Here is a 63134-nt window from a genome sequence, read left to right as displayed (position 1 = left end):
TACTTGTGCTGGTAGCAGTGTTCCCTAGAAGCCCATCCTGCTGGCTCAGCATTTCGGGGACAACATCAGGTTCAACCCACAAACCTTCCTGCTCTCGGCCCCTCCATCTACGCTGGATGCAAACAGGACTGTGTGCCCTAGAGCCAGTGATGCTGGCTTTATGCTGCGTGGGTATTCTCCCACTGTAACAAGCTTCCAGCTGGATCTGCAAGCTACTTCTCTGTCCCTCTTGCATCACAATGATATCAAGATCAGAATTTATGTAGGTCATTGTGATGGAGGACAGAAAACATGAAATTAAAAAGGTAAATAAAAGTTGTTTTGTTTCATTTTCACAGGTGAAAACAGATTTCTTGTTGCCCTCTGCCATCAAGATGGTGTTGCTGTTGGCTAGGTAGTTTATAAAACTTTCATCAAAGACCTTGCATTAATGAGTAATATATAATCAATATTCAATATTCATGCATTTCCTGCATGTAAGCTAAATCGCGTAAGAGGACAGCCAGCAGGCAGCTAGTCCGAAGTATGCCACAGAGCACAGGATACCTCAGAAACAGGCTTGACACCAAATGCTTTTATGTCTCTGGCGTGTCCTATTGTCTGTGAACAGGCAGAACAGACAGCTCTGCTGGGCTGCTCTCTAGCTAGAGTGCCTCAAAGCCCCAAGACACCAGCACGGGTAAATTAAGTGTTAGGTCACTACCCATGATCAGGCTAAATCTTCATAATTAATTGGCTCATTAAGGAACAACAGAGAGGCATCACCTCTTTGCCCTTCACTCCCCAGCTCCTACCAACACCTAGAAGCACCCCCAACAGGGTAGCACCAGGAGCCAAAATGTGTCTCTTATTTCCCACAACTCGCTGCTACCTGCTAAACCTGGGCATTCCACACCGCACTAAAAGCTGCCACATTTAGTTTACCTACAGGTGTTATGGTTGTAATGTGTAGGCCTGAATTAACGACAAAATCATTAAACACAGTGAGTATGAAAACAGCATACATTCTGAAGAGAAATCTCTCTAACTTTAAATGCACACAAACCATAGCTGACAAATTAAAAAAAAAAAAAAAACCAACAAAATTTAGAGCTGCATACATTAACTTTTCAAAATAAATGAGGAGTGTGAGGTTTCTGGTTTCGGGTACACCTCTAAATTCGTTTCACATAGTCCCATTAAAAATTCTATCCCAAAGATTTTGGTGATTACACAAAACATCTGGCTGGATTAAACACTATAAAACAATTCCTCTTTGCTAATATTTCTTCACCTAAAAAGTACCTCTTATACTTTTCCTCTCATATGCTTCTCCCTGCTGTGTCTTTGTACTTTCAAACATGAGCAGAGATCTGGAAAACCAAGGTTACTCAACTCATTTTTTTACTGATTATAACAAGACTGTAGAGAGATTATCATAGATTTTATTGGTTAATTAAATATTATCTGTTGCTCTCCACATCACACTAAATTTCTGAGAGACAGAGTATATGCTAATGGGTTAATAATGATTTAATATTAACGTCTCTTTTACTAAAAAAAATAAATAGTGCAGGTTGTCAAATAATTGTCAGTTTGAGAATAGACCTGTTGATTTTTTTTCTTTTCTTTAAGACAGACTGGCTAAAACACAAATGAAAGTCTTAATCAGAGTCATGCACTTCCTGGGTGAGAATTAACTTCCTGATACCACCTAAGCCAAACCTGGACTCTGGGGCAGGTTCACCTTTTACCTGTGTCAGACCCAAGAGCTGTCTGTCCAGCCTCCCTTTACAATGTCCGTGGGTGTCAATTTTTTTCTCTTCTCGTCTGTCCTCCCTCTGGACAGAATCGACTCCAAACCATCACCACTCTTCCCATTAGAAAGCTCTGTTCAGTGACTAATCTTGGAAGCAGCGATTTAAGCCCATAACTGCTGTTCTGCACTGTATGTATTTACCTGACTGTGTGGAAGCCAACACAGGTGCTCTTGGAGGAGAGGAAGGCACGTCCTGGTCCCCACCCCTCGCCGCCTGCTTCTCTGTCTCGGTATAGTTTGGACACCAACTGGTAGATACAGGTTTTCAACTTGTACGACTTTTCCGAGAAGCTGAAGACCATCCCTCCTGCACAGCCTTCACAAAGCTTGATAGGCATCCAGATTCCTAAATTGAAATGAACAATCTGTAGTTTTCCTAACTGGACAAATGGATTCAGAGAGCATAACTTACCTCTGGGTTTAATTTCCCTCTCTTATTTATAATGTCAAAATTAGCAGAAGAAACACAGAACAGAAGGAGAACAGGAGGTGGAACTTGGTGCCTTTGGGGGAATGTGTTGTTGCACAGAAGTGGAGAGCATCCCCATGTCCTACCCTCTGTGCAAACAGTCTGCATAGCCAGTCAAAACTATAAATACACACAAGAAACAAAAATGTAGTGGAAAGAGGGTGCCAAATGTACTGCATCCTTTGGCCAACAACGGTAGCATCTGTCTCCCCAACGAATTATGAAGATTAGCTCACAGTTACTCCATCACATTAAAGTTTCCAGAATATTTCAACACAGCAAACTATTGAACCCAATCCTGTTTCCACTGAAGTTCGTGGTGAATTCCCAATGCAAACAGGAGAAGTAACCTTGCTTTAGAGAAGGAAAACATTCCTTGGTGGAAAAAAAATACCCATCTCTAAAACTTTCAAGCACGCTGTTGAGCTGAGTTTTTTTACTCAGAACTGATGCAATACGTATTACTTCTCTATATATATATATATATAACACACACACCCCCAACACTTAACACACACACACAAGATGGCTTGTGCTTAAGCAAAGAAAAAAGTTTTGTTGAAATGTGGAGTTTATATACATAAAATATATGCATATAAAGTGTACACAGGTTGAGGAATGAGATTCTTGCCTGCTATTTGTAGGTGAGTTTACTATAAGACTTCCAAAATATGATGTTTAATGTGGTCATCATTAAAATGTCTGTATTTTTCTCCTGGATTTGTGAAGTTCCTTATGATGGTCTTAGAGGCTTTTGTCAAGTTTCAAACCTGGAATAACAAGCACTGCTACTATGAAGTTGAAAGGAACACCACAGAAAGCAATGAAATTAAAACCCTTAGCATTAACAAATAACATCGTCTCTTGACAACAGTGATATCAGCAATGGATCAAAAACTTCAGGGGACACAAAGCAGACCTGAAGAAGGAACACAAACATGCAAGAGCATAACAGTGAAGCGTAGGAAAAAAAACAAAGTCACAGATATGTGATTGAAAAAGTACCCTGGAAACAGTGATGCTGAAAGAGACCGAGGCATCATGCTAAATAATCTACTGAGGAGGAACCCCCAGCATGAAATGGTGACAGAGTGGAGAGCTGGCTATGCCTCCAGGGAAGGAGCAAGCATTGCTGTGCTATTCCCCCTATTCCAAGGTCCACACACTGAAAAGAGATTTAAGAAACTGAAAATATACAGAAAATGACTGAAAGACTCACTGACAGCCTCGAAAACCTGCTTCCATTTATTAGCTTTTAGTCAAAGGTAAGAGATGAGTTGATCATGGCCTGTAAACACCAATAGATAAAATTACTGTAAAAAAAAAAATATCTGTAAATAAAGATATTACCCAGCTGCAACACAGCCGTGGGTTAACCCAGCAGCTGGCAACTAAGCACCAGACAGCCGCTCGCTCACCCCTCCCCTTCCGCCCCAGCAGAATGGGGGGAGAAATGGACAAAAGGGGAAATTCATGGGTTGAGATAAAGACTGTTTAATAAGGCAACTAAGGAAATACTACTACTACTACTACTAATCATAATGAGAAGTAATATGCAAAACAAACTATACACAATACAGTTTTCTCACCACCCAATGACCAATTCACAGTCAGTCCCCGAGCAGCCATAGTGCAACCCCAAACCTGCAGATTTTGGACATTTCACAAAACTCCCGAAAAAGACCAAATTCCCAGAAAAGTTTGAACTCTTGAACACGAGAGGATTCAAACTCATGGAAGAAGCGAAGAGCAGATCCCTGCCCCCTGTCCAACCCCCATTTATAAAGTGAGCGTGATGCCTGTGGCATGTAATATTTCCATTGGGCACCTTGAGCTGGCTGCCCGGCTGTGCTCCCTCCCAGCTCCTGCACACCTGCTCAGTAGCTGAACATGGGAGACTGGAAAAAGTCCTTGATTTCCTAGCAACAGCTGAAACCATCAGTGTTATCAACATTCTTCTGGTACCAAATCCAAAACACAGCAACAACTGAGAGGACAATTAACTCTGTCTCAGCCAAAACCAGGACATTATCCATCCCGTATCCTATACCATCTACGTTATGATCACATCCCACACTATCCAATAAATTACCATCACTTTTCCTGTCTTTAGATACATACACAGAGATATCGTTCTCTCAGTCTGTGGGCCATCCCTCTGAAATATCTGTTGAGTTCATTTAGTCCATGACTTTGGGTTCCATCTGTCATAACAGTCTCTCAGGGCAGGAGAGAAGGTGCGAAGTCCACTCAGTCGGCAGAGCAGGACCAGGCCTTGGTGCGGTGCAGCGGGCAGGTGACGCTGGGCGCAGCAGAAGGATGGTGTGTAGTGTTGTATGGTCGCCTGCTGCGCCTGGTGCTCACAGCTGGTGTACCTGGCGCGGCCCATGCCCACAGTCTGCGCGTTGAAGTTGTCAATCTCGAGGAAGTTGGTGGTCACCAGTTGCTGAAGTCAGGTCTGATTCTATCACCGTTGCACTTTGCTCAGTCTCAAATAGTGATTAGTAAGACTCGTTCACTCTTTAACAGCTCCACACGGCCAGTGCAAAAGTCTAATGGAGAGTGGAGGCTGACAGTAGACTGTCGTGGCCTGAATGAAGTCACACTGCCACTGAGCGCTGCCATGCTGGACATGCTAGAACTTCAACATCAGCTGGAGTCAAAGGCAGCCAAGTGGTATGCCACCACTGACATCACTATGGGTTCTCCTCCATCCCTTTGGCAGCAGAGTGCAGGCCACAGTTTGCTTTCACTTGGAGGGACGTCCAGTACACCTGGAATCGACTGCCCCAGGGGTGGAAACACAGTCCCACCATTTGCCATGGGCTGATCCAGACTGCGCTGGAGCAGGGTGAACTCCGGATCACCTGCAATACATTGACAACATCATTGTGTGGGGTGATACAGCAGCAGAAGATTTTGAGAAGGGGGAGAAAATAATCCAAATCCTTCTGAAAGCCGACTGTGCCATAAAACAAATTAAAGTTGAGGGACCTGCAAAGGAGATCCAGTTTTTAGGAATAAAATGGCAAGATGGGTGTCATCAGATCCCAGTGGATGTGATCAATAAAATAGCAGCTACTGGCAGGACAATTAACTTTATCCTAGGTGACAAGGAGTGATTAGAAAGGCTCGCTTACCCTTTAACAGTCCCATATGACAAACACCAAAAGCCGTTCAAATTCAAAACAAGGACAATTGTATGGAAAAGTTAAATGGCAACTATAAATGCCTGACCAGCTTCTCAAAAGGTGTGGTGGGTACTCAGGTCCTGCAGTTTTCAAAGCAGGACACATGGTCTTCTGTCTACCAGGTATGCGCCAGCTCAAGCCAGAGAAGTGAATTGGGTGCAGAAATTTCTGGGCAACACTCCATGGTCATCAGACATCAGCGTCACAGTAGCTGTTCTGACCTTTACTTGAGCAGGGGATAGCAGGACATCAATTTTAACTCAAAAAAAATCTTCATGAGAAAGCTAAATTCCAGTGCTAATGGTAAGTTATTGTTGTAAGAGATTTTAACTGATGTAATACAATCTGAAGCGTGTTCGGGCTGCCGCACATGAGCTGTTCTTAGTGCATCCGAACTGGGTAAAAATATTGCTGTCCCAACCAAGTCCCGGATACTCACCATTGTTTTCCTAGTTTGGAGTTACCACTTTCCTCCCATCTCTCCCTTCCTTCTCTACACTGCTTCTGCTCCTCGGTTTACTGCCCTAACCGCTCCCCAACCCAGCGCTTTCCAGATGAGCAGACCCAAAGTAGCCTAGCTCATTATAGTTTTGACAAGAAATCACTTCCCCCCCCCCCGCCCTGGTTTGTTATTACAGCCCTGCCACATATTTAGACACGGAAATCTTGTACTCTCTTTGTAATAACGCCATTCGCCTTCTCAGCAACCGGCTGTGTAGAGAGGGATCTGCATGGTTTACGACCATATGAGAATGCCCAATCTGGGAAAAAATGTTCTCCCATGCTCAGTGTGGTCATTGAAGACCACTACTCTAATAGAATTATTTATACTTTTACATCATTATTTTTTTATAATACAACTGTGTTGAGGATACAGTGTCATCAGTACATACTATTTTATGAATGACTGACATTTTTTCAAAGACGCTATGCAAGTGTTGCATAAAAGACAGTAAGTACGATGGAAAGATTTCTAGACCTTTTGAGAAAGTTGAAGTCCAGACCACAGCAGATTGCAGACGCTGCTTCTAAACATCAGGAGAAAAGCAGCTGCCAGATGTTCCCATTGGAGCAGTACCATACAGACGTGCAGCTGTCCAACATTCGTAGGCACAAACATTTTCAAATTAGGGCTCATTTCACCAAAGCTGGAGTCTTCCAAATAAAACGAAACAAATCATTTCTTGGAGCACACAATACCGATCCAAAGTATGGATATATGTTATTTCAATTTTTAGTGAGGACAGGTATGTTAATATACCCACGAGGCTGAAGCCCGAAACCCGTACTCACACAAGCAACCTTTCTACATGTGACCGTACCAGCTGAGCTCAATGTTCACGGACCATTTGCGGGGACTCCTGGGTAGAGCTGTATTTAGCACTTTCTGCTGGTGATACATATTTGGGTCCTTGTTTGCTTTGTAGTCCATCAGATGACTCCAGGCATGCTAAGCTGCACAGGTGTGCAGGGAGGGCAAAGGTCATGTAGAAGCAACTGCTGGCTTTGGTTTAACCAAGGCTTTAATTCCTTTTGTATTAGTCACAAGTCATGATATTACCAAAATACATAGATAATGCAATTTTGATGAAACATCACTGGGCTGCAGGAAAAAGAAACTACCACTTCCCATTAACCAAGCTTGCTTTGACCTTCCAGGAACTGCAGCTCTTTAACATGAAAAGCCAATAAGTAAAAAAAAAGATCTTCAATGTTTATTTTATTTTAGGAAAGCATTTACTTTTAAATATGAAGATCGAGATTTATTCCTAAATTTACTGCAGACCAGGTTGTCTGGTCACCTCATGGTTGGGGTGGAAGAAAGCACGGAAGAGGTTGCACAAGAAGACAAGGACACCCCACCCCACCCTTAGTCTCTTACTGAAGCACCAAAGCAGGGCCTTTCCTTTCCCTGCTCCCAAAGAGAAAAGATATCTATGAGAAAAAGGCATAAAGATAGGAAAACAGCTCTGATCTCCGTTCCTGTAGGCTTGGGGTTTAGAGCTGGGCAGTCCAGAAGCTGCAAATCAACGGGAGTGCTCCTTTCGCAAAGCCAGCAGCAATGTGGGTGTGCTGGGGGCTGGGCAAGTAACATTTCTGCAGCAATTGCACAAGCAAACTAATAACTTTATCAATATGGGAATATGTGTGTACAAAACAGCCTGTTCAAACCTCCCTCCCAATGGTGGGAAGGTCAGAAGCATCCCCAAACTGCATTTTTCCAACGGATTGTTTTTTGTTTTAAATGCCCTACGCTGGTGCAGAGATTTCAAGCAGCTGGCTGGTGTGATGCTGTGTGATGACGTGGCCTGTGGAGCACCTTGCAAACAGAAAATTCTTCCACAGACTGTGATTTCTTTATGATACTTCATTTTGAAGACAAGTGATGCTTTCATACACCACTGTAGCTCAGAGCAGGAAAAGCAGCCTTTTTGTTTTTTTCTCTTTCTTCCTCCAAGAAGAGAAAAATAGCCCTACTGAGACCAACCAGATACAGAAATTGCTCAGCAGGGAAAACTGCAGGGAATTACAATCCCTGCTGCGATGGGCAATTCCATTAGTGAGGATCTGCATTTCTCCTTTGGGAAGGGATATGTGATGAAGTGAGACAGGCCACCGAGACAGCAGCGTTGGGGCATCACTCTGGACACAGAGCTCTCCTTCTTCAGGGACTGGTCCCAGCAGCTCTGCCTGGGGAACTTGCACTTCCACCACTGCTCCGCAGACTGCCCATCTCTGAAGCTAAGCCCTTTAGAGACACCAGTTCCCAACACCGCATCTTCGTTTCCCAGCCAATACGCTACTAGCACTTAGCAGCAGCATTTACTTTCTGATGGCCCCTTGCCCTCATAGTGTTTTACAGATCTCCTTTAAAATGCCAATACCGCTGTTGCTAGCGGACAATGATTTGTTCTGGCAGTACAATGTTCCGGAGCTCATGCATCTGGGCCCGTCATAGTCCTGCTTTTGAAGCAGAGCTGCTTGAAGAAGCAGCCCCAAACCCTCTGTGGAAGCTGGAGAAGGCAGTCACAGTACACGTCCCTCTGTGGTCACAACCTCAGAAGACTCATGTAATACCAATGCTGTTGTTGAACACTGCTTTCCAACCTAGTTGCACAATGTGTCATTTTCAGTAAGTAGTGGCATTTCAAGGACTTCAAATCATAATGTCTTTTTTTGTTTAGCTCCGTTCATCTCTCTCTATTCCTATAAGCCTGATATTGCAACAGCCAAACTCTCAGTTTTCCATGAAATAGATGGTCTACGAATAATGAACTCGATTTGTTGGGATGTACTGTAATTTCACAGTGCTAAGTATAGATCAGAGTCTGACTCCTCAGCACTTTTCAGGAGCTTATGTATTATTTTAACACCATACTCTTGTTATCCCTGGTAGTATGAGAGGTTGCAGTCCAAACCCAGACTTCCCTGTAAATTGCTAGTTTACGTGCTCGCAGCCTCTTGTCAGAGACTTCTCTGTGAAGTATGTCACCGCTAGTTCAAGAGACTTCTACGGTCATCTGTTTATTCTTCTAGCAAATCTTCATCTGGGCTAACAAACTAAATAAAAACACCCTCGAGGGTTTCCAGACAGCATCTGCAGACCTTCGGCTACCGATCTCAGGCTGCGTATCACCATCTCAGGCTGCGTATCACCAACCTGGGCTCTAATAGCGGGGGGAAAAATGTCACCAATAGGGTGACTGGTGTGCAGGTTGTTCAGGTTGCTCTGATCCTCTTTGAGGGACAAGACAGCTCGGATAGGTGTGCCACAGCTTCTCAGGCTTCAGACTCTACTGGTGGGCTGTGGCCTGAGTTTCAAGCAGAGAGTTAAGGTTTGTTGGTTTGGCTTGTTTCCTGTTTTTGTTTTGTGGGTTGGTTTTGTTTTTTGTTTTTTTTTTTTCAAAAAAACGATTTCTCCATCACTACTGCAGAAATAGCACTGTTCTGAGGTGCAGTTGTCACCCACTTATTCTCATCTGAGGTGACACCCAGGGACCAGCCCAGACTAGCCCGAGTCCTGTGCCATCCTCTTCAGTCTACTTAGTCCCCTCGCCCATAACATCTTTAACAAGTAAACACTCAAGGTACTTTGGCACCCGTTAAAAGCAAATCAGTACTATTAGCATCGTAATGACTAGCAGTCATTAAGCACTACTCAGCACAGTGGGAAGTATTTTGAAATGCATATCCATGGAAAATTTTACAACCCTGGATAAGTAGAAAAAAGCAAAACAACAAACAGCTCCTAAAAAGAGCTCGCATTAGAGGCTGGGCTAAACCTTGTTAAATTTGCATTCTCCCTTCTCACTTTGATTTACAAACCTGCTATATTTTTTTCTTCAGCACTCAGATATTTTTCATCAAACAAAAGGTTTCCTGGTAAAGTATTTGATAATGTACTTTTGGCCTGCCTTAAACGCTTCTGGGTTGAATTTGTTAAGGACCTCATCAAAAGCTCCTCTGAGTATCTACATGGCAAAGCCTAACCAGGAAAGGCTGAGGACCAAGCTGAGGAAACTCCTCCCTTTTCCCTTTAGAAGTGACTGCTGTAGGCCAGCCCAGATTTGGGATTCCAAAAATAAGAGGTTTAGTTGCCAGATGAAAGTATTCAAGGTGTCCTCAAAGAGCAGCAGGTCAGATAAGCATGAGATTTTACTCCATGTTCAGTACCTGCAGTGGCATTTTGAACACACCTTTCAAAAAATCAGTCTTGCCCTTGTGTTCCTTTGGGGATCAGAGTTGCTGGACCTGAGCAGAGAATACAGCCTGGGGCAGGGTTCTTGCTAGAAACATCCCAAAAGAATAGGGCAGGAGTGTTACAGATACGATGCTGGTGCAGGGGAATCGTGGTGAAAAGCAGGAGCAAACATGCACTGAGAACAGACTATTTCCTTCACCAGCACCTTCCTGACAGAACAGCAGAGATGAGGAAGCACAAAAGTAATTAAGAATCAGAAGTAATTAAAATACCAACACTCTTGGACTCTTTGTGACCTTAAGGATGTTGTCAAGATGAATATATTTATTGCTTTCTGAAATTTTGCATATGATTTAATATCTGACTTGCTAAGTCTCCAAATTTGGAGACTGGCATATAATTTGTCTTATAATAACTCATGCATAGCCAGACTGAATTATGCCTGTATGTCTCAATTTCTTGATATTACCACCATGCCACCATTTTCATACTAATTTTTTTACAAGCCTTCCTAACACATTCTGCCCCTGCTCCGGTCCTCCTTACTTTTTCACTCCAAACACACCCCTTCCAGAAAATAAGAACATAACTGGGAAGTCAAGAAAAGTTCAGGGATCTGAGCACTTCCCTAGACTCGTAACAAAAATGATTCCACCAGACTACTGAAGCCTTAGGATACAAACAAAACACAGCATGCAGAAAAGCTCCTGTTTTTTCCCTCCCAAAGCTGTAAAACAACAACAGCAAAGATGTTTTTCCTGGCTGTAGAGAAGGCTGGCCTTAGAAGGCTATTCATAGATGAGCAATTTCCAAAATTTGAGTCATCTGTACTGGGTGACAGTCAGCCACCATTTATTGCCCAGAACAACGTTGCACAGTGTTACTCAGTACAACCCTCCGCAGTCACCTCCAGTTTTTCAGGCCTACAGCTGTTACATTTGTTTCTGCCCTGCTCTATAGCACAAGCTATAGAAAAACCCTTTCCTGTCTACCCTACCTCATCCTCACCCCTCAAATATTTTTCTTGCTTTTGTTTAGTCTTGTGGTCTTTATGTAATATTTCTGGGTTTTCAGAGCTCTTCTAGTCTATGTGCATGGTTTACAAAATATCCCTTTAGCCTTTTTACGCAGAGCTGTGTTTGCAAATGGATGAATCACAAACCTCATACTTTTTTTTGAGAAATAATTTCTACTGAAAATCCAGAGGAGTTGCAGTTTAGCTAGAGCGTTTATGGATATCTTATGTCTGGGGGAAAAGAGAAATTCGAGGTCAAACTTCCACTGCCCTGGCAATGTTCAGAAGTAAATCTGGAGGGGGTGTTGGGGGGGTGTCAAAAGAGATGACAGGAGGGTTGATTTCCGAGGAAATGCTTGGCTTACTTGGCACTTGCCTGTTTTCAGGTGCAATTCCATCATAAAACTTGAACTGCAGGGATTAAAAACCAAACAAACAAAACCCAACTCGCTCCAGTGTCTGCCAGAAGCAACAAACTGAAGTTTCCTCTTCACTGGGAAGAGCTACACTGAGATCAAGGCAACGGCTGGTTGAGAAGTTCATGGAAGTTACTGAATTGATGACGCCAAATTGCTCCATCACTGAACGCCTTTGACACCAAGTGAATAAAATGTTTGTTCCCAGCCTAGAACTGCTGACTTGCACAGCAATCATGTAGCCAACCTAAATGACCTTATTTGCCAAGAGAAAGTGGGCACAACGCAGTAGGCAGAACCCTAAAGCAGAGCTGGTTCTGCCTGTACGGGCTGCCGGGCGTACGCTGGAGCAGGGGAAAAGCTGCCAGCAGGAAAGGCAAGACTAGGATAAATTGTGCAAAGAGCTGCTTTTAAAACACCATGCCTCCTGTCTGGGTGAGCTGGTGTGGGGAGCACTGGGAAGATGCTGAAGGAGGCGAGTTTGAGTCCTGGAGAGGGACCTCAGTTTCTGAGGGCACCGCTCCAAGGGTGGCAAAACCTGAGAGGCAGATTGCAGTGCTGGTTGCCTTCTCTGTGCCGGTTTGTGCACCAGATAAAATTCCCCTTGCAAAAAACAGCATTTGCTTCTCCTGTTAATTCTCTGCAAGGGCAAACTGTAAGCCGTGCTTCACAGAGACAGTTTCAACGTGACGGGGATGCTCCGTGGTTAAGCAGCAGCGGACAGGGTCTCAGTCCACGCAGACAGTCATGATCTGCCCCAAACCACAGGTTATGGAAAGCCTATTGAAACGGCCCATATTTCCAGGCAGTTGCTCGTTTAGTTTAGCATAACGATCAACCAAGAAAACATCTTACACGTTTTACAGGATCATACTGATATTTTTCCTGAATAAATCCCAAATAGCATGGCATCCACTACCCTCAGTTTGTACCGCACTGAGAGCAAAACTGTATATTTCAAAATATATTTTATATTCCAAATATTTTAAACAAAACTCATACTCCTTAAAACAGATTAGGAGAAGGTGATTCCTACCCTTCATTGAAACATCCAGATACCAATACTGTGAAAGAAATGTCCACAAAAAGAATAATGAAGAAATTCTTCACTCAGCTCAAGGCACCAGACTTAAAAGCCAATCCAACACTCATCTGCAAAGCAACTATTAAGAGATACCCAGGTGGCTCTCACCAATAATCCAGCTGCATTTTCTCTCTGTAATTTCAGATTCTTCAAGTGTTCAAACACCTGAGCCTATTCCTATTTGCAATCAGAGGAGCTTAAATAACTGCCACGTCCCACCCCAGCACGTGGTGGCTGACCAGGCTGCAGAAGAGCCCTTTCCCCGATGCTGAAAATCAAGTTAGGCATCAGAGAGAGAGGCACGCATGTAGTCCTCCTGCAGCAGCTAGTATTTAATCTTCTAAATGGAAGGCCTGCTTTTGCCTTAAGACTTGAAAATTGATGATACCTGGTGATTTTGCCTGGCCACGCAGGTGCCAGGCTGCCCTCTCCCAGTGACACCAATGTGGGGCTGCAGTGGGAGCAGGACAGTGGCTCCTTGCTGGAGAGACAGCCCCTTTCCCCCTAGAGCTTCAAGGCTTGCAGTTCCCTGCTTGGGAATTTACAAACTAGGCTTTAAACTGACAGAAGCAATGCAGAGCAGGGACAAATGTTCTAGTTTCCTTCTCCATTTAAAGTACTCTTGCTATTTTAAATAATGATTTGCTGAAGACATCAAAACTAAGGCGGACACAGGATAAGAAAGCCTCAACTTTTTTTTTGTCATCTTACAAAGACAGTTTAAATCTACTTCTTAATAAGCATTTCTAATCCTCCAAGCTTCTTCAGCCTAATTCTCCCTGACAACACAGTGGCCAGTCTCCAAGATTATATTTATTCTTTCTCTGGTTGAAGAGGTGCTGTCAGGGAACAGCATATCAGACAATGAGGCTTCTCACTATTTCAGTGACACACTGTGGCAGAGAAGTTCTTGGAGAGCACGAGATACTAAAGTCTATTTCTTCCCTTGTGCTGGGCTCTGGAAAACCCACTTTTGGGTTTTCAGTTCCCTCTGCAGAGAGAACATCCAGGCGTATGTGAGGGTGGGTGGGAGGGAGCGAACACGCCGCAGATGGCAGGGAATATATTTATCTGCCCTCTCCGCAAGCTGCTGGCTGATGTTCTCCTTCAGAGCAGAAAAGATCCTCCCCTTGTCCCTGCTTACCTCCTGTAGATAAAGGCCCATCCAGTGGGCAGGGCTGGGGAGCAGCTGAAGCTGTCGTTGAGGTCCATGCTGTGGGTCCTGAGCGTGGTCGAGTCTTCCCTCCTAAGCTGCAAGCTTGGCAGTTACAGCAATAGCTCCAGCAGCTTCTCCCTTTTTAAGTAAAGGCGGGAAGGTATATTCTCATTTATACTGCCCGGATTATGCAGTTTGCCTGCTCCTTCCCACGCGTTATTACCAGTTCAGACTTCAGTCTGCACTGCCAAAAAACTAACGTTTTCTGCATAAACATTAAATAAAGGAGAAACATAATCATAACTCTGTCCAGGGTGAATCCTGAAGAACTCGGGGCAGGGGGGTGAACAAGTCTGCTAGAAACTTCCAATTTTTTTTTTTCATTTTTACTTTTTCCCACACTGCTTTTTGCAAGACCTTTTAAAATGTGACATTAATAAAAACAAAGCTGCAATCTGATTGTTATGCTAATAAGCCTTTTAATCTAAGTTATTGTTTGTCTTAAATCAGAAAAATCTATTTTATCAGCAGTAGCAAAGCAGTGACATGTTTGTGGACAGAGACACAATTAATAAAGAGCAGACACTTCTAGTGAAGAAGAATTCTTTAGAATATTCTTGCAAATATCAACATGTAATGCATTTCCTTACCCCGAGTACCTTTCTGATATTTGGAATAGGAGCAAAACGAATCACTGCAGCTGAACTAGGCACAGTTCAAGCCTAGAATTGCAAAGAGCCAACGGGAAAAGTAGAGAATCAATCGTACAGATGGCAAACAACAACATAATTTGGTGCTCCCATGATGTTCCACTTGAGGGAATGCAGCATGCCTTTCTAAAATGGACATTTTGTTACTTTTTCTTGTTATTTCTGGGTTTGCAGAGTTCCTTACTGTTGTGCAAACACTTGGCTTCCTTTCTCATGGAATATGTTCAGCACACACAAAGAACAAAGTAAATCCCTTGTTACCTCCATGTGTAAGCTACAGAAACTCCTGCGGCTTCAGGGGCATCATCAGAGACACCTACGAGGACAAAGATGTGTGAAAGATGACTGCTTTCAGATAGTTATTCTTGCAACTTTACGTTTCAGTAGCACCTAGAATGGCTCTGCAGGTGGGCGCCTCATCAGACTGTAATTACTCCTTACTCCACCACAGCTTTGGGGGAGAGATATAGACTTAATTGCAAACTGAAAAGCGAAGCTGCACGCTATGCACTTAAGCACCACTTTGCACCATAGGTATCACAAGAAACAGAAAGTCATCAAACGCTGATATCCAGGGGCAAGCTCTCTGCTCCTTCCTCTCTCACTAACCTTCTGCTCCTGAAGGCATCAAGTGGATTTAACCAGAACTAAACAAAAGCAAAGCAAGTCATCTCTTCCCAATGTGATACCCAGCAATTGTCCTTGAAACATCCCAAACCAGTAATCAGCTACAAGGGTGTCTGATCTTTCAAACTTTACTAACAGATCATGTCACTACCTCCCTCCGTCCCCACCTTTTGACCCCTTACTTCCCAAGATTAAATTATTTTTCATGGTTTCAGACTACTTTTGATGCCCAAAATCTGGCCCATACCTCTGACCTCAAAAATATTTTCCGACTATACGTACATAGTGTGCGCGTGGGTGACTTCAGCAGGCTCTTGGGTACGAAGTTGGTTTGGGGATATTGTATACCCTGCTGCTTATCAAGAGCAATTTCCAAAGGGGGAGGTGCAGGAAAAAAAAATAAAGAAGCCTTTAAAAAGCTGCTGCCCCAGTGACTTTCAGCTCTGAAAAAGCAAGAAAGAACAGAAAAGCACCCCTGGTGCGTGGCTGAGATAACTACAAAGGAACTATTCTTACCAGGTTCCTTCAGTAAAACGCAGGCTGCTTTGGTTGCATTTTGTTGGCCTTGCTAATCTGACAGATATTGATGGATAATTCGGAACAGCCATAATCTTTGTTCTAAAAATATTAACTCGTACATGTTACATCCAGATGTTTTACTGGGTTCTTAATAGATATCAAAGGTTTCTTTAAATACTAGGAAACTGCATTTTATAGAGTTACATGTGCATACACGCAGGGGAGGGAAAGACAGAAAGAGAGGAGCTCCATTAAGAGCAGCTTAAAAAGGAGTGTTTATACCCCCCAACGCGGACGCTCTAAATACAAAAAAGCCCAACACTTTGTTTCTGCCTAATCAAGTTTGAAAATTAACAGCACTGAGATTCTTAATGAGCAATTAGGGTCTTGAAGGCTGGTGTCTCCCACAGGTAGAGGAGTTGGTGTGCAAATGCTCCCGTGCTGGCTTCCCTGCCACGCTATGCCTCACGCCAGGGCAGCAGGGCAGCGGCAGCCCAGGCTGCTGGAACCAGCCAGCCCACATCTGTCTGCCCACCTGGAGACATCCCCGTTGCTTCCAACAGCTGGCCCTTCGGCGCTGCTGGAGGCAAAGGGCTCCTGTGTCCCCCCTCCGCTGGGATTCAAGGAAGGAAGAAATCTTTCACCTGAGAGCACGTGGGGGAAGGCATCCCCACCCCACAAGCACTTGTTACGAGTAGGAGATCATGAATCCCAATCACAGAATGTTCAGGATTGGAAGGGACTTCTGTGGGTCATCTAGTCCAACCCCCCTGCCGAAGCAGGGTCACCTACAGCAGGCTGCACAGGACCTTGTCCAGGCAGGTCTTGAATATCTCCAGAAAAGGAGCCTCCACAACCTCCCTGGGCAGCCTGTTCCAGTGCTCCGTCACCCTCAGAGTAAAGAAGTTCTTCCTCATGTTCAGACAGAACTTCCTGTGCTTCAGTTTGTGCCCATTGCCCCTTGTCCTGTCGCTGGGCACCACTGAAAAGAGTCTGGCCCCATCCTCCTGACACCCACCCTTAAGATATTTAGAAGGTCCCCTCTCAGCCTTCTCTTTTTCAGGCTAAGCAAGCCCAGCTCCCTCAGCCTCTCCTCATCGGAGAGATGCTCCAGTCCCCTCATCATCCTCATAGCCCTCCACTGGACTGTCTCCAGTAGCTCCTCATCTTTCTTGAAGTGGGGAGCCCAGAACTGGACGCAGTACTCCAGATGGGGCATTACTAGGGCAGAGTAGAGGGGGAAGAGAACCTCCCTCAAGCTGCTGGCCACACTCCTAATGAACCCCAGGATGGCATTGGCCTTCTTGGCAGCCAGGACACACTGCTGGCTCATAGTTAACCTGCTGTCCACCAGGACACCCAGGTCCCTCTCCACAGAGCTGCTCTCCAGCAGATCCGCCCCAAGCCTGTACTGATAAATAAAGCACCGTGGCTCTCAGCAGCGCTCTTTGCCCTGGTAGTGCCCGAGCCCCTACCACCGGAGAGCAGTCGAATAGGTCAGGCGCAGTGACCATCTGTAAAGAGAGAGATGACTGCATGTGGGACACTAAGACATGCGGCCAAACCGGACACAGAACAGCAGCAGGATGCAGTGGGGGGGCTGGGAAATGCAATCTTGTGCAACTTGCAGAATTTTCTAAGTAATTCGAGATTGATGCCCCAGCCTGACTCTCACCAGCTCCCGAGGGATGAACCTTGAGGTACCAGCTACGCTGCTTTGCAGTCACTGCTGGATAAACTTAATAAGGCAGGCACCCACGCCTTTGTAAGGTAAAGAGGCAATCATAAAATATACCATTTCATCTCAAGATGAGCAATATTCTTGATAAGCCTTTGAGTAGAGAACCCTCCCAGCAGAAAAACAAATTGCAATGCATATGAAATGTGACAAGCATCAAGCACAGACAGAATTTCCAATCTGCCAGGAGTCAGAGCTGAAGATCTGCTGCTGCAGTGCTGCTTTTCCACCCCAAGCATGTCAGCGGAATCCGCCAGTCATTGACAGCAGCAGGTAGGACGTACAGCAACAGAGAAAAGGATCTCCTGGGCCAGCAGGATCAGGCCATTCCTCTGTGCCTGTCTGCAATAGTGTAAAAAGTTTGCTAACTACTAAGGTCAAGAAACTTTCAAAGTTGGTTTTCGAGAGCTCACTGGTGAGAAAGGTACTCAGCCAAAATGATGACTGCTCTTCTAGTGCCGACTACCCTAGTCTGAAAACAATAAAAAGGCGTTAGCATTACTAGCGCCAGCCTTACGCTTCGGGCCACTACCAGCCTTGGTGTCTGACGTTCTTTAACAGGTAAGGGTAATGGAGGCCCAGCCTCGCTCACAGCACGAGGGCAGCCACAGAATATGGTGGCTGGGATCTCAACACACAAGACTCCATGCTGCGACTTACACGAAAATTAAATTCCCCTTTGAACCTCAGAGATGTTTTCCACGTTACATAGACCACAATGATGCAGTTTCACAGGACTTATTTTTCCTCCATTGCTTTTGGGAATCCCAGTACAGCGGCACCACCCTCCTTACCGCATCACGGGTTCCCATCCCTCGAAAGCTGCATGCTGTGCTGAAGGAGAGCCAGCAACAGCCTGCCCTCAGCACCCGCTGTCAGCAGCCCCACAGAGCAAAGCAGCCTCTGCTCCTCAGACTGGGCGCACACAGGTGGGAATGCAAAACCCAGGAGCGTTTTCACTAACGGAGGGAAGCGCCGCACAGGAACAGGGGTCCCTCTGGGCTGATTAGCCAGCAGAGCTGACCTTCTCTGCAGCTCTTCAGAAAAGTCTCTGTCATTTACATCAAGGCAAAGACGACAGCTTTACTTGTAAAGACAGATTCTGAAACAAAGGAACTACTAGAAAAACACACTCCTTAAAAGATCTTTATTTTGGTTGTATGGTTACAATTCTGAAGTCCATGTATGCTTGCAGTTAGATTGTTCCCAAATAATATTTCATAGCTGACCATGTAAACAGTGCATTCTCTATCAGTCTAGTGTACAAGAACTTTATAAAATACAGATTAAGTGACTTTTTCATCTGTATACTTTTCAGATTAGTTCACCAATATCAATTAAAAAGGAAAATAGATTAACTGGCAAAAAAGTGTTGTTACATTTTTAATACATTAGTACAAAATGGCACAAAAGGAAAAAGGTCATTTTAAAGGCTATATGCATCAAACATCTTAAACAGTTCGATTCAGTTCAACCAATTTCAACTTAATTTCAAATACCACTGTTGAGCTTGGAATTGAACTAGTAATCTTCTTTTCTTCAGCTGTACGAAAGACCTCACATACAACTTTGGATCTGTTCATGGAAACCGAATCACAGCAGTTTCAGAACAGTAAGATTCAAGTGCAGTTAGGAAGTTGGGAATTTCTATTCTTCCCAGTAAGTCTAAGAATTCACAGACTAGAGCTTATTTTCATCTAGCCAAGGTAATTGATGCACACCTCAGATGCAAAGATACCAGACATGTGCACACAAAACGCATTATGAAATACTGTAAGAACTGAAACAAAAAATCCGTATGATTGTATCTTCCACCCTAGCTAGCTTTTCAGGCGGCTTCCAGGCATAACCATACTCAACGCCAGATACAGAGATACATGAAGCATCTAAAAGGTTTCAGGCAAACTGAAGGCTTAATTCAACGGCTTCAGTTGTAAAAGAGAGATCACACCAACTTCAGCAACCTACATTTCATTTTTGAACCACCCATATCAAATGGGTAGGTGAGTGGGAGAGAAGGGAAAGGCATAGAAAAGACATTTCTAACTTAAAAATAAATTTGGGAGATGTGAAGTTTTTTGCCTCAGGCAACAATTCAGGAGTTTGTTTTGGCAGCAACATTTAGTAATATTCCAAAATATAATTACCCACCCCTTCAAGACAAATTATCAGAATTTTGATTAGCCCCCCTAAACCTTAAGAGGTTTTAATGTTTAAGTTAACAGAAAAGTTCGTGATCTTGACTGTTTTTTTTCTGGTAAGACAGCACTCACATCCAAGAGGGCAGGCAGTTATACTGACAGTAGTACCGAGAACGTTACTTCTCATGTTAAAACAATAAGTCTTATTAAAAAAATCAGTGAGATGAAGTACAGAACCATTATTCTACTCAGCTTCACAACGAGCAAACCACAACTAGGAACTTCCTTTCATAATTTAAATACCAATTACAACGCTTTCTCCAGAGACTTATCTTGTAGATAACCATATGATGAGTCCAACAAGCAATACTCCAACAGCAAGTATAATCATGAGGATGCACATCTTCTTTCGGGACTTTTGCTGCCAACACAGAAAAAAACAAGTTGATTGAAAACTGCACCACCACATCAGAAGACTACTCAAATGCTTTTATGGTCTTGCGCAATCTAACCAAATTGTGTCCTTACTAACAACAAGCCATGTGAAGTTGTTCAAGAAAAAAAAAAAGAGCTAATTTACCCATGACTGACTTTTATGGCTATTTTATTCAATAGAACGATTTCAGTGGTATTTTCTGGCATACATAATAAACTAATGAAAGAGAATGCAGTAACCTAATGAACGGATGTAATTAGAATGCTGGGGGAAATAAAATGTGAGAGAGCAGGTGACCACATACAAAGGAAAATGGAGAAACAATCTGCACAGCAGAGGAGGTAGAAATGGTCTGCTAGAAAGATATTTAAAAAGACTACTAATGTATATACAGCAGGGGACAAAAGACTGCAATTTTAGACTTCCGGAAGATTGACTTTGCATCTATTCACAGAGTTATTTTAAAGTTGTTTTTGTGAAGTTTCTTAGGTACCACTTGCTCTTAAGAAAAAAAAAACAAACACAAAAAAACAGAGACCTGACTAGAGACCCAGTTAAACAGATGTCACCACAACAAAGTGCAAGTTATGAGCATGTCCAGAACTTTCACATCTTCCATACAGGTCTGTAACTTGAGATACCAGAGCACCCAAGTCTAACAGCAGTCTGTCATCCTTTATCTGAAGGATATGGAATCTGAAGGTTTCCTTCACAGCAGGAAAAGAAATTACCAGTGTGTTTCACAGGCTTTTGCTGATACCCAAGGGATAACAACACTCAAATCTTGGGATTCTAGCCCACAGCTCCAAAAGCAAAGCCAGGCTTTGCTCTATTTGGAGGCAGTTATTCTGCCTGGGTGTTTTTGGTGTTGTCTGTCCCCCCCCCAAAGAACTACATCTGTGTCAGTTCTTCACTGCATCTGCCAGTTCTCTGCCCAGTACTACCCAGACTACCAAGTTTCTTAACTATTCTCTTCTAGTTTTACCTATCTTCTTGCCACTTCTCCCATTGTCAGGCTAAGATTTCTTCATTTCATCATTTTACTTGCTAGAACTCCATCCATTTGCTAGAGTACCTTCCTTTTTTTGTTTGTTTTAAAATCTGTGAGCAGTTCTCTCCTTACACTCCCAGTCTCTTCCATTTCCACCTCTTGCCAATGCTGAACTGAAGTCAAACATTGCCCCTATAACACTACTTCAGCAAGGTAGTGGACTAAAGACACGGAGATGTTCTTTCCTCATACACTTGATCATCATTCCTACATGTCCTGAAGCAGCACTGGTGAAGGGGGAAAGACAAGAGAGGTTCCTGGCTTCGCCCAGACAGCTCTGCTGTGCGAACACACCCCATGTGGCAGATGAGTGGTGCCTATCTCACCTAATCACAAACAGGAGTTCTGAGGGTACCAACCACGGGCAGCCTCCTCCCTGCCAGCACGCCTGGGCCTCTAATACTTCCCTGAGGGGGTCAGGGTGTACAATATAATAGCTGCCGAAATGAAAATAAGTCCGCTGAAATGGAAATGATTTTTCAGCAGCTTGGAACAAACACGAGTTTTCAAGAAAAGGAAAGTTCAAATCCAAAGCAAACTACACAACCCTTTCAAACACAGGCCAACTCTGCCGAGTGTTTGGTCTCTGCGGCAAGACCCACTGAACAGAAGCATAACCTTCCTTTGAGATCCCAAGATTTTCATCCTTTCCTCCTCAAGATAAAGCACGAAGTTTTAAATTTTAAATTTCAACTAGAAAACTAAATTTCAACTAAAACATTTCAACTAGAAAACTAACACCTTCCACAGAGAATTTTGGCTGCTACTATTTTTTTTCCTGAACTTAATCAGTATCAAAATAGGAGCCATCAACCACACTTAATGTGCCAATTAGTGCCACCTAGAATACAGTTCAAGGGTGCATCCACCCCTTTCCCTCTCCTGAAATCAGCAGACAATCCTTCAGGCACTTTGTCATTGATTTACTATACTGGCTACTACTAAGACACATAAGAGGATTAAAAAAAAAAAGTATAAGGACTAACTCTGACTTAAGAGGGAAGATTTATTACTAATAAGATTATTTCTACTAAGTTCCAAAAATGTTATAAAGAAATGGCATTTAAAGGTATTTAAACGGCTTTTCGAAAAAGTTTGAAATATGCTTTTAGCATCAGGGTAGCAATTAACAGAAGTTGGATATACACAGCTTTGAGAAGATTCTAGACAGCAAAAATTGGTGCTAACTGGCAGCACCTTCAGTAGACTTGCCTGCATATCTTCCCTACTCCTTCAGTGATCTTTAGAGGCTTGCTCTCCACACATGGGAACCTCTTACTTTTTGACCTGTGAAAGGAAGGGGGGTTTTTTCCCTTTTTTTTTTTTTTTTTTTTTTTAATAAAGGTATAACTCCAGGTGCTCTGAAACAGCCTAGCTACTTTTACAGGAAACCCAAAGCTTTCAGAGGTCACTGACTTTTGTTTTATAGTGACCTAGAAATACCACCATAGTCTAATATAAACCTTTAAGTAAGTCTCCAAGCCTTGAGGAAATTGACAAGCAAAATCTGAACTGCATATGAAAAGTGGAAGTCAGGACTACTGAGAAAGGACACATACACCCAGCTGGCAGCTGGTATTGACATTACCTGGTAGTTTGCTGCTCTTGACAGCTGCTGGTTTGCTTGCTGCACATGTACCTCTGCATTTTCCACATTGGCTTCTATGCTGTCTTTATTTTAAAAGGAAACATTTCAAATTTTGGTTAGTAATAACCCGGCCAAAGACTTGGAATGCTGAAATACACTTTAAAGCATATGCAATAGCTGTCCCCCAACTGCTGGTGTCTTCATCGATACCGAAAGTTTTATATCGTACATTATGGAAGTTTGACCTACCCTATCTTTACTCCTGAGTTCATTTCTGAACCACCCAGGCTGAATTCATGTCAGTGACAGCTCCCTTGCTCTAGGAGCAGGGCTGAACTTCACATACTGACTGGGACAGAAACTTTCAGTACTTCTACTCTTTTACTGTGAGCAGATTATGGGCTAGGGTGATTAAAAAAAGCCCTACAAATGTATGCTGGATGTAGACAACAGCATGGCTTAGCAGCAGACTCAGAAAATGTATTTTCCAACCACATTTCATTAAAAGAATAAACCTGTTTGCATGGAGGGCAAAGCAGGAAACTTTGCTGAATCTGCACGCTTACGTCACTAGTCAATACAGTAAAACTCCCCACGCAAACTCCAATTTAATGTACAGTTAAAAAACCTACTTTTAAAGACATTTTACAAACATTTAAAACTACATAATGTTTCAAACTACACTTTAAACACACTTTCCCAATCTATTCCCAGTCACTTCAACCAGTGTACCCATTACTAGGTTGCACCTGATTTACTTTCGCATTAATACTCTCGTTAGAGGAATTTTCCCAGCAAAACGACATTCTACATTTGCTGATCTCCAGAGAAACACAATAAAAAAATTTTCACAGAATATTTTAATTGGACTTACCTATCACATCACCTTGCTCATGAATCATCATTCCCAGATCTTTAAAAATTTCATTGATGTCCATAATATCTGCCTGCAAGGAAGCAATCGTTGCATTAATTGACATACCGTATTCTAGTATCTCTGCACATTTAGATACAGATACTGCTCCTTCTCCTCCCAAGTATGCATCCACGGCTCTACACTTCGGGATAAAAAAACCTTAATATGTTTATTTGGAAGGCTTTTTTGGTACTACAAGACCAAGTTCATTATAACCAAACTAACTGAAGATGAGTATGTGCACAAAGTACACTTCACATCACAAACAGAATCTCTCATTGCTGAGGGCTTGTCTACACAGTTACTTGTATTAGTTTAACTGAAGGGAAAGGCTCATGTCAACTTTGCTTGAAAGCTACCCACTTAAGCCAAATTAATAAAAGCATGTGCAGAAAGTATTTTGCATTAGTTTTAGTACACCTATCAAATTAAAAACACACAAATTTCGTAAGCAGCACAGCTTACAGAAATTACCTCTACAATATGGCCAGGCTATTGCATCTGTATTACATTATCCTATTATCATCTAGTTATGACGAAGTGAAAGATGCCATGTTACCACTGTGTATATGATCTCTTCTTAACCAATGAATGACACGTGTTCAGTGCAATTCACTGGACGGTAATGTGTTGGTGGCAAGGGAGAGATTACTGAAAAATTTATACATAGAATGGATTTTGCCACACGCATCAGTAAGGGTTCCTGACAAACTCCAGTCCCAGCATCTTTCCTGTTGATGGCAGAGATGTGGATTCCAAGCTGGCCAGAAAAATTCATTTTGGCTTCACAGAAGTCTCTTGGTGTCAGTATTTCATCACATGTGACAATTTTTTTAAATGTTTTTAAATTTTTGACAAGCCCTGAATTACAAACATTTGAATGAAACGGAGCATCTCTTTCCAGAAGTGTTCAAAAAAGCCACTTAGAAAATGAAGATGTTGAACGATACAGTGGGAATATCCAGAAGCAAAGGTTTAATTTTGCTTCATTTATAGTCACTGTTAAAAAAGGTGATATAATATGACTATGTTGGAAAAAATGAGAGGCTTTTTTTCTTGCAATCACATGAGCACTCTCATTCTGGAATTGAACCACTGAAGTTAAACACAGTGTCAAAACACGGCTTTCATACAGTAGATTTCTAATGCACATTTCACATCTAACGGCAATATCTGTAGTTCTGAAAGAAAAAACCACACCCACAAACAAACCCTAACCCCTCAAGATTAATGTCTGTAATTAATGCTCATGCCACTGTAAAATTTTTTTTCTTTGGAAACATTAAAAGCATATTCTGCTGTAAACCCACTTGTACTTACCTCAAGCTGCCTAATAGAAGATTCCCTCTCCTCAATAAGACGGAGGTCATCTTCTGTAATTTCTTCATCTTGCACTTGTGCTTGTGGTTGACTATCCAACAACAAAAAAAACCAAAACCCACCCAGAATTGAGAAGGAACAATAAGAAATAACTCAGAAGACTAAAATGACAGTTAAATACATAGCACATGCTTTATATTATCAGTTAACAAAATGCACATTTTTACCCTTGCCTGCCTAGCTAACAGGGAAGGCCTAGCAGTCACACCTTTGGTATAGGAAGCTGTTGCTGTAGCAATGCTGCATACAACATTGAACTAGCATGGTTGGAAATTCCAAGTATGAATACAAGGGCAAAGTTTCCTCTGAATTACAAACTGCAGAGTTTATATCCATCTGAGGCAAAAGCAAGGAAGCCAACAAAACAGAATCTGAGACTGAGAAGCAGTTCTCTGAGTGTATGAAAGCAATAGGAAATCCCAGTAAACATTGGACCCTTATCACAACTTAACAGTCTTACTCTATTCAGAGGCTGGACTCTGCTTACCTAAGTCTGGGTCTCAAAGTCCAAATACAGACTCAGGGCAGCTTAAGGAGATGACTAAAGCTGAAGCACGGGGAAAAAAGGGGGAGGTGAGGTGAATTGTTCCTTTTTCTTCCCACCTATCCCACCAAAGCCTCTTCTTGATACTTGCCCTATGGAAGAAAGCCTAACTGAACAACTTATTCCAACTCCCTTCAGAAAAAGGCAATTGATCAGAAAAAACAAAAATAATAAAAAAGAAATTGGCAGCTGGCTTCCCTGCAAGCCATTTATCATTCTGAGCTAGGTTAAGACTTATTAACAAATTCAGCCTACCTGTCCCAAGAGACAAGTGTTCCTTCTTTGTAGCTATCTTCAGGAGCACCACCCTAAATGATCAGTGTTTAAAAAAATAAAAAAACATCAGGGCCCTGAAAGGAGCACTGTCAACATTTATATAACAAGTCAATATTACAAAGTTTATAGTAAGCCAACTTCAAACTGAAACATGATTTAACATGTTCTCGTCCTGATTTTGCTTTACACATGCATAAAGCTGAAATACAAGCAAAAATATTCAGCTCAGTAACTGCCTGCTAAAATTTACAAGTACAGCAATGTGTATTTGGCACAGAGTGAAAAGACAAAATTGATATGCTAACAAGGAAAAGCTCAACATCTCTAGCTCCTTGGCACTTCTCCACTTTAACACTGCACAGAAATCTGGCATGTGATTCTCCCCTGTAGGAAAACATATGTTGCTAGCTAAAGGTCCAGCAAAACCATTTCAAAATCTACTAAACATTGCTTTTGCAAAATTATGGCATGAACCCTGGGGCAGTTCTTGCTTTTGTGTGACAAAGGCAAGGAAAATGTAACAGTTCTCAGGGAGGGATGGAGCGGGTGGGTGTGTGTTATTACAACTTAATTCAGCCTTTACTATAAAATGAATTGTGTAATTCAGCTATGCATAAGAAAGCTTATAATCATATACTTTTAATCATATAGCACACATTCTGCAGTATTTGGAGTCATATGAGCTTTTGTAAGTTCATTACAGAGGCAAACTTGACACTGAACACCACCCAACACCCTTGTAAACAGAATATAATGGCACATTTTCAGATACTTACAGATACCCTTGAGCTGGCTCTTACTCTGGCTACAAAGTCTTTTTCTTTCTCAGCAGCTTGCCTTTGGAGTCTTTGGAAATTTGTCAGTGCTGTGGTGAACTCCCCCACAAGACGGTCTTTCTGTATTTTTCTTTGACGCTATAGGAGAAAAAGTTTTACCAAGTCAAACGAACTCAGGCTTTTCAAGGCTCTGCCGTTTCCAGGCTGCTCAGTGCTAAGGCATATACTCTTTTTTCTTAACAGGTGTACAGGAAGGCTGCCTACAAAACCATAACTGCATGGGCAAATTTTTCTTCCCTCTGAGATCACATAACTCTGCCACAATTTAAGGCATTTAAGAGGAAACAAATGTATTTAGTTTCATTTAACATCTGGAAATGAGAAATAGGCAGGGATAAGAAAACTGCTACCTTCCTCATTATCTGTTGCTTACAAAACCTACTGTTCAAGTGTGAAATACTTTGATACTGTAGATGCTAAAGTATGCACAGGTGACTGAAGCGGCAGGGGGAAGGGTGCAGAAAAGAAAGAAATGGGCAGGGACAGGGCACTCCACATGTATTTTACATAAATGCTGAAAATATGTACTGAGCTGCACCCAGAAGTGGTACAAAAATACCAGTTCTAACCATTCAGGCCTTTTTTTTTTTCCCCCCTCCTTCTTTTTCCTTCTTTTTTTTTTTTCTTCTTCCCGAAGATGTGGGGAGGGAAAAGGAATACTGGGCACTCAGGAGAGCCTCCGCCATATTTCCCTAAATGTATACATTACACCAACCCTTCCTTCCAAACTTCTGAGAGGCTATAATTTGCCATTCATGCATTTCATTGAGAGGTAGCTCTTATGAATATGCTCACAACAAAAAAATATCATGAGTAAAATTCATCAGGAGTAAAATTAAAACAGCAAAACATCTCACAGCCAACTTTTCAGCTCCATGATAAACAGAGAAACAGAAAAAAAAACCCCAAACATACTTTATGTAACTAGAGATATACCAAGACCAAGTTTTAACATCTCTGTTAGAAGTTTACACCCTGACAGGATGAGCACATGTGGATCCTGGCTTGCTATTTGAATTCAGTGTTTCAGTACAATTCATTTTCGTAAAGGCTCCTTGGTAACCAGCCAAGGACCAGGCAAGTTGTTTGAGCAACAGTAGCCTGAACTCACATTTTCTGGCATCTTGCTGCTCTTCCCTTATCTAACTGACAGATTTCGCTAGGGTAAGAAACTGTAGGATGGCAGGCAGGAGCGTGCTAATGACAACAGCCACTTCACGTTACCTTCTGCCGAGATTTTACACAAAAAAGCAGTTTTAAGACTGCCCAAGTTGTTTTAGTAACAGCTCCTGTCCACTCGTCTTCAGAACGGAAAAGCCTGTGGACAAGACATAGCATATATGCTGACCTGAGTGATGTAGAACAGATCTATGTGCATAATCAAATTATTCGGACAGTGGGTGAACAGGTCTGGCCACCAGCCCTTGAAGGAGTTTTGACACACAACTCCTTGCCCCTGGAAGCAGTCAGAGTTAGCATCACTGCAACAAATCGCAAAGTGCCCAGCTACCTGAAAGCACAGGCATAGCACACTGCCTTCATTCCTGCCATTTCAGCCGAACTACCTCATTCCTGATACATAAAACCAACTTTGGAACAAGTCTGGGCTGCAACAAGATACTCTTGTGTTGCAGGTGTCCCTGTTGTGCAAAGGTGTTGACTAATGAAACAATGCTTTGGAAGTCTGGTGAGGAGCACAAAAATAGGCATGCAGAACTGAAGTCACTCAAATACTGTACATTAGGCAACACGACAGTCAAACAAGCCATGCTCTTTGGTTTTATACCTGTTCACTTGTTGCAGGCAAAGATCCAAACTCTTTAATGTATTTGTCAGTTTCTTTGGCAAGCTGGTTGGTGTATTGCTGCTTCTGTTGCCTAAAACCAAATACAAAGTTTCATTAGAGACCACTGGGTTACTTCATTTGACTTTCACCCATTCTTAAAAAAGCAGCAGTGCTAAATGCTTCTCTAAAGCGCACGAAGCCATCTTTATTACGTTCTTCACTGTAAAGGCACAACATCAAGGATTCCAGGCAAGACAGATGCCGAAGAATGTGTGTTCCTCAATGTGACAATATAATTACTCACTTTTTTTTTTAAGGTTTCTTCCATTTTCCTAATGTGCAGTAATAGGTTTCTAGTTATTATGAGTATCTAAACACGCTTTTCATAGTCCTTTTGAGGCTATCAATAGTTGGAAACACCTGGTCAATTATGAGTTCAGAATAACCGTAGAAAAGACCAAGTTTTTTTGTGTGACTTAAATATAATACAGCCCATGAAAGGTCAATTTCTGATAGTTACAGGAAAGCTTATCCAAAGAGACCTATTTTCTCCCATATTACAATTGCTGTGAACTTAGTTGAAAACTTCATTACTTATTAATAGCTTTAACAGTGCTTCAAAAGAAACCTTGTCTTCAACAGCATTGCTATTTTTGGGGCTTTTTTTCTCTTTGCTTCTGATATTATCACACGCTCCTTTACCAATTGTATTTTTTTCCTGGAGCAACTCAAATTCTTTACCTGCTTTTGCATCCTCCTCCCCACTGTATACAAAAAAGTTTTACCTGGAAAGCTATTAGCAAAAAATCAACATCAATATTTAAAATAATCAAATAACTGTTCAGATATATACCAACATGAAAAGAATGGCCAAATGTTCAGAGAAGTGAAAAAGAGACCATCAGACAACTCAGGGAAGCTTGCCATATATATTACCTCCATAGAGGGACTGGAACATGTCCGTCACAACAGTTTCTATCCTGTTTAGTTGTGAATTTATGCCTAGATCCTGTCTGGTTATTGCACAAACTGTGCATGTTCACCTTCACCTATTCAGTCTCCAGTAGCCAGTGTTGATTGTAACCTGGCTAATGTTATGGGCCCTGAACTCAGGCTATTATAAAGCAATTTCATTGTTCACACAAAATGAATGTGATGCCTCTGGTCCAATAGACACCTCCTCCTATAATTCAATGGCCTCATAATGACATTAACCACACTGAAGACTGCCAACTTTCTTGCCCACAGAGTGAGCACAAGCCGTTGCTTACGTGCATTTATGATGCCAAGATTAATGTGGTAAAGGAGTTAAATGGAAAAAAAAAAATCATAACGGTTCATTAGACCGTGCAGATAAGTGGAGGGCAGCTGACTCTCTTGGTCAGTGGCATATTCATGAAGCTCTACCTTCAGGTGACTGAACTATAGAAGAAAATCTGCCTTGGAACCTTATTTCACTCCTGCTCCTTTAGGACTTCTGGCACATGTTTATTCTATAATGTCATCCCTTATTGTATCTTTCATCACCAAAAAGACTTTACCCTCTCTTCCACAGTATCACATCTCACAAAAAACCCCAATACATTTATTACCTTGTGAAACTTACACAGACAGATTTGAAGAGCTGATTGGGGTGGAAGGGGGCAACATTTGTTTTTAAAGCAGCAACAGTACTTTCTGCCCCTTTTTTTGTTCTGCCCCCTTCCCTTTGCTGACTCTCCTGGTTTCAGCTGGGATAGAGTTAATTTTCCTCCCAGTAGCTGCTGTGTTTCTGACTTAGTACCACAAGAATGTTGGTAACACTGACGGTTTCACCTGTTGCTATGATATCAAAGACTTTTTCCAGTCTCCCATGTGCAGCTACTGAGCAGGTGTGCAGGAGCTGGGAGGGAGCACAGACAGGCAGCCAGCCCAAGGTGGCCAATGGAACTATTCCATACCCTAGATGTCATGCTCAGTTTATGAATGGGGGTTGGACAGGGGGCAGGAATGTTTGGGGTTTTTTTCCCTCCTTTTTTTTCTTTTTTCTGTGAGTTTGAATCCTCTCTTGACTGTAAGTTTTAAACTTTTCTGGGAGTTAGTTATTTTTTGGGACTTTTGCAAAATTCTCAAAATCCACGAGTTCCAGGTTCCACTGTCACTGCTTGGGGACTGGCTGCAAACCCATTTTCAGGCAGTGAAAAAACTGTATTGTATATAGTTTGTTTTGCTATTCTTTATCATAATTGTTATTAGTAGTATTTCCTTTGTTGACTTATTAAACTGTCTTTATCTCAACCCATAAGTTGCCCCTTTTGTCCATTTCGCCTCCCCATCCCAGTGGGGGGAAGGGGAGGGGTGAGCGAGCAGCTGTGAGGTGCTTGGTTGCCAGCTGCCAGGTTAAACCACAACACAGACATACAGCACAGGTTTTATAGATGTATGGATAGTGCATGCAATGTACATGGGCAAACGAGCTGCCTCTAGTTTACACAGGCTATCCAAGACTAGTTTTAAAAAGGGTATATCAATACTTAAATTTCAAGTATTTCTCTGTACTCACCTTTCTTGGTGAGATCAAGAACTCTGCCTAACAAAAAACCCACCTCAGCACCTACTAGGAGATTGTTTACAATGCAATGAAATTAAATGTTTTCATGTGAAGTACTCACAGCTGTTGCCTCAACTCAGGCGTGTCCTGTGGTGTTCCAAGCTGATGTAATATTCTTTGTATTTCAGCAGCTGTTTGTGAAGAGGAAAAGAAATTTTAATGGGCCATAGACAATTCCCACTTAATTCTATGCATTTTTGCTTGACATTTCTAAAGCAATAGGAGTTGAGAGAAACTGAAACTCAAGACTCTTTCAACCTACTACAAAGACTTCACTTAAGAAATCTCAGAACAACTAGTGAATGGTTTTTGACAAGTTAAAGACAAAGCCCAGGCTTTCTTACAAAGGAGGGGAGTGTACTGAAGTGTCTAGGTAGAAACAGGCAATTTAAAGATCAGTCAATGGTTTCACTATAATATGGATAAACCAGTCCTTTTAACATTAGTTTTTAAAATAAGCAGCACAATTCTTGTTCTGGTTTAATCATATTTTATGCTTGTCACTTTGGAAAGCCATATGAAATGCTGCCATGACATTATCATACACAAATATTTCAGAAGGAGTGCATTAATGAAGGGACAGCAACAAAGCATTCATGGGCTTACAGTGCATTAACAAAGAAAAAAAAGGTCAAGTGTCCAGGTTTAAATTGCAGTTTTCAGATCCTTAGATTTTTAAACATGGGATACAAACCACCAGTGATTTTAAAATGCATTTCATAAAATATATTAGCTTTGTACTGCAAAAAGTGACACATCAACTGAGCCTTATTTTCAGCTTAATATATTTCACTGTCACAAGAGAAAGCAAGGAGAAAAATGGACAGACACTTCAAGCATATGCAGTTTATCACCCTGCAAAACTAATATCTTCGACGTGCTTTATCTCAGCTTAACACCCTCACATCTTCTAAAATGAAAGAATACATATGCAAAGTAACTTATTTGTGCTTGACCTCAGCTAGCAGACTTGTCTTCCTTGTGTTTCTGTGGCCCTCCCCAGGCAGACTGGTGTACCACAGTCAGTAGAAAATACGACAGTGTGATAGTACGTGGGATGCTCGCTTTACTAGCACGCTATATTTTTTTCCCCTAAAGACAATCAAAATTGCAGTAAAAGGTATCTCTAAATAATGAGGAAAACCATAACAAAGACTATTTTTCCATATACTATGGAAGAGATCTGTAGTAACAGACAGAACTTCAGTTACAAGAAGAAAGTTACCTGTGACTCATGTTACACAGTTAGATAAAACTGGAACTCCTTAGAGCATTTTTAGAAAGAATATTAATTCTAATCTTTGTTTCATAACAAGTCTCCAGGGAATTAGATGACACTGGATTTTCTACACTGCTTTACATAACGTCATGATGTCGACAACTGCTACAGCCCGTTCCCTCTGTGCAGACCAAAGTAACAAAGACATTAAAAAGAGGGGAAAGTTAGTACCTAAATTTTGCATGAGGTAAAAATCAAATACTTCAAGACAGAATTCTTCGGGGGAATAGAGACGACATAAGCTACTAAAAGAATTACTGAGGGAGCAGCACTGTAAGATGGGCTTCATGTGGTTTCTATTTTAATTGAGCTGAAAAGCAGCAAAACATAAATGAAAATGTTTGAACTTTGTCACCAGTTGCCACCATCCCGTCCTGGTAGGGATCTCCAACCTGCTGGGGCCGGAGGGCCTGCGAGTTGCTCCATGGCAGCCGGAGGTGGTCACGCGCGCTGGCGAAGACCGAATCCCAGCAATTAAGCCGCCTTCTTATATTCAGTATAACGCATTGTTTTAAAACAACAAACCAACCAACAAACAAAAAGATACCTGGCTGGTGTTATCTTCAACAGTGTGAAGTTTTAATGTCTACAAAACTGAGCAAAAATTGCCCTTTATTTGTTCCAAGGCACTCTCCCTTCCGATTCAAGAGCCAAGCTGCTCAGTTATTCTGTATGTACTTTCACAGGGAGAATAAAAAAACCCAGCCCCCCCAAACAAACTGCAAGCACTCCGTTCTCAGCCGTTTTGCAGACAAAAAAAGTACCGGGGTGTCCTACCGCCACCTAGAGATGCATTATTTAACTGCAAGTAATGAAAAACCAGGTTTGTGTTCTAAATAAAGGCTCTCACTTGAAAAAATCTCTGAAATAAAGCCTATACTTAAAATATTTGCATTCCAAGTTAAACATATATTTATCCTGCTTCTAAAACTGAACACAAGTAGATAATTGAAGGGAAATTAAAAGCCAGCACCGCGTAGTGGCTCAGCTATACAATCCCAGGCAGGGGGAAGTTCATCCCAGTTCAGGTCTTGTGATTCAAGAGTTCACCACAAAATTAAAACACTTTTTACCAAGAAATCTGTAAGTATGCATCAAAATACCAAAGTTGTAACAGGCTTTCAAACCTCAAGGGGAAAAAAATAAAGTAAAGAAAAAAACACCAAGGACTGAACTGACAAATTTTTCTGGGCTTCCTTTAATTTAGCATTTTTCACCTTAACCTGTCACAATAAGGATATTATTCAGAAAAAAATCGCATTTCTCCCTTCAATTTTTTGTTCATATAAAGTATTCTGCATTGAAAAGTGAAACATCACTTATTCAAGTAAGCAAAGAGAAAAAAGGTGGAGCAGTAAGTTACGGCTAACAGTCTTCAGCTGCACTCCTGAAGCTATCCTCATAAAAAAGCCAAAAGCAAGTTGGTAGGACCAGGATAACACAGGAAGCAGAGAGATGACCTCCCTGAAATCTTGATTTACAGTACATATCTGCAGGTTGATGAGTTAAAGAAATCCATCCTTTGTAGTCCTTCATATTAATATAAACATTCTAGAGTGTACACAGGCTGAAAAATATATTTCTTCTATAGCCTTGTAATTCTTTTGGTTTGGCTTAGGGTTTGGTTTTGGGGTTTTTTTGGGTTTGGGGTTTTTTTTTCAGATTTCTTACTGTAGCTACTACTCATTCAAACATTTGATATAATATTATACATATAATCACCAAACCACCTAAGTCACAGACACGTGTCCAGAATTCTGAACTTGTATAGCTTTTCTGACAGAAACAAACTTTAAAATATGCTTCAAGACAGTACCACCTGGATCACAGAGGTAAAGTGTCTTGTTCCCTCACATGTACACACAGAGATCTTACAGAAATTGATTCAAAGCAAGAACTGGCTTTGAAACTTCTTAGGTCAAAGTCGCTACCCCTTTGTTTTCTCAAGGGAAAAGCAGGGTGGCCTTTCCCTCTCCTCCCAAATGTTAGAATGTAGAAACATCTCTGTTGGCTGCTTCCACTGCCGTATTTGGAAAACAAGCAGGGAGAGGGTCTCGGCACTGAAGAGGAAGAGCAAAACTGTTGGAAACCCGGGATTACTTTTCGTAAAACAGAGGCCCCTAAGCAGCTTCACTGCTGATGGTGGTACTTATAATGGTACTCCCTCCCGCGTTTACCCCAGCTAGTCACCCCTGTGAAGAGGGTTGGGGCTGGCACATCCAGGCACCTGGGAGCTGCTTTGGTGCCTCTCAATTCATCAGTAATGCTCAAGTGTCCTGGAGGGCCAAATGCTCAGGCCCAACTCAAAGTCCTACCACTGCACTGCAGACATACTGCTAACAGTCAGAGACCAAAGATCAGAGCACAGGTTTGACAGGTTCCTAGGTTACCTCACCCTTTATTGTTTTCCTTTCCCCGTTTCCCGATTCTTCCAGCTTCCCAAGGAGCTCTGGAAGACAGAAGTAACAGGACCACCAGAGGCCCCTCCTGTCCTTCTGGGCATTACAAATCATGTAGCAGAGCCTGACTGGGTCTTGTGCATGATTTTAATCCATTTCAGTGCAAAGTCTGACACTTCAGCTCAGGTTCCTTGGGTACGTGCAGCTAGCTGCTGGACTTTGCTCATGACCTGCAGACGGGTACACACCGTGTGCACGCAGGCGTTCTTCACCAAAGTCACCAGGATATGGCAGCAGCCTCCATCAGAAGCATGCTTATCCCTTCAGCCACTTCTACACTGAAGATCAGGGCAGATCTTTGCATATAATGAAGATGAACAGCTCTTTCAAAGCCCATGCTGTAACCCTGCTCGAGCAGCACCTTGTCAGCCATGGGCTGGCAGTGAGCCACCATAGAAGGTAAGTCCACCTTGGGACCTGGGCAGCGCAGGAAGTAGGATGCATGATACCATGCAGGCAAAATGGATTTTCCCCAAGTGACAGTTGTCTCGCATGCAAAAGAAAAAGAATCTCACTTTTTGCACATCTGAAAATGAGTCTTGTATTAAAAAGAAGCAATACTGTATTAGTAAGAAGAAATATCGTATTAGTAAGAAGACCTTTCACTTGTCTTTGCGGCATACCCGATCTAGATCTCATAACACATAACTACCAGCTAATGAAAGCCACTCGGCTACTCTCAGACCGGTCACGTGCTCAGGAACAGGTCAGACATGGTTAATGATGAGCCAAAGAAATGATTAAGACCTAACCTGAATTCCTACCGGGAAAATAATTTAAGAGTCAGCTCATGTTTACTCTTACTAAGCCAAACAGTGGTTCCATTTCTAGTCAGTGGAAACCCTCCCTCTAGTTAAAGGGAAAAACAAAAAGGGGCACAGAAAAAAATAGTAATACTGTCTCATATAAAAGTACTCCTTTTTTCTACATGAGTTACAGGAGTAGTGAGATTTACAGCGGAAATACTTACATTTTTTAACAGATAGGAGTATTTGAGAAACATGTTCTGGTCAAATCTGCAACACACTATTTTTTCCATAGATAAAAACATATTTCACATATTGGATCACACATTATCCTTACTTAACAGCTGACTTTTAGCTAGCTGGGAAAGAAGAAAGTTTCATCTCCTTTCTCCTCGTCTTCCCTTGTTCCATTGTACCCAGTTTCACACAGCTACGGTCTAACGCTTCTGCAGGAAATGCGGCACCCCACGGGTGTGCTTGGAAAAAACACCGGCAGCAACAAGAGCGGCAAACACCGAGGCACTGTACTGCAGAGGACAAGAACCAGACAAGCAGGCAGGGCGAGTACGATGACACCTGCCTTACAGAACAGCGAGGCTTGAGACCTGCCATGGGAAGAAGGGGCAGAGCACTGTTCCAGCCAGCAGCTACTGCTACTCTTGAACCTTAACTGTAACGGTGAGGGTCCTCCCATGCCACCATCTTCCACTTAAAAAGGGACAGACAGGGCTTTAGTCACTGCCTAAGGTTCATGGGACTAAAACTAATGATGGAGATTTAAACCTATTCAGTCATTTTCCTAGTTCCTGAGCCCAAGCAGAATAAACAGCATCAGTAAAGCATTCCTCTGTATGCACCAAACACAAAGTCTGTTCCACGTGAGGCTCAGGCTCAGCTGTGGCTTCATATGGCAAATTAGCAGCGTGTTGTACAACACCAGCACAGTCACCATTCAGAAATGCTTCATCAAAGACTTTGCACACACTGCCACTGGTTGGGTAACTATGAAGAAATCTCTTTCTTGTTTCCAGCTGAACAAGTGAGTCAACAAACTGCACTTCCAGTTACAGATTAAGTTGTGTGGAATCTAAGAAACTTCAGAGTCACTTCAGAGCAGGTTAGTGGTGTGGAAGCATTATTTATAAGACACCAATTCAAACTGCTTTTGCCTGGGGACGACAGGCTTCCTCAATTCAATGTATTTTCCTTCTGCACTTTGAACGTACTTGAATAAGGATGGCCAAAAGCTGCACAAAACATTCCTGGATCAATCTCTTATAAAAGCTGTGACATACAGCAGCCTAATATAATGGCAATAAATCCAACAGATTGGAGTTTCCTGTACAAGTGTAAGTACCTCTTTAAAGCTACTAGTGTAGTTCACACTCACTAAAGATTTTAAATAAAATACTACACCGCTGTGCTGTACACCCTGCTATCCCTACTTTAACCAAGAGTGACAGTTCATTAGACAAATCAAGTCCAGGACACTAGTCAAATGACCCAAACTCAGTAAAAAGCAGCCCCACACCCAAGACCTCACCTAACTGGATTTAAGTATCTAAAAACTTCAGCCAGTTGTTTTTAAGTAATTGCTTTTATCCTGTCTTAACTCAGTGTATAACAGTGATTATTCCAAAACAAGATAATACATTGGCACAGAGAAACAGTAACTGAAGTACATATGGGAAGGAGACCGTAAAATGAGGATGGAGATGAAGCTTGTTCTCAGAGCTCTACAGACTAAAGACTCGGTAAGTACATAAGAGTGGGAAAACCCCAAGTCTTATACCCTTTCCTGTTGGCTATCATTAGAGCTTCTAGCATTTCTAAGCAGAATCATGTTTCCAAGTCATCAGGAACATCAGTAACAACATCTGGAGTTCAGAACCTGCCTTCAGTTTTTTCAGTGCAGCTGAAATTATTTCATGCTAGTGTACTATCATCTACAATGGTCTTCGAAGGACACTGGGAAGTGGGATTGAAGTAGTGCCTGTTCTTGTATGTGCGAGTAGACCACACTAAATACACATTAAGTGCACTGTAACTTCTGATGTGGTCAATTATTACAGCTCAGCCAAGGTGAAGTCATTAAATCAAGCTGTAACCACTTTACATTCATATCGTAAGACGTCCCTGGTAACTCCCTGAAACCCCAAAGTTCAAACATTTCTCTAAAGAATACCAGTAGCTTACTAAGTTATGAAAACGATGCACGATTCTGCAGCAAACAGTAGCTGCACAAACACCATAAAACCCAACCCACCTACACGAAGAAAGCTTGTTTTTTTCAGAGGTCAGGCCATTAACACAGGAAGCTAACTCATAAACTAGCATGGAAGTAGAGACATGCAACACATAACAGACTGGTCAACGCACGCAAGTAACTGTTACTCCAAGGGCCACTGGCAATCAACTACTGACCTGGGTTTATTCTGAGCCCTAACTGGGGTGCAGCCTCCTGCACAGCAGTTTTACTGGAGATTTGATGAAGAGCTCTCAGGATGATCACACTGCCATGCAATCTCCTGCGCAGAAGGAGGAAAATCCAACAGAACTGAATTGGAACAGGTATTTTAAGTACCTTACGGAGGCTCTGAAATGCAGCTCTCTAGAAATAGGAAGGAGCATGAAGACGCTGGCCACATCCCTTCCCGTGTCTGCTGCAAAAGCAGGCTGTTTTGCAACTGTTATCTTAGAATCATCGAATCATAGAAAGTTTTGGGTCAGAAGGGACCCCTAGAGGTCATGTAGTCCAACCCCCCTGCAGCAAGCAGGGACACCGCTAACTAGATCAGGTTGCTCAGAGCCCTGTCCAACCTGGTCTTGAATGTTTCCAGGGATGGGGCTATCTTGTCTAGGTGAGTCCATTTCTACTTGCTCCATCAGCAAAAGCAACAGTTGCAGACAAAATAGTGTATGTCTTCACTGGTCACCTTGATATTTGTAAATAGCACACTGGTTTTACAATTGTTATTTAAACCATTTCCAAAAAAAGATGACTTTATCAACAGACCTCTTCTGTCTGCACCTCACCCAGGCTAGCTAATTAAGGTAATGCAAAACAGTGCAATACAAGCAAAAATTCTGCCTTTTCTGCACATACTAACACAAATAGCACGCTGGGGTGTACATGGAAGACCCATGTTTCACTCTGTTCTGCTGCTAGCATAAATAAATCCCTGTCCCTCTCGTGCAATGTCATTCATATAAGACACTGTTTCATATGTCATTTTCCATAGAACCAAAAAATTTTTAGCAGACAAGACAAAACACAGAAAAATATTAAAAAAACTCTCCAAATTCAGAAACAAATCTGTGAGGCAGGCTACCTTAAATATATATGCTACTCTACATAGATCAAAGCCTTTAGAAACATCATGCAAATAATTCATGCTTGACGTTTTCAGAAATAGTTTATTTCTAAAAGAACTGCGGACTTCATGACTTCACCTTGTTGCAGAAAGACAGGCATTTAGAAAGACCCAAAATATCTGAATTCCTCCTCCTGTTATCCTTCATATTCAGGTTATGAATTGGATATAGCAGATTCAAGTTCAATTTCTCAGCCTTGGAAAAGCCCACAAAATGGACTGTGGAGGACCATAATGGGTGCTTAAAAGGCCTGAATAACCAGCTTTTTCCAGGTTTTACTGAAACATCACAAATCTAAGAAACCTTCCTGACAACAGCAACAACAATAATAATTAAAAAAAATCTTTGTTCCAACCAGTATGTTCCCACAAAGTTAAAATCTGCTTAACTGCAGCTAATTGGAAATTTCTGACAAGACCATCATTAAAAGTCTCAACAAGCTCTCCTTGAAGCCTATTTGCTTTAAAACACCACCTGTACAAAACCACACTTTAAATATAGACAAAACAACATTTCATTTCCATAGAGGCTCTGATTTCAACACCTCAGTGATTTCATTTACTTTTCACTTGCCCATCTGTATCCTTCTTTAGCTGAAGAATAAACACGCGAATCTGTGGTGTTACAACCATAGTGACAGACGTAGTTTTTCATGGATGTTTCAGCCTGTTTTAGCTGAACATTTTAGCTACCTACTGAGCTTAAACCACAACAAAAAGGCATATATCAAAACTAATACTCTTCAGGGTTTAATTGGCATTTATGATTCTCTACAGTTACATAAAGTGAAAGGGAAAGTCATATGACTGATGTAATTGAAATCCCATTTTAATAACATTCACCGAAAACACTTACAGAAAACTCGGGATGCAACAGAAATTGGACAAACTGGCAGTCACAGGAGAGGTATCATATGACAGAGGGATCTCTGCTTGCTGAAGCTGACCTTCTGGGAATGTGCTCTATGTGAGCTTGTGTTTGTGCTACCTTAATGAAAAGCAAAGCAAGTCATCAGAAAGCAAGAGTCATGAGAAACAGTCTCTCAAAGCCAGGCAGATTCCCTCTAGCCATATGTGGATTGTGGTTACTGAATTTTATTTTGTTTTTTTTATCTTTCAGTATGCAGAACATATGTTTCTCCAGCTGGTCTGATTTTCAGTGTGTATGAACAAGTCAAATAATCTATCACTGACCTTGCCAATACTGAGCAAGGGTAGATCATGGTGTTCTTCCTGACTTCACAGCTACCACTGCACAAAATCCTGCCACGACCTTTATAAACTGGAGGAGTTGGGAGAGGTAGGGAGGCAATATGAATGCCTCACTTCAGTTAGAGTAGGTTCTGTAACTGATTACAGTTTGCAAGCCAGAAATTCTCTAAAACTCAAAGAATGAGTGTACTTTATCAACGCCAGGCTTTGTTCTGCGCTCCCAAGTGAAAGGCAGCATTCTAAACTGCTTCTAAACCAACAGCTCCCAAACCCCAGCTTAGGATGCCAGTGGAAACATGGCAGTTATCTGTCTAGCCTGTATCGTTCTTGGTTTTCTGCAGGGATTGCACTGAGTGATATATTTGGTAGCTACAAAGAAAATAATAAGAGCAAATCAAAACAAAGGCATACAAGTCTGCTTCCTCAATGATCAACACACAGGAGAGACACTTGAGAAAAAGTACTGGGAGTGAGGAAAAAGCATGGCTGGTTACTACTTCTTGAACAGTTTCTTTCAGAGACAGAAGTCAAATCTTTCCAGCTGAGTAGGAAAGGCAGCTCCTCCTCTAACCACATACTTGCTACTCTTAAGCTGTCCCTGTAGATGAATGCAACTCCCACTTTGCTCCCTCTTGGGAACATCTTTTTAAACAAAATGCTTTCTCTCTTTTTGCTACACACAGAAATAAGTTCTTTAAAATGCAGAAAACTGTCAGATTTCATAGAACTGCTCCCCTCCATCTTAACAGCTGTAAGAAGTCTGAAATTCACATATTTTAAAGCTTTTAAATGAGGCTTTCTGTTTTACTTGCTCTACTTTCATCTTTCCATTTTTTCAAAGGTCAGATATCCTCTTGTACAATTTGTTACATGCCCTTCAAGAAGAGGAGGAGAAAAAAGACCCAGTCACAGTATGGACTGAATGCTTTCATCCTACTACGCATATCCTTAGTACGGTAAATGAACATGCCTGGTAGAAATACAGATTTGTAAGCAGGTAGGACTTGCTTTGTCACAAAGAAATACTTTATGCTAGCTCATCTTGTTTCTGTGCATCACACTCATCCAGCTGCTGTAAACAAGTGACCAACAGGAAATACTTCAAGGAAATATTGAAGGCAGGCATTGAAATTTCTCTCCAGTTAATAGCAGCTGCCACATAAGTGAGAGTGCAACCTATGAAACCCAGTTCTGGAACTACTGCTCCTTCAGTAAACACTGATTAAAACACCTTGATAACAGGTTCTCCACCTGCAAAGCCCAGACAGGCTGGAGATCTACACCCCGTATCATTCCTTATATTCTGTTCTCCATATTCAGAAAGTTAAGGACAAACCTCAGCTACCTTTAAATTAATATTTCAAAAGCCCAATATAATGTGTGTCATCTAGATTTTATAATCAGATACAAGACAGGCCTGGAATGAGAATTACAGTTACTTTGGACCAGATATCAGAGAAACTTTCAAACCTTAATCATAAGTTGTGCTCTAGTAAGACAGAAATTTTGCAGCTGCCTAAGCAGTGGCAAAGCTCATTATACACTTCTCTGGTTTTATTATTTAAATCTGAAGTTTCCCCTATCTGAAGTTTCCCTAGCTAGTCACAGATCTGCTTCTTGTCACAGTTAACGCAGACCCGAAACCAAACCAGTGAGACATGGCTCGCAGGCATCACTGACCCCGCCGAGGTTCAGCACGCAATGCTGCAGCTCATCAAAGCACATGTGATTCAGGCTCCCCAGGTTTTACAGCGCTGCTCAATGGGAGTCACATGGATTCTCCAAACATGCTAGGAGTGGGTCTGAGAGCCTAACTCTCCCTCTCCTGCCTGAGGCCTGCCACTCCACATCAGATGCCAAGAAGAGTCTTAAGTTTTTCAATTCCAGCTGCCCATTGGAACAGTTTTAACAAAAGGCATGGAGAAACACTCTGCAGACTAGTTCCCTAAATCTCAGCTCAGAGATGTCACTGATAAAACATGAGTTTCAGGCTGAGCAAAGTAGACTCTGTTCCCTAGATGTTGCTAAGTGACATCATAATCACTTATTTCTGCAGAAATGCTGAAATGCAAGACAGACCACTGATCCTTGTTGAAAGAACAGCTGAAAGCACCTTCTTTTCACAGAACACTCTGGGGTTTGGGATCCCAAACACATATACGTATGCTACTTGCTTAAGTTTCCAAGAGAGCTCAGAGTGCAGACATCAGTGTATGCTGCTTCCCATTAGCTAGCTCAATTATATCTTCAAGGTCCTAAAAATGACCCACCAACACCCTCTCCTCCAAAGAAACTCGAAGTCCACTACAGATAGCATTTACTACCTACTACTACTATTGTAGTGGTTCACCAGCACTTCAGCCAGGGCAGAAGCAATTTACAACTCTTAACACATCTTCAACATAGCAATCAACTGCATGATTGGATCAACACATTAATAAAATCTATTCTTTAAAGTTAAAAGGGTGCTAAGCTAGCCTAGCTGTTGCCTGACACAAATATAGGTCCTCTCCATTACCAGAGAACAACTCAAACCAAAAAGAATACTATCTTGCAATTGATTCAATTATTGGTGTGCTAAACCAGCACAGCTTGTCAATTAGTAACAGTGGGCTACAGGAACTAGGAAAGAAGACAGGTAAGTGGTCACAACTATTAATACAACAGTAGCGTCATGTGGATGCATTATGAAATGTGACGTATTTAATCTATGTAATTTATCTTGTATATGTGCGGCATATTGAAATCAGTTAATCAAGAACCAGATCAGATTTATCACTTTCAGGGTGTGCGTGTAATAATTCAACCCTGAAGAAATGTTACAGTAAAGATTTTTGTAGGAAATCGCATTGCTCGGAACAACACTCTGGTGTATTATGAAATCTCGGCCAGCACAGCGTTGTCTAATTCAGGAAGTTCTTCTGTATTTCTCCCACAAGTTAAAGGGCCAGCTTCTAGCTGGAAGAGCCAGCTTCCTTTCAACTAATTTGTATCTCATCTATATCTCTGTAGTAGCAATCCACAGTTTGCTTGCAGTTAGCACAAGCTGGAATTTGGTTTGAGAGGCCTCCTGAAATGGTTTGGTAATTTGAAACAAAACTCTCTTACTCTATCAATCTCACTCTGAAAATGAGAATATCTACACAACTTCAGGTTAACCAAGAAGATATCAAATGTGTTGATACATCTCACCAATGTTAAGCATTTCTGGACAGAAGTGAAAAATCAAGTCAACTGCTTAGAAGGAAAAACATGGATTCAGGGTCCAGATTCCTGTTTCTCTCCTCCTCCCTCCCTAACCAAGATCATAAATTGCAGTCTAGGAGACACCTGCTCAGCAGCTAACTGTAGCTCCATAGGCCCCTAATCTTGCAGGTTTCTCCTCATTTGACCTGGAAATTCCTGCAGCTCGCAACTGCCAACAGAAAGCTGTACAAGTACTATACATGTCAACAAAATAGCTAGAGAAGTGTACATAAGCCCCTGAGAAAGCTCAGTCCAGAAAGCACGTTCAGCGTTCCTGTAGGATCCAGACCCTCATAAAATCTATCAGAGGAGAATGGACTACAAGAGTAACTGAGTGGTTAGAGTTCAGTCAGATCTACAGGAGAGCAAGGGATGGAATGCAGCTACCTACCTAAGACCTACCAGTCCTAGAAAAGTACTTGGATGGAGGTTTTGAAGGCAAAGCTCCTGTTTCTGAAGCCATGCAGCAGTGGGGCTAAGAGATATTTGGACTTGGATCTTGCAATGGCAGAAGCACCTGTCTATTGCTCAGACTTTAGCCATCTAAATTTCAAGAAAGGAAAGGAGACCAGGACTGCAGGTAAACCCTGTGGCATGTCTCCCCTCTAAACCTGGGCTGCTTGCTTTTAGTACACCTTGCCTGTCACACGGGGAGGGAACACACAGCAGAAGCGAGAGGGGAGATGGAAGAGGCAGGACAAGACTAAGGACTCGCTGAGTCCAGCTCAAGATGGTTAATTATGTTCAGCGACTGTCTGCACAATGCTCCAGTTTCAACTGCTTATTTCACTTTATGTTTTCACCTGACAGCCGAGACTTCTTTTTTACATCTTGGAGCCTCAGTGTCTGTCACAGGTTGGCAGGTGTCTCTGGATGACCAAGTTAGAAACCATGGGACTGAGTGAATTCACTGAGCAGATTGTAGCAAATCCAGCATAAGGGCTTTTACAGAAACAGATTCTTGATTTTTGGTTGAGGAAGTACAACCCTGACATACAGAAACTTTTCAATAAAGCAAAACTGCTATTTTTTCTTCCTGTCTGTTGAGATTTAAAGAAATTATTTCTGGGAGAAAATACAAGATGTAGCTGAAAACACAGGCAATAGCCCAATCTGTGCCATTAATCTGTGCTACAAATACCAACTTCTAAAACGTGTCTTGCAAAACAATACTAATTATTAATAATATTAAATACCACTTAATAAATTATTAATAATAATTTTAAATAAAAACTAACCTACTTAACTGATCAGAATTCATCTGCAGTTTTAATAATAAGATACCCATTTCTGTATGCACACTATACCCTGTGCAACATTAAAAACATGCATGCCAAAACCTAGCCATACGCTGTTCACGGGTAGCTCCCTTCTGATGAACAGTATACTTTGCTTAATTTGTGAGATCAGGTTGTATTTGCTCTATATATACATACACACATATTAAAAATATGACGGAAAATGGAGGAAAAGGGAAAAGTACTGAAAACCTCAGCAGCCTAACTTGCCTGTAACTTGAACATCCCAGTTAGGTGGCTAAAAAAATTTGGTGACACGAATCTAAGCACAGGTATGTTAAAACTTGCAGAATCTTATTTACTTATCTAATGCATACTTCCAAGGGCAAGCTGCAAGGCCACAGCTTCTGCCCCTGCTAAACAATTCAAGCTCTAGCAAACATTTGATGCAATCCTTGCTCAGCAAACATCTCAACCTATCACCTTTAGGTGCCTCATAACTGGCCAGGACAAAACTGGCTTATTACCAGCAGCCATCTTGCTAATTATTTATTAATTTGGTGAATACAGAGTGATACTATACTTCCCCAGGATAGATTACACTAAACCATACATACGAAGGACTGGATCTGCTGTGTGGGGTGCCACAAACCTGTCAAAAGAAGAGTGTGGCTAGCAGGAGGAGGGAGGTTCTCCTTCCCCTCTACACTGCCCTGGTGAGGCCTCATCTGGAGTACTGTGTCCAGTTCTGGGCTCCCCAGTTCAAGAAGGATGAAGAGCTACTGGAGAGAGTCCAGCGGAGGGCTACGAGGATGATGAGGGGACTGGAGCATCTCCACTACGAGGAGAGGTTGAGGGAACTGGGCTTGTTCAGCCTGAAGAAGAGAAGGCTGCGAGGGGACCTTATAAATGCCTACAAATATCTGAAGGGTGGGTGTCAGGAGGATGGGGCCAAGCTCTTTTCAGTGGTGCCCAGTGACAGGACAAGGGGCAATGGGCACAAACTGAGGCACAGGAAGTTCCGTCTGAACATGAGGAGGAACTTCTTCCCTCTGAGGGTGACGGAGCACTGGAACAGGCTGCCCAGTGAGGTTGTGGAGTCTCCTTCTCTGGAGATATTCAAGACCCGCCTGGACGGGGTCCTGTGCGGCCTGCTGTAGGTGACCCTGCTTCGGCAGGGGGGTTGGACTAGATGACCCACAGAGGTCCCTTCCAACCCCTACTATTCTGTGATTCTGTGATTCTGTGAAACGAGCAGGTGAAGTCAAAGAGTGAATTCCCATTAATGAATCCAAGATGCTCATCTTGAACTGGGAGCACCACCATTATTAAAGTTTTATATAAAATATGCAACTTACAGCATTGTGTGATCTTCTGGATGTTGGAAGTTATGCATTGGGCTAGTTGATTAGGATCCCCAAAACCCGCACCGTACGACATGGCTGAGTAGATTCGCTGCCAAGATCATCCGCGATGGGAATAAGTCAGACAGTCTCCACCTATTAAGGACACCTAAACCCCGCCCCAGAAAACAGAGTTATGTCTTGGTCACTGGTTTACAAAGGTCTTCATCATCTTAAAAAAAGAATACGTAGGAAAAGACTCAAGAAAACTCCACATACTAATGTTTAATCTCTCTGAAAACAAAGTACTTCAAAGATGGAATTTAAGGGAACACTTTCTTAAAAAAGTATTAAATAAGAATATGATATCCTTGTTGAATTTCCTACAATAACTCTACTAAGATTCTTAGTAATACACACAGCTTAAGATCTGCAATTACTCTACAGCAGCTACATCACAGAAAATATATCCTTTGTCAAACTTCTTACAATTTTTCCTAAGCAAAGTACACATTTTCATTTGTTGCCATCCCAGAAAAATGCTGTATGTTTAATCTGTTAATCTATCAATGCCAAATCCTCTGATGAATTATGTGCCAAACCAATTATGTGGTTATTTCCACATCGTGCATCACCCATGCCACCAATACATCCTAGTGTATATAAACCACTGGAAAAAAACCCAGCAGATACCACACCAGATATCAGAATGAAGGAGGCACCCAGTTCCCTCTGAACACAAATCATTTGTAGCAACTTCAGTTTTAGTTGTAATCCAGTTTCACCTGAATTCTACAAATTGCCACTTTATTGTGTTTCAGCTGCAGTGTTTCTCAATATGAACTCATTTTCAACCACTCGGGTATACAAATGCATTTTTAGGGAGGGGTTTTGCACCCAAAACTATAGTATCTTATCTAAAAAGGTCAAAATCTGACAACACAAATACTCACAAATACACTTGCCCTAAAAGCACACATATACAATCATGCAGCATGTCGGGATGTCTTAGTCTGCGTTCACCCATACAGACCAAATTTCAGCAGAAGCTCAAAGAAACTATTAATCTAAATTAACAAGAAATAGCTTAGGATACATGCGCAAATCAAAACCGGCATTTTATCCGTTCTGCAGTGAGAACGCAGACTAATCAAGCATACCTGCATCCAACACAATCCCACAATTTCATCCAGGCTGCGCTTAGTTTTAACTTCATCCTTTCCACTCTCCTGCATATCAGCTTCATGGGTTCAACATTTTAACCTCACCAGTTCCCTGCACTTCCACTGTTCAACCCAAACCACATGCCTTCCAGGCAATGTCCTCTTCTCCCGCCCTGTCAGCTTCTGGTTAACAGATACTGCTAAAACTCAATTTCAGGGAGAGAGAAAGCACATTTAAATGTTTAAATAGAAAAGGAGGAAATGAAAAGACCAACTAATTTGTCAACTGTGACACCAGCTGTCCTAACTCAAGTCCTTATGAACTTTAAAAAAAACAAAACAATTAATAGTACCTGTTGCCAAATACTTTTTTTTACCACCTTTGGAAATGCCTGTATTAATACAGTGCAGCAACACCCTGGTTGTTTTAAAACATGACTATTTTCCTATATTTATGATAAGAAATTATCTCTAGTGGAGCTGCCAAGCCGTTGCACTGGTTAGACACATCCCACCAGAACTCCACCAGGGACATAAGTACACAGACCAGGCTCATCCCTGCTGCCCTGCAGGTTACAGTGTCTATGCTGGACCAACACACTGCTGCTACTGTGAAGACAAACCCTTCACGACTTTGAAACGGCTGCAGCACCAGGGTCCCAAACCCTGCTTGGAGTCTTCGTGCCCCGAAGTATCCCCTAGTAATGAGTGACCGGACTGCAGATGAGGCGATGGGGAGTGTATTTGCACTCTTCTACGCACTCGCTGCACAATCGCCCGCGAGTCATGCTAGCTCTCCGCAGTGTTTCTTCCTGCCTTTGTCTGTACCACATGCAGATTCAAGTTATTTTGGGTCACAGACTGAAGTCTGAAGTCAGCCAGCCAGCCAGCCTAAATCCCATTTCTCTGCTCCAAGGCTGGTATAACAACTTTCAATCTTTTTAGAAACTCTAGGCAATATTGCACTGAATTTGTATTGCAAGACCAAACCCATGCAAACTTTATAGTGAATGAATGGCTCTATGACTTGCTGTACTAAGTAAGCAAATTCTATCTATTAAGCCGAAAATATAAATCGTAGGCATAAAATCCAAAGACACCACCTGAAAGAAGTTAGTTTGAAAAGAAGATTTCTCACAACTTCTGACTTTTTTATTTTTTAAAAGTTACAACTATTTCTAGACACATTAGTAGCATACTAATTACAATGCTAGCACTAGCTAAAAATATTTAGTTAAACATTATATTTGATGTCAAAAGTTAAACATTAAAATGCAGCAGCTCAGTAGAACAGATAGCAAGAGAACAAATTACCTTGTGTAGGGAGGCTACAAAACTAACTGAAATAGTCCTTCGCGATTGTTTTTTCTCCCTTCTTATTTGTATTCACCAGACAGCTGCCTGCAACACTGTTCTCAGCACCAGCATTACAATCAAGAGATATACACAGGATATTTCATCAAAGTCTTGACAAAGCAGTGACTGACTTTTTTTTTTTGTCTTGAAAATTTCTACAGTTAACTCTAAGTACCTTTAAAGAAGTTATACTGCACTACACTGACAAACGTGCAGATTGTACAATATGTAAGACTTTGAACTTTTTGACTTTCTAGCTGTATGGTTGGGCAGCCAAACACAACACATAACGAGAGGATGTTCAGATGACAGACTGCAAAGTCCACAGGATATAGCTTAGCTTTTCATCTGCACATGTAGATCTAATTGTTACAATTCTTTGCATCCACACATGTTTTAACTGAGATTTATAGTAAAGTTGTAGGACAGCAGTGTAAATTCACAGCTGTTTTACTCCATACAAATTCTTCCACCAGCAACACTATTCCTGAGCATGTTAATAACACAGGTTGGTGACAGGGCAAGATACTGGTCTGGGGAACACACAAAAAGACAGGTAAGGGGTCAGCCATCAGCTCTCATCGCTTCCCAGTCTTCACCACAAACTCCCCCGGTCAAGAAAAAACAAACTGAACCACACCAAAAGAAGGAAACTCTTGTATTTGTTTAGTATTTTTTTTTATGTCAGAAGTGTGAGCTCCTTCCTCATTCTAGTTCTTACAGCAATGCAAGTGTCTGAACCAAACACTTTGCTTGCTAGCGCTGTTACTCAGAGTCCTCTGAAAACACAGATAGCTGAGCCCCTGGGAAGTCAATGAGAGTTTTCCTAATGGCTTTGACAAGGTCAGGCTTTCAACTACCAGGTAACAAAACAGACTCGTGCACCAAGCATTTCCTTCCATACCAAGGTGATAGAAGCATTCATCAAGACTCTGGATTTCCACAGAAATTACCCCTTCACACTTCCACAACAAACATTTCAGTACTCCACCGTGACATATTTTGGTATTATTGCCTGTGTAACTTTTCAAATGGGGAATATGTTAACCTGCTGCAGTTGAGGGAAGTACACTTTTCATTCAAACTGGAATAGAGCTGCATCTGTGGCAGTCTTCAGTTCCTCTAAAAGTTTCAGTTGGGTGTGGGCTTTTGAGTGTACCTCTTATTTTCCGCTCCCCATCTGACTTTGAATTGGAGTGTATCTACCAGCAACTCGGCTTGTCAAGTTACTGGAGCAAGTCCGAAGAACCGAATCTACCAGCACTAATGAAATAAAGAATCAGAACACTTCATCAGCACTCACTGAAGCAAGACCTCTCTATGCATCCAAGAAGTTTAAAAAATTCAAAGGATTACTATGTATTTTTCCTAATTCTGCATTAACGGGTTCCTGCATCACACTGTTACTCCATAACCAAGCAAAAAATGAACCTCAGTATCCACTTGTTTTCTGGAAAGGTGTTGGTCAGGCATAGAAAAAAATCCACTTGTCCCTGGCCTATTTCCAGTCAGACTGCTGCCAAACATGGAGACAAGAAAGTGACAACTGCACAACGGAGCAGCTCCCCAGTGCCATCCTTGAAAGCTCTATTGGGTAAAAATGATGCGACATGACAAGCACAGCACATGTTCAATCTTGGCAGCAGTCGCCTAAATATCCTGGAGGTTCCAGTCAGCTACAGTCAATAAGCACCTAATGTGTTTTGTATTTTCCCATTTAGACATTCTAAGAGTGTTCCTTCTTCTATAAAACTAGCCCACATACAACATTAGAATAAGAACACTTAACTGGTAATTTTACTGTTTAAGCAATGCTTTAGCATCAGGACCTAAAAATGTTTTCATGGATCCTCAATTTTCAGAAAGCAAAAAGTACATGCTGTATTCCATAGAAATGCTTGAAAATTTACAGCTGATCTGAATTAGGATTTTATGCCTTTAAATATCCAGAGACAAGTCATGAGGCTTCCTTGTATGTGGGGGGTTTTTTCTATGCTAAATAAAGGTCACAGAAACAAAGCTTCTCCCAAACAACTCCTAAATGTGACTTCCTTTGTAAACTATTGCCAAAAAAAAGTGCAAAATCCTTCAAGCAGGGTGAAAACACAGGCAAAAATTACAAACTGCAGAAAGAGTCTGACAAAAAAAAGATTGCAGCCAGCCACAACGCTAGCTACAGAAAATTAGTATCATGGTAACAGCCATGATTAGTAAGATTTCTGCAACGTAGCATTGCTCAGTCTATTTCACCTCCGTAGGTTTTACCACCCAAGCACTGAGATGAGACAAGGCGCATCTACGGAGTGACTCTGGCACCTACCTAAGGCAACCCAAAACACATTAGCATCTTCATCCAGCATCTGCTGCTGGCTTTAGCAGTAACTCTGCAGCAGGTAAAATTAATCTTAAAAAAAAATGCTCTTGGAATGAAGGGCAGACTGCATGCTGTAAGATAAGTACTCCCTGCTACAGCACCTGAGGGATTCTTATAACCTCACAACAACCGACTTAGTAATGTACAGGTGAATATTAAATCTGTCACTGTTTTCTCTGGTGAGGATGAGGGAGGTTAAGATTTTTAAGTATTTATCTATTCTTTCCCCTTATACTTAGGCTAAAATATTTAGCGACAGAGATGATATTTTCCACTTTGTGCTTTTACAGGTCCTAATGTGCTGGAATCCTGGTCCACAAAGGCAGGCTGGGGACTTCCACCAACTATACAAAACCAACTATGGAAAATACTAAACATGCAAACAAAATAGCAGAAAAAAAAATTCCTTCTTGCTTTCTTAAAAGAAAAAAAATGTTTCCAGATTTTATTTTATCGTCTGGTTTCTGGTAGCAGTCAAACTTAAATCCATATAGGGTAGGGAAAAGCAAGGAAATTTTATTTAAAACCTTCTCTGCTCTGACACAGCAACAGTAACATAAAAGATGTCAAAATGTAATTTTCTATCCCACTCTGCCCAGTTGTCTCAGCCTTACCACTTTAGTCATGCTGAAACATACCAAAACCAAGCTTACACCATGTAACGGCTAGAAGTATTTTTTTTTTTTAGAAATAAAAAATAATAATTAGATTGTGCCGCTAGTCAGTGTTTTAGTCATTTTCCCTAGAAAAGATTCTGTCCAACAGAGATGTAATCTAAAGTGGTGGCATTAGGAACTGCCAGTGTGGTAAGCTAAATTATGGAAGCCTGAAACACCATTAGGCCTCATGCATCACCAGCGCTCAGCATATATGGCTAAAAAAATTATGTGCTTATCATTGTCCGATTCTTCCACACCCATATTTATAATGAACTGGGTGAAGGAAGCACGTAGCTTTCATAAGCCTAACAGAACATACTACTGCTTGGGGAAATGCCTTAAGAAAAGGAATTATGTTTCCTAGGAGCACGCAAAGCATTTAGAGAGCAGGAATGGGAAAACAAGCGCTGGGTACTGGAACCACTTGGGAGGGCAGGGAACGGGAGGGCTGAAAACAGACCCAAGATGACTGTTTCAAAGTGCCAAGCTTCTTGTGCTGCTGGCAGACAAACAACATCTCACGGGAACACGAAGATGGACCAGAACCACAGGGCGTCTAGCGCGCTACATGTTCTCACCCCCATCTCCCAAATGGCAGCTTGCTCACTTCGACCCAAGTGCTTGGATCAAATACACCGAGGGAGAAATTATCTCTGCAGAAAATCCGACTGTGCTGGATGCTGAGCCCCTCTGAGGCCTACCAGGATGCCAGTAGCTACACACAGCTCACGGTCTCTTCGCCTCTCCCCCCGCCGAGAGCTTCACTTCAGTGCAAGCCACCAAGCAGAGCGCTGGATTTCATCACCGGGCTTCAACCGGGACGCCGCGCCTCGCACCTGACGCGCAGCGGAGCCCCTCGCTTCCTTCTCCGGCTTCCCGAAGCGCCCACGGCCGGGCCAGCGGCTCCCCAGGAAAGCGGGGCCAACGCCAGACCCCGGCTCGCTGTTCCCTGAGGCGGCTTCCACCACCTCCCTTCCTCCCGCCGACCCGCTTCGCCCGCCTCCAGCCCGGGCAGCGCGGCGACGGCCGCCACCCCACCCTGCGGGCCGCTGCGAGCAGCCGGCTGCGGGCCCGGAGCCTCCCGCCACGGGCAGCGCCCGGCCCGACGCCGCGACACCGGGGCGGCGTCACGGGGAGGGTGCGCGGGACAGCGGCTGGCGGCGGCGCTACCCACCCCACCCCACCCCAGAACCGCGGCCCCGGCCCTGACCGCCCCACGGGCGACTGCGGCCCGCTCACCCCCTCCCTCCCGCCCGCAGCCGCCCGGCTCGCCCCAGGCCGAGAAGACAGCCCTGACCGCAGCGAGGGCCCTCCCCGCCGCCCCGACAGGCTCCCCCCGCTTGGCGGCCGCTTCCCGGCCGGCCGGACGCCGCCCTGACCACCGCTGCCCACGGGCGGGCGGAGCCCGCCCCAGCGGAGGTCGCCCCGCTCTTACCCGGCCCCGGCGAACCCGCTCCCGGCGGGCGGCGGCGGGAGGGCGGGGACGGGCGGGCAGGCCCCGTCCCGCCGTGACGGCGGAGGCGTGGGGAGAAGGGGCTGAGCCGGCGGGGCGGGGCGGGGCGGGCCGGTCCGCGGGGCTATGGCGGGCGGCGGCTGGCCGTGGACAGGCCCCCGGGGCTGGGAGAGAACTGCGGGAGCTGCGCAGCAGGAGTTTTTGTTTCTGCTGCGTTGCAGGTCTCGGTCATCGCTGCTCGTTAGAGCGGACTGGAGCGGTGGAAGCCGCGGTAGCACCCTCAGCAGGTAACGCCGGCAGAAGGGTCCGGTGAACTGCCGGCACGACGGAGCGGAGGGAGTGAAAGGCCTGAAGCGGGAGGGGTCCCCGTTACGTCGGGTCGGTGGTTCTCGGTGTGCCTCAAAGCGTGCTGAGAGGAGCGGCCCCCGCGGCTTGTGTGCCCACGTTCAGCGCTTATGTTAGCTGATGCTTGGAAACGTCCTTCTCTCACGTTCATAAATGGAAGTTACTAAGGAAAACAACGTCCCGATACGCCTGTTTGCTACAGGAATGCTGCACCCATCCTCATGCACAGGTGTTTCCCTCCGTGCTGCTGACATACTCAGGATGATCCCACCAGACACTGTGCTAACGAGAGCAGAATGCAGGTCCCTTCTGAATTAAGGCCTCGCCTTGATTTTTATCTCCCAAGTGTTTGTCAGATAAACTCTGTTGATTGACCCCAGTCACTCTTGCTTTACAAAGCTTCAGCTGTGATAACTGTCGATTGTCACCAGAACACAATAAATCTTTTGCTGTCTGATTTCCAATACACACTTGCCATTAAAAGAAGTGACCCTTCATCTGTCAGAATGCTTTATCTGTTGATCACCGCTTGGGTACTTTTTTTCTGAGGCTCGAAGGCAATACCCAGTGTCACTGATCAATGTTCATCCTCATGCTGTGGAAAAGAGGTATCCAAATGCTTTCCTAGCGATGCTGGGTGTTTTATGAATAAAATGCTGATGCTCACCTGCTGTTACCTCACTAATATCATCAGCTTCCACCTTTTATTGCTAAATAACTAAAAATCTTTGTGATAGGATTCTTTAACCAGTTGCAGCAAAGATGTTACAGCCTGGGAGGAAAAGCTGGACTGTAAAATAAACCTTTTATTAAAATGTTGTCTGTACTATGAAAGTACTGAAATAGCCTCTTTAATGTAATCATATAAAATAATTATGAGGATACAGTTAATAGACCAGCCAGAAAGTCCTGTTTATTGATCAGACAGTGCTAAGAGCACGATGTGTCCTCAGAAGACTTTTCTTATCTCCTATAGAAAAGCCGTTGTCTGGGAGGACATGCTCTATTTCACCCTTTTAGATACAACAGAAGGATTCTTTCAGTTTCTGCATGCTTTCCTCTGCTAGCAGTGGTGCGTGGACAGGAGTTGCAAAGAAGCCGTCTCTAAGCGTTATCGTCAGAGCTGCTGAAACGGAGTGCCGCTACACAATTCTGTCTCTAAACTCTTTTCACCGGCTTCTTTCTAGAGCTCCCACACCAGCATTACCTGGGGTTTGAGTTCAGAATCATGTATTCGCTTACCTTTCTCATTGCTTATGGAGCGTGATCAGGTTTCAATTGATTAAATGAAATGGGGAAAGCTCTGAGGGAAAAAAGGGGAAGATGTCGAGACCTTGCTGTACATAGGCACAGCGTACCATGGAGGATGTTCTGGATATTCACTGACTGAAGGTCAGAGTATTTGCTGATTTTATTCCTGTTATTGTATGTAAAACTGAGCTAAAAAGAACGTCACTTCAAACACACGCAGTTTGAGGATCCATACTCAGTATGGTATCTGACGTTTGGAAGAGCTGGAAGTTAAACCACACCAGCATAGTGTGATTTGGAAAGAGCACACCTTCCTCCCAGCCCAGTATCCAAATGTGCCCCACCTTCCTGACTCCGTATTTCTGCCTCCCACCTCCTGCTCCTGGTCTGGTACCGGCCCAGCAGGCACGCAGGGTGAGTGGCACAAGTGGCAGGGCCACTGGTGACGCAGGAACGTGCCGCTCATTTCCGTGCAGCTCCCCGTGCCTGCGTGATGCGTGATGAAATGAAGGGGAAGCAGCCCAACCCTGGCCTCGTATTCCTGATGAGTGTCCTCTTTCCAAGGCGTGAGCGGTGCCTAAGTGCTCTGTAATTTACCTTATGAGCAGTTTTCGTTCTCTGCTATCGTGTTTCACTTGCACGCCTCAAACTTTAGATAGGAAGAGCAATGCTGTCAGTGTTTGGTACCGATGGCAAACCAGCTGGCTGAACTTCCCAGGCGGTTGTTACTGATGCATTCCACCATCAGGAAGAATTCCTGTTACTGTTGTTGTCATCTCCACTTGCCAATTTAGTTAAAATATCAGCTCCAGAACCTGAAATGGGATTAGGTTCCTATTATACTCAACACAGTACAAAATTATGATGGATGATGGTTTCCAGCCTGAACAAGCTTATGGGGCAGAATGGCCTGTAAAACTTATTTGTTTGAAAAAAAAAAAAGGCTGTATTGATCATTTACATCTTATTTAGGCTGGTACTTGCTCTCCAGCAGCAGTAATTAACGTGGTAGCATATGTTCTAAATAAACAGAGAAAAATTCTGTTCCAAAGATTGATAATATTTCCTAAAAACAAAAAAGTTTACTAGCAACTAATTTTCAAATCTTTCTTTGCCTTTCAGTTTAATTTTCAAAGACCATATTATACTTTCATCTGCATTAGTGAAATGAGCTGAGATTATTGTTATTTCAAAGCCTAGTCTTTAATTAAATAGCACCTGCAAATACAGAATCTTTCGAACTTCAGCCAGACCATTTTGAAATGATAAAGAGTTATAAAGGACGTAAAATTAAATGGCAGTATTTTGTTCAGATAAAGAAATACAAATCTACAGAAGGAAAGATAGTAAAAATAAACAAATCTATGGACTTTGAGGTCAGCAACTAGATCTGATAGAATCTGATAGATTTTCATTTGGAAAATGAGATCATTGTTGAGCAATCAATCTTCGTCATTTTACAGCTCCTCCTCCTCCTCCTTCATTTTATAATTTATAATCACCTTAATTGCTTTTTGAAACCATGGAGAAGAAAAAAAAACACACAAAGGGACCCTGACAGAATTTGGCTAGCTAAACCAAACAGACATCAAAGGCAAGGGGACAGAGGGGGAGTTACAAAGAGGAGGAAAACACAATTTCATGATAGTTGCGAAATGTGGTGTCAGAAAATCGGGAAAGTGATCCTGGCTACTCCCAGAACTTTAGCAGCTTTTCCTTCTCCCTTGTTTGCTCTGCTGCTGTCACTGTACACATCGGTACTCTGGGTTCTGGTCTTCCCTCTCTCCAGCCTGCTCTTTAGCCAAAAGGAGATCTAGCAACAATCACACGATGTTATGATGTAGTCCTGATACAGTGACATAGACAGTGGTAACCCATCGAGAGAATATGGCTCGTCCGCTTCCGCAGAAGAAAATATATGTAAAGACAGATTGCGCAATGGGACTCAAAAAAGAAGTGGCCAGTTGAGTGTGTTCATGGCATATACCCTCGGTAATCTGTTGAGGATTGGTAGAAAATATCTCAAAAAAACAACTGGAAACTCAGTGGAAGTTCCCTTTCTCTATGGCTTTGGCTGCAGTGAGTTCGCAGCAAAAGGTGTCAATGAAAGCTGTTGTTAAGATGCCCCTAGGACACGACTCAGTTTGAGACTTGAAGATTTCCACGTGGCTAAATATCTGAACTTTTATTATATGCCTTGCTTAAGCTCGATACCCCACAGATGGATATCTAGTGCTGTTTTAGATGCCCAGGCGTGCCCCACTTGGCTCTCTGCTGCTGCATCATTGGTGCTGGATGCTGGCCCTGTGTAGATATCTCAGGTTCTCTAAGGCACCTCAGGTGGCACCAGGTGAACGATTCATATCCTCTAAATACCCACTGACTACAGCCTGAGTTTAAACAGCCCTTCTGTAGCTATAACTGGTGCTTAGACATTTATCATAATTATAAAACACCTACCCATACACATTAAATTTAATAGTCTTAATCTCGAAACTCGTCCCACAGCCTAGGTCTTTCAAGATGTACCACAGCTTTCCTATATATTTCTATGGTAATTTGGCACCTGAATTTTTCCAACAATCTGATTCTGCCTTTCATTCTTTAGCCTGGTCCCTGGCTTTGGTACCTGGCTTTGGTACCTGGCTTTTATTACAGAAAATCTACAGCTGTATGCAGTAGGGTTCAGGTTTTTACCTTCTGCTACAGCATGAGCAGACAGAGGAACAGTACAAGAAGCCTTGGCTTCTGTCCTAAGAAACAATGAAGATAAACTGGGGGGATATCAGACACTGGGAAAATGAATCATAGAATCATAGAAAGTTTTGGGTTGGAAGGGACCCTTAGAGGTCATCTAGTCCAACCCCCCCGCAGCGAGCAGGGACACTGCTAACTAGATCAGGTTGCTCAGAGCCCTGTCCAACCTGGTCTTGAATGTTTCCAGGGATGGGGCCTCCACTACCTCTCTGGGCAACCCGTTCCAGTGTTTCACAACCCTCATTGTAAAGAATTTCTTCCTTATATCCAGCCTAAACCTACCCTGTTTTAGTTTAAAACCATTACCCCTCGTCCTGTCACTGCTGTCTCTACTAAAAAGATTGTCCCCATCTTTCCTATAGGCTCCCTTTAACTACTGAAATGCTGCAATCAGGTCTCCCCGCAGCCTTCTCTTCTCCAGGCTGAACAAGCCCAACTCTCTCAGCCTGGCCTCATAGGAGAGGTGCTCCAGCCCTCGGATCATTTTTGTAGCCCTCCTTTGGACCTGCTCCAACAGTTCCATGTCCTTCTTGTGCTGAAGGCTCCAGAGCTGAACGCAGTACTCCAGGTGAGGTCTCACCAGAGCAGAGTAGAGGGGCAGAATCACCTCTCTCGACCTGCTGGCCACGCTTCTCCTGATGCAGCCCAGGACACGGTTGGCCCTCTGGGCTGCCAGCGCACATTGCCGGCTCATGTCCAGCCTTTCGTCTATCAGTACCCCCAAGTCCCTCTCAGCAGGGCTGCTCTCGATCCTTTCATCCCCCAGCCTGTATTGATACCGGGGATTACCCCGACCCAGGTGTAGGACCTTGCACTTGGCCTTGTTGAACCTCATGAGGTTCACACAGGCCCACCTCTCCAGCTTGTCCAGGTCCCTCTGGATGGCATCCCATCCTTCTGGTGTCTCGACCGTACCACTCAGCTTGGTGTCATCTGCAAACTTGCTGAGGGAAGTGGAATTGAATGACACTCCAACTACAGGCATAAAGCTTCATAAATGTCTCAGTTTAAAAACACCGACATTTTATGGTCACTCTCTGTTCAGGACATCCCTGAAAATAACACATAAGCCCTCTTTCTCTTCTCCTTCCTACAGATGTATGATTTAGCTTTCCATGTTTTGAATACCGATGTTTTTTCTCACCAGGGTCTTAAGATTATGGACAAAACCAAAAACGGTTTGAGATAAACAGATGTCAGAACAGATTATAATGTCCCAAAGCTGTACCTCTTTTATACTGGTAGAGGAAACTCTTCTTGCCATGCAAAAACATAACAATAAGATAAAAAAAAGGGAAAAGAGTCTTACCATTTAGTCTATTGCATACATTAAAATATGCAGCGTATTTCCTACGGAATATCTGCAGTGCAAATGCATTTTTTTTTTCTTACGTGTGTAGGGCCTGATTCAAGTACCTGCTGCATTTAGTGAAACATTGACCACTCTTTTCAGCAGGCTATGGGGCATCTGCTGCTCTCTTACTGTTAGTTGCATGCTTTCTGTAGCTGTTTGTTCGTTTAGTGTTTGTCACTCAGAAAATGTGTAGCTGACTACAGGACGGAATGACTTTTTAGAGGGCACTAAAATTTTGAACAACCTTCAAACCTAATAATAGTTTTACATACTATGAAGAGAAAAAGAAGACAAAATTATTAGAGTTGTTATTTGGCTGCTTGTTAATTTGGTATAGAAGAGTTACTCCTGCTTGCTACAATTTGATTTTTCTTCTGATGAAATTGTTCATAATAGTGAGGTAGAAAATAACACCTTTACGAAGAGTACAAAATTTTGCTATGTGGCTTGCTGCTGAGCAGACAGTTTTAAAATTGGCCTCCTGAAAGCTCATAAACACAGCTGAAGAAAACTGAGAACCTACGCTGACGTTTTTTGCTGAGCCCAAGTACATAAGCATGTGTTATGTCTGCAAGCAGACCTACTCATTTCTTTGGAAACCAGCAAACAAAAGAGCACGTGGAACCTCAGGATTTTCAGGGAAAAGAAAATAAAGGAACAAAACACAAACCATCATAACACCTATTGATATCTGAAGTTGGAGTACCCAGTGCAGTTCCTGTCCTCTCCCCTTCTTCTAAATCCCTTTACGCAGTAGGAGTAGAAAAGCTGCGGAGCAAGGCAAAATGGGTGTTCAAAGGTATGGAGCAGCCTCGCTGCACACACGGATCAAACAAGCAAAGATTCCACAGGTTTCAATGGACAGTACTGTGGAAATCAGCATAGTTTCTCCCATTTGTAGCCTTTAACTCGGGAGCACGTCCCTGTGGGATAGAAAAACAATGTAAAAAACATCCTTGCTCTCTCCTCTACTGTTGGCCATTAGCTTCGGCAGACCTGTGATCTCACTTGTTGCTGCAGCCTTTTGTAATTAAAAACTGACATACAGCCAACGTAACTTTGTAAATCAGCACCGCCTGCTTTGTGTAAAAATTAGACAATTGCCTGTGAAGACAGTCTCTTCAGAAACAGGCAGCAACTATTTCAGGATACCCAAGGAATAGTATGGACAAGGTCCTCTCTGGAGCTGGTTACAGCCCATTTTCAAACACTTCGGCATCACATAACAAACGCATGACTTTAATAAGGCGTGTGTGTTGGGACAAATGCTGTGGAAGGTGAGTCACAGAATGGAATATCTATTTGGACCTGGGATCTACCCAAGCCAGCTGTTTTAAAACAAATAGAAAATAAGAAGAGAAATACTAGCTAAGTGGGTGTTGAAGAATATTCAAGAGAAATGCTATGATAGAGCCTATGATATTTTCTACGGTGCACGTGAAGGCTCTGGGCATTATTGGTACAAATCTACTGTAGATGTCCTGGAACAAAAGATCCCGTGAGTTAAGACTAGTTTCACAGCTTTCCTGAACCAGCGGTAGGAAAATACATAGATCAAGGGATTGCAGGCAGAATTGAAGTAAGCAAACCAAATTAGGATGTCAAACAGAACTGGGGGGGTAATGAAATCCAGAAGACTGTCTACCATGGTGTCAACAGTAAAGGGCAACCAGCACAGGAGGTAGACTCCAACAGCTACCCCAAGAGTCTTTGCTGCTTTCCTTTCAGTCTTGGATGCTCCTACGTGTAGCTGATACCCCTTACTCCTACTCATGTTTTTTATCAGCCTGGCTTGCTTGTTAGCCACAGTAAATATATTTACATACAAAACTATCATTATGAGGCAAGGGAAGAAGAATATTGTGAAGTTCAACAACCCCCAGAGCTTGTTGAACAGCAGGTGACAGCTACCAACACAGGGCACGTCTCGCACAAAATGGCCCACTCCTTCTGCAATCGCCTTAGTGCAGAGGAAGACAGAGGTATAAGCCATAGGCACTGCCCACCCCACCCCAATGTAAATGCAGGCCACTCTTATGGAGAACCTGGTGGGGTAGCGCAAAGGGTCGCAGACAGCACAGCGCCGATCAATGGAAATGAAACACAGATGAAATATGGAGGTCAAGCAAAAGAGTGTGTCCAGAAAGGTGTGCAGCCTGCAGAAGCCATCTCCGAAATACCAGCAGCTCTCTATGGACCGAACGGTGCTGAAGGGCAGCATGCTCAGCCCTAGGAGGAGGTCGGCAAGGGCAAGGGAGAGGAGCAGGAGGTTGATGGGGGTGTGCAGGGCTTTGAAATGGGAAATGACGACGACGACGAGCAGGTTCCCCAGCACCGTGATCAGCGTGCCCAAGGCACAGGCCAGATAGATAGCCAGCTGGACCCCGAAGGCGTGTAAGGTCCTGTAACAGGAGTCGTTCGCCTCGTAGCACAGGGTGGTGAGCATCCCCTCCTCAGCACCGGGGCCCTGCGCTGAGCTCATGCCAGCCTGCCCAGATTCCGCTGCCTCCCCCGGCTCTGTCAAGAGCCTGGAGAAGGATTCACCTTCCAGCAGAGGTACCAAATGACTAACCTGAAAAAAGGTAATAAAAAGGCAGGTTAGAAGGAGAGATGTCTTGATCAGATACTTTTATGAAAACGATTGGACAGTCCCTGTATTTCAAGTGAAAATATAGCCAGATTTATGTTTTGTAACTCTATTGAAATAAAGCAGCTCCAGATCAGTGTATTCAATTTTTGTGGCACCAGTTTTTTAATTATATTTTGGTTTTCTTTCAGCCAATACCATGAGTGGTACAGGAAATGCAGCAAATCCAGGGGTGGGTGGGTAAGCAGTCGGTAAAGAGGGAGTCTGCCTTAGAAGGAAGACCAATGCTGAGTAACAGGCACTGCAAGCCAAAGCTGCTCAGGGGATTTGAAAGCCGACTCTAGCATAATGGCACACTGCTTCTTGTGAATTTCCCTGGAAATGAAGCTCCAATTTAGTTATGATTCTTTTTATTAAGTAGAAGCTGTGAAGTGATTATTTGAAAAGAAGTAACATCTGATTGCAAATGAAAACCCCTCAGGGAAAGTTGCTCGTTTTATAGTGTTCTGGCTGTGTTCTGGGGATATATACGGATATCCATTGTGTTGATGACATGAATATTCAGGAAGGCAAGCAGAAATATTGTTATATGCACTAAAGATTGCCCCTGCTTTTTACTTAAGAAATTTCTATTTAAGTTTTAAGTTATTTAATTTTGAAGAAACTGTAAGAAATTTTTTTGAGTGTGAGAAGTATGTGATATTAATGAATTATAGTGGATCATTTAATAAATCACATAACTGAACTGTATGATTTTTAACAGTAAGACAACTACAGTTAAATATATGACATTTTTCTATGCGTATTTTTGTTTCTGAAATGACTGGTATAATAACTAGAAATTATTCCCACCTTTCCCACCCTTCCCAGCAGCAACAAAATATAATAGCAAACCTCTCTTAATTGTATTTCCATAAACTTTTAAATCAGGAATACTTACGGTAAAACATCTCTTTTCGTAGAATGGGAGCTGTACTGCAGTGCACTGAAATCCTTGTCTAAGTACACATCTGCTGCCTGAGTGGAAAGTGTGAGATGTTATATAAACCAGATGGAGAAAGTCCCTATAGGTGACTAACATACCTTAGGGGCATAGAGAAACTGTTGTGTATTTTGCAAAAATCGCTGTTTTCTAAGAAGAAGTTTAAATGCACACATGCTCAGCTGCTGTTCAGTCTCTGAAGATTTATATGTTTGCTGTGAATTTTCTTTTTTTGCGTGTTCCTGCAAGAAGATGCAGCTGGTGACAGCTCATCCAGGGGCGTCAGTGATCCTCACCCCACAGAGCCCTCCCTTACCTGCCCCTGAGCTTCGGTCTCCCCAAAAGCATGGCTTTCACTCCAGAAGGAGTTGCATCAGGTACCTCTGGATTTTCCTTGCATCTCCCTTAGCAATCCCCCCTTTCTATCCCACAGTATAAGCCAGCAGAAGAATTTGGTACAGCAGCGTTTGCTCCTGGATGATTTTGTCATGTTTCTTTGATGCAGTGGAATGATCTGATTTAACCTGGGCATTAGAGAGACAAATACCACTCAAGAAAGTCCTGGAATTTTCATCCTAGACAGGATACAGGGTTTTAAAATGAGCTTCTAACTTCTCAGTGAAATTTTTCCTGGTGCTTAGGTCCTCCACTCTCGCCTCCTGCTCAGTCAAGCCAAGCTCATACTGGCTTCTGAAGGGACCCTGATGGTAGATCTCTGAGAGCTTGTCTTCTTCTTCTCTGCTCTGCAGTTAAGTTTTTACAAGCTCTCCTATATGACTGCTGTCCTTCATCCTCCCTACTTTGTGTTTCTTCAGTTAAGAAGTTGCCTGCTGCCCAGATCCCCTCCCCTCCCTCTTGATGTTTTTGAGGTGCTCTGTGCCAAAGGCTGCTGATGCCCAGCAGAGACACTGTTAGAATAAGGCTGAGGCAATTTTTTAGACTGAATTTTTAATATGAGAAAGAGCAAAAGTCGGCATCAGTTTCCAT

The 63134-nt window shown here is 42.8% G+C and overlaps 2 protein-coding genes across 3 annotated transcripts; both read right to left on the bottom strand.

Annotated features, from left to right (window-relative positions):
* Positions 1 to 18557: 18557 nt before the first annotated feature.
* On the bottom strand, positions 18558 to 52942 carry STX7 (syntaxin 7). Of its 2 annotated transcripts, none has more exons than XM_075414016.1 (10): positions 52854 to 52942; positions 45882 to 46035; positions 31031 to 31100; positions 28380 to 28470; positions 26534 to 26671; positions 25737 to 25789; positions 24878 to 24968; positions 23516 to 23588; positions 22642 to 22724; positions 18558 to 19987 (listed from the first exon to the last, which is right to left on the bottom strand). In XM_075414016.1, exons 2-10 carry the CDS (start codon positions 45961 to 45963, stop codon positions 19895 to 19897), a joined length of 774 nt encoding a protein of 257 aa, XP_075270131.1. In that variant the 5' UTR covers positions 45964 to 46035; positions 52854 to 52942; the 3' UTR covers positions 18558 to 19894. The 2 variants fall into 2 exon arrangements, with proteins under 2 accessions (XP_075270131.1, XP_075270132.1); XM_075414017.1 differs by lacking the exon at positions 52854 to 52942 and adding an exon at positions 51997 to 52015.
* Positions 52943 to 60031: 7089 nt separating this feature from the next.
* LOC104327059 (trace amine-associated receptor 5) lies at positions 60032 to 61060 on the bottom strand. Its single transcript, XM_009931919.2, has one exon. The coding sequence runs from the start codon at positions 61058 to 61060 to the stop codon at positions 60032 to 60034; it is 1029 nt and encodes a 342-aa protein (XP_009930221.2).
* Positions 61061 to 63134: the final 2074 nt, after the last annotated feature.

This window comes from Opisthocomus hoazin, chromosome 2 (assembly GCF_030867145.1).
Source record: "Opisthocomus hoazin isolate bOpiHoa1 chromosome 2, bOpiHoa1.hap1, whole genome shotgun sequence".
In the NCBI taxonomy this organism is placed as follows: Eukaryota; Metazoa; Chordata; class Aves; order Opisthocomiformes; family Opisthocomidae; genus Opisthocomus; species Opisthocomus hoazin.
Note: the sequence above shows the minus strand (reverse complement) of the source record. Positions and strands in the feature narration are given on the sequence as shown.

Coding starts and splice junctions, on each gene's coding strand:
- STX7 (XM_075414016.1), bottom strand. CDS start 45,963: ATGTCGTACGGTGCGGGTTTTGGGGATCCTAATCAACTAGCCCAATGC. Junction 28,471..31,030: donor CCTGAGTTGAGGCAACAGCT/GTGAGTACTTCA, acceptor ATTTGGTTTTAG/GCAACAGAAGCAGCAATACA. Junction 19,988..22,641: donor CAAGAGCAGCAAACTACCAG/GTAATGTCAATA, acceptor CTGTGTTGGCAG/CAAAAGTCCCGAAAGAAGAT.
- LOC104327059 (XM_009931919.2), bottom strand. CDS start 61,060: ATGAGCTCAGCGCAGGGCCCCGGTGCTGAGGAGGGGATGCTCACCACC.